The sequence below is a fragment of the Mauremys reevesii genome, unplaced genomic scaffold, assembly GCF_016161935.1.
Source record: "Mauremys reevesii isolate NIE-2019 unplaced genomic scaffold, ASM1616193v1 Contig47, whole genome shotgun sequence".
Lineage (NCBI taxonomy): Eukaryota > Metazoa > Chordata > Testudines > Geoemydidae > Mauremys > Mauremys reevesii.
This window is the reverse complement of record NW_024100859.1, coordinates 24,117-95,325: the sequence shown is the minus strand read 5'-3', so window position 1 is coordinate 95,325 and position 71,209 is coordinate 24,117. Positions and strand designations below refer to the sequence as shown.

Below are 71,209 nucleotides of genomic sequence, written 5' to 3'. Positions count from 1 at the left end.
AGTCACCAGGGCCTGATGAAATGCATCCTATAACACTCATGGAACTGGCTGAGGAGATATCTGAGCCATTAGCTATTATCTTTGAAAAGTCATGGAAGACAGGAGAGATCCCAGAAGACTGGAAAAGAGCAAATATTGTGCCTGTCTATAAAAAGGGAAAGAAGGGCAACCCAGGCAATGACAGACCAGTCAGCTTAACTTCTGTATCAGGAGAGATAATGGAACAAATAATTAGAACATAAGAACGGCCAGACTGGGTCAGACCTAAGGTCCTTCTAGCCCAGTATCCGGTCCTCCAACAGTGGCCAGTGCCAGGTGCCCCAGAGGGAATGAACAGAACAGGGAATCATCAAGTGATCCATCCCCTGTCGCCCGTTCCCAGCTTCTGGCAAACAGAGGTTAGAGACACCATCCCTGCCCAGCCTGGCTAATAGCCATTGATGGACCTGTCCTCCATGAATCTATCTAGCTCCCTTTTGAACCCCATTATAATATTGGCCTTCACAACACCCTCTGGCAAGGAGTTCCAGAGGTTCACAGTGCACTGCATGAAAAAATACTTTCTTGTGTTTGTTTTAAACCTGTGTGATAAACTCAGGACAGACAGCTACAAGGGAGGGGTTGAAAGCAGCCTCAGAGGGTTAAAAGGCCCCTCCTCCCTGTCAACTGGGGGGTAACTACGGGTCAATCAGGTTCAGCTGAGAAGGGGTTGCCAAGGTATCAATTAGAATCAGCTGAGAGGGAGCCCTGGCGTTAATTAGGATCAGCTGATTCCAACTAAAGCCTGTGACTTTTTTTAAACCCTCCCCTGGGAGGAAGGACGGGGAGAAGAGAGAGAAGGAGTCCTGCTGCCAGTTGCTTGGGAGCAGCAAGACCGTGAGCCTCACCAGGAGGAGAGGCCGTATTCTTTCCCACAAGGGAGAAATTTACTCTAAGCAGGACTGGTGGAGGAAGGGAACAGACTTCCCCTGTGCCCCAAGGGGGACCAGGCTACCCAAACCTGTCTCACCCGGGCTAAAAGCAGAGGAGGCTGGGGAGACCGAGAAGGTGCCTTGCCACACCTGCTAATTAAGGAATCCGTTTGCAAACATCTAGAAGATAATAAAGTGATAAGTGATAGTCAGCATGGATTTGTCAAGAACAAATCATGTCAAACCAACCTGATAGCTTTCTTGACAGGGTAACAAGCCTTGTGGATGGGGGGGATGTGGTAGATGTGATCAGTGATGAGCTGCCAAAATATTAACAACGGGTTCCCTTCTCCTCACCTCACAAGGGGGTCATGCCTCATCCAACCCCCCATGCTCCTTGACACCCCCCCCCCCAGGGACCCCTGACCCATCCCCCGCTTCCCTGTCCCCTGACTGCCCCTTGCAGCCCCATCCAACCTCTCCTCTTATTCTTGATTGCCCCCTGGGACCCCTGCCCCATCCAACCACTCCTTCTCTCTGTCCCCTGACTTCCCGCCCCCACCACCTCACCCAACCCCTGCTCCTTCCAGACTGCCCCTCCGGGACCCATGCCCCCCTTCAAACCTCCTGTTCCCACCCCTCAGACCACCCCGACTCCTATCCACCCCCCCACAACCCACCAAACTCCCCTGCCCACTTCCAACACGCCCTCCCTTCTCCCTGCACCCTTCCCCCCCTGCATGGGGCAGGGGCTGGGACCGCGACCGGCGCTGCGGGGCCCGACTCCCCAGGCCGGTCTGGTTTGGGCCGGAGCCGCTCGGCCGGGACCAGGACCGGTGCCGTGGGGCCCAACTCCCGGGCCGGGCTGAGCCGGGCCGGAACCGCTCAGCTGGGACCGGGACCAGTGTCATGGGGCCCAACTCCCTGGGCCGGAACGGAGCCGCTCGGCTGGCACCAGGACCGGCGCCGCGGGGCCTGACTCCCCAAGCTGGCTGGAGCCACTCGGCCGGGATTGGTGCTGCGGGGCCCGAGGTGGGCCAGGTTGGAGCCACTCGGCCGGGACCAGCCCGAGCCACGGGTGCTTGGCCGGGACCCGGCTTGGGCGCTCGGCCGGGGCCAGGGGGAGCCGCTCACGTGGAGCCGGACTGGGCCGCGCGTGCCATGCCTCCCTGGAGCCCTCCTCGCATCCTCCCTCTCCCCCTTCCCCTCGCCCAGCTTACCTGCCTGCTGCTTGTTTCAGGCTTCCCGCGAACATCTGATTCGCGGGAAGCAGGGGAGGGGGAGGAGAAGGAGGGCGGAGCGTTCAGGGGAGGAGGGGGCGTGAGCTGGGGCCAGGGGCCAGGTATACAGCTGCCTGTGCCTTTGTTAAATTTAAAAGCTTTTTTAGAACTGGTTGTCCTGGAACAACCGGTTCTAAAAAGGCTTCTAAATTTAACAACCGGTTCCTGTGAACTGGTGCGAACCAGCCCCAGCTCACCACTGGATGTGATATATCTAGACTTTAGTAAGGCTTTTGATACAGTCTTGCATGAAAGATGACAGAACAAGGAGTAATGGTCTCAAGTTGCAGAGGGGGAGGTTTAGGTTGGATATTAGGAAAAACTATTTCACTAGTAGGGCGGTGAAGCACTGGAATGGGTTCCCTAGGGAGGTGGTGGAATCTCCTTCCTTAGAGGTTTTTAAGGTCAGGCTTGACAAAGCCCTGGCTGGGATGATTTAGTTGGGGATTGGTCCTGCTTTGAGCAGGGGGTTGGACTAGATCCCTCCTGAAGTCCTTTCCAACCCTGATAGTCTATGATTCTGTAATTGACCTTCTCATTAGGAAACTAGGGAAATACAACCTAGATAGAGCTACTATAAGGTGGGTGCAGAACTGGTTGGAAAACTGCTTCCAGAAAGTAGTTCACAGTAAGGCTGGAAGGGCATAATGAATGGGGTTCTGCAGGGATCAGTTCTGGGTCCAGATCTTTTCAGTGCCTTCATCATCGATTTAGCTCATGGCATAGAGAGTGCACTTAGAATCATAGACTATCAGGGTTGGAAGAGACCTCAGGAGATCATCTGAACACTCATCCTCTGAATTTTTTAATCAGTGCTTAGTTCCCTGCAAGTTCAAAGGGTATTGACCAGGTGTTACATGTTGAACAGATTTTTAAATTAGAAAATGCCCAAATAATCCTAAAACTGTGTCTTGAACCAAAACTTGAAGAATCCAGATATCAGCAATCCAAGTATCAGCTTGCCACACAGAAAATATATTTCAGCCTCAGTGGCCTCAAATATCTTTTAAAGTGGATGAAAACACAAACAACCCTTCCCACCACCACCACCACCACACTCTCGAGAGCTATTCCACATCACTGGTTGATTTGTGGTGGTTTTCCAAAATGTTGGCGAGGCTGTATGAAGCCCCCAGATCCTACAATGCATGTTGTGGGCTCTATAGGATGAGTTAAGGAAATGGTTTATCTCTCAGGTTTCTCTTTCACTGCTGGACGGGGTCTAGAACAGCAGCCCTAGGCCAGCACACGTGTCCCACACGCCAGCCACAGGTGCAGCTTGTTTGCTTTGTCGTGTTTCCTTTGCCGTTAACGTCAGGTTAGGTGGCCTGCCCACTGTAACAAACTAATTGAATAATTAGATGACAGCCTAGAAGCTGTGTCCAACTACCTGACCCTGGTATATTCTCAGGACTGCAAGGTCCCATGAGATGGACCTTTTCTGAAAACTCAGTGACTGAAATAAATTGGTCTTTTTTCCTAAACAAAACAGGAAAAGGTTGAGAGTTAAAGAAAAGAAAGTAACACTGAGCAGTTTTTAAAACAAGGTTTGACAAGTCTCCATTGTGTTAAGGTCCACAGATCAGTTCCAGCTCTGGGGCAGACCCAGACCGGTCAGCTACGGGCAGCAGGGGATGCTCTGCCCCAGAAGCTCCTTTCAGGTTTATCCATCGCCACAGCAGCAGGGAACTTCTACTCTCCCGGCTCCAGGAAGGCAGCAGTGGCAGAAGGGCCGCGCACCAGATGGTAAATTGTGCTGATGCCCCTGGAGCCCATCCCGGCAGCTGGGCCTCTGGCCGCATGGCTCAGCTCATGCCAGGGATGGAGGGCGCTGCACGCGGCACAGACACTGCCAGCACCAGAGAGTGCAGTGAGGGGCCTTGGGACCCAGCTCCCACCTCTGCTGCCAGCTGTGTAATGGGCCTCCCAGCAGACCCCTGCTGCTACCCCAGGCTGGGGCCTCTGGGGGAAACAGGCCGGTGGACCCCATGCTTTAGAAAGGGGCAGAATCCTCGAGGAGTCCGCTCCTGAATCTCCTCCCTTAGTTAAGAGACTCCCAAGGGGCTCATCCTGGGGAGGGAGACACAAGCCCAGCCTCTTGGAGGGCAGCGGGATCGCTGGTCATTTGAAATATTTTTGGAGCAACATCTGAGGCCCGTTTCACTCCCCCTCTGAAGCAGGATCATAGGGATGTACTAGAGTTACCAGGTGTCCAGGTTTTGACCAGAAAGTCTGGTGAAAAGAGGACCTCTGCTGTGTCCATTCTGCACTGTTGACCCAACACCAAAACTCTGGTTCCCACAGTAACCCCCCAAACGTCCTGCCTGTCAGCTTTGCTCCCGGTGCCCGAGGAAGCTGCGGAGAGGTTTTGGGGCTGGCTCCCACTCGACGCCCTGACAGTGCCCACTGCCTGGGTTCTCCTGCACATGCAGCCCCAGGGAGGGGGCGGGCAGAGGGGGGAGGGGGGATCAAGCAGCTGACATGCAGGTCTGGGGAGTGGTTGTGGGGCTGGGGTCATCCTCCCCCGGCCATGCTGAGCCAGGAGCTCTGCTGCTCCCCCCCCCCTTGCAGGGCAGCTGCTTGGTCCCTGCTGTGCTCTCTGGCCCCTGCTCCCAGGGCCCCCATCCCATCCCTGGGGCCATGAGCACACAGGACAGCAATAGGGCTTGGAACCTAGGTCCCAACTTAACACAGGCTCAGACCCTCCAGCCCTGCAGAGTCCTGGGACCCTAGGCCTGAGCCCTCGGTTAACACAATTGGTGTGTGGATGCAAGGGGGGGTAGGCTTGAGCCTCACATTGCTGTGTGGACAGACCCAGGGAGATTGGAACCATAATGTTCAGCAGTTACTTGTGATATTTTAAGCTTGTCCATTTCATACTAAACCATTCAGACAGCAGGGACCACGCTCCTAGAGGTGCCTTAGAGACAAGCGCATCCTTCCTCCGGGAGGAAATCCTGGAAATGTGATGACCGGGTTAGGTGCTAAGGAACTGACGTTCAATGATCAGAAGTGGCTGTAATAAGAAATTTGGTGATATGCGGGTTCCTCAGTATAACTGCTGAGCCCCACGCAGGGGCGGCTCTAGACCCCAGCGCGCCAAGCAGGCTGCGCGGCCCCTTTCCTGGGGCGGCATTTGGCTCCGGTGGACCTGCCGCAGGCATGACTGCGGCGGGTCCCCTCACCGCGGTCCGGTTGAGCTGCCGCGGACATGCCTGCGGTCCCCAGGTCAACCGAGACCACGGCACCGCGCTGATCCGCGCGGCAGGTCCGCTCGTCCCAGGCTCCGGTGGACCTGCCGCAGGCATGCCTGCGGGAGCTCAACCGGAGCCGCGGGAAGAGGGGACCCGCCGCGGGACCGGGGAAGGGCGGCGCAGCGCACAGCGCTGCTTGGGGCAGCCTATTTTCTAGAGCCGCCCCTGGCCCCACGTCTCCAACCACTGCTAGCCACTGCCTGCCAGACTGTATCGGTGTGTCCAGGACAGGCCTATAACAAGGGCCGGATTTCCGGTTCAGCATAGTAGGCACTTGCCTGGGGTGCCAGTGTTATAGGGGCACCTAAAAGTTAAAAGTGGGTTAAAAGTTTCATTTCGTACAGAAAACACAAAGGTCGGCTGGGGGTGGGGGAGTGCTGAAGATGCTGGGCCTAGGGGTGCGTAAGGTATAAATCCAGCCCTGCCTAGAGCATTGGCTGTGTCTCTACTGGCTTGGCGAAGTGCTGCAGCTCCTGGGTTTAGATGTCATCCCCCTGGGTTCAGTCCTTGCTGATGACCCCCAGGGGGACGCCGCACAAGGAAAGAGACAACGGGAAGCTAAGTTCTGCTCTCCTGTGTGCGGCTGCTCTCAGAGTCACCTGGCCACGTGTGCCGGCAGAATCTGACCCTAAAGTTACCGAGCTTCTTGTTTTGTCCTTGTCTCCTCCCTGTATTGCTGTTACGTGAAACAGCCCAAGATCCACCACTGGGGAAGATACAATCTGTGAATAACTCCCCGGTCTTTCCCACTGTTCGTATCGTAACAGCAGCCTAGATAAACAATGGCAATTAACGCACATCATCAATTGGGGAAGCAACAGGCCACATGGTGGCGCCAAACCCCAGGAGTGAGTGAGCAGCCGCCCGCAGCACAGAGAGACCTGGTTTCTCTGCCTTCCCCTCCCTGGGGAGAGATGGTTTGGGAGAGATGTGTCCCTGTATTCCCAGCCCTTAGACGTGGGAAAGGCCTGTCCAGCCCCCTGCCCATCTCCAGAGCAGGCTGCTCCCTGCAGCACAGAGTGACCTGGAAACACCAGAGCCCAGCTAATGTTTTATTATCAAGCAAACCAAACCGAGTCCAGCGCTGTGGCCCTCGCAGGGGAGAACGTGGAGCGAGAGCACAAGACTAAACCTTGGGCTGTGTGTTCCCCTCCGCTCCCCCATTTCACACCAGGGTTCCTCCTCCCCCACAGCTGCTGATGGTGCATTCGCTCACTCTCTCTGGGAGCACCTTGCAGGCAGTAGCTGGGGTCGGTGGGTTTGATGGCGTCTGTCTTGTGTTTCAGTGGCTGGGTGGCACCATCATCCCCTCTCTGGCTGCTCCTCGCTCCCCTCCATCTGTCCCATGCCAGGAGAGGGGGGTACAGCTGGCTCATTGCCTGCCACACGCCCTGTGCTGAGGAGGGACCTGCAGAAGGGCCATGGGAGCCAGGGAGCCCCAGGTGCGCTGTTAGCCTGATGCCATCAGAGCTGCGGTGCTAGGGGCTGCTGTTAGCCGCTCTCCCCGGTAACACCTGTCCCCAAACCCCGCAGCACAGCCTGGCCAGGCAGAGCAGTGAACACACCTCTTGGCCAGGCACCGAGTGGTGGCTCCAGCCCCACTGAGATCATGGGACATGCCTGGTTTTTATGGGCCCATCCTGCCTCTGCAAGCAGGGTCCCAGGTGCTTTGAATCTCCAGAGGTGCCTCGTTGTTGCCGGGACCATGTGACTCCACACATGAGACTGGCACGAGCACCCGGCATCCAGCGCTAGGGCACCAGGCTGGTGAGTCACATCCCTGCGTGAGGGCACAGTGTGAGCCCGGGTGCCTGCTGCAGCCTCCACACTGGGGCAGTGACGGGACACAGAGACTCAGAGCTGCCGTGTGAGTATTAATCCCACAGGACGGACCCTGCACCAGGAGGGGCTGCGCCAGCAACACCCCCATGGTGACGTCACAGGCAGGGGGTGCAGCGCACACAGGTGGCAGTTCTGCCCTGGTCAGCTCACTGTCCAGATCCTCCAAACCAGGCTGGTCCTGCAACACCGGGAGCAGGTGTCGCCGGCATGAGCAGGGGAGTGAATGAGCGAGTGCAGGGGGGTGTAAGATGGGAGGGGCAGCATGAGCAAAACCCCGTTATAAATAACCCCAGTCTGAGGCCCCAAAGCTCCAGCAGCCTCCCTTCAATACACTGCAGAGGGGAACTCTGGGGAAATCCTGGAGTCCCGGCAGGGCCAGGAAGGCTCTGGAGGATGGGGGCAGAGCTATGAGCAGGCTGCCTGGGCAATCTGGGGCAGAGTGAAAGGCTGCCATTGCTTTTAGGTGCCTAACTCCTATTGACTTTCCATGGGAGTTAGGAGCCTAGTGGCTGCTTGTGCCTCTGCAAATCTCCCTTTCTGCCTCTTACCTCTGCAGGCAGTTCCCCTCCCCTGGTCAGGGTGCCCCATTTGGGGCTCAGCAGTGGACAATAGGTCAAGGTCAGGTCAGGGTTAGCTAAGCCTGGCCTAATATTGACATTAGCCCTAGTCGAGATGGAGGCCAACACCTCCTGCCTCGATTTCACTGGTCCATGCTGACCCCCAGGATCCCCGAAGATTGACCTGGACCAGTGAAATCGAGGTACCAGGTTTTATCCTGTGTCCAGACTAGGGAAAAGCTCATGTTAGACGGGGAATAGGTAACATGTGTGCCCCAGGGCTCACCCTAGGCTGAACCACAATCACTGGTGTGCTGGAGCTGTGCGTGTAGAGAGCCTGAAGTAGTGTTACAGTGCCTCATGCTAATGGCTATCAGCTGAGAGCACCCCCCCTGCTGCCCTACAGGTTCCCAACTGACTCCCAAGTGAGATCAAACATGAGGTGGCTGGTTCTTGACTGAGATTGCAGGAGACGGGGCAGGAGCGGAGCATTAGCAAGAGCCTTGAAGGCACCTTTAGTGCAAAGGCAAAACTGACATTTTGGAACCCTAGTGGGTCAGACACTTGTTCACAGCCCCAAAGTATCCCCCAAAAGGGAGCTGGATTTTCTATATATGTACAGTCCTGGGGCTGGGAGATCACTCCCCAGAGGGCCAGCCAATATGCAGGATCCCCCGGGACCCTTATCTTGCCAGACCCTGAGATACCAAAATTCCAGAAACACGATTAAATGAAGAGCCCACACACTGGGGAACACTGGAGGGAAAGAAAAGCTGGTGACTGATTACATGGGGGAGAGTCAAAGGACGCCATGAGTAATGAACAGACTAACCTCAAACCACACTATCTGAACAGAGGGCGTGGTATCATACAGATACTTGTAAACACCCATGTGTGATAAAAAAAATGGTATTAAAGTTACATTTGGGGGATAAGAATTTTGACACGGATGTTAAACCTTATGATAATGCTACTTTTCAATTAATACCTGTAAACAGACTTAAAGCTTGCCACAGTGGAGAAAACATATAAAACCTGGTTTGGTGTGTGTGAATGGGGAAACTGAGGCATGCTACTTCATGGTCTTAATGGCTGGATACCAAGAGAACTATAACACAAACTGCCTTTGAGATAGTCAGTGACTAGCCCTCTTGCAGTAAACTAAGGGGGCAGGTGAGACCAGGGGCAGCTCTAGACATTTCACCGCCCCAAGCACGGCGGCATGCTGTGGGGGGCGCTCTGGCGGTCGGCGGGCAACCGGAGCCACCTGCCACCCTCCCGGCGACCGGCAGAGCGCCCCCCTGCGGCACACCGCCCCAAGCACGCGCTTGGCGTACTGGGGCCTGGAGCCGCCCCTGGGTGAGACACTCTGTATCTCTGGGGGAACACTATGCACCCCCATGTTCATCCTCATAATATGATTGTGTGGTATCCAATGCAAAGTTTGTCATGTCGGGTGTCTTCAGAAGGCTCATGATGCACTGAGCATGGTTGTTATAGTCATGTTATAAGTTGTAATTTCACGTATATAGTTATGAGACTGAAAATGTGTCCTCATGGCTTAAAACAAGCCCAGGCAAAACTCTCCAGGAGCAGAGTGGGAGTTCACATCTCATCAGGGTATGTATGGGACAAACCCAGCCCAGCCTGACAGGAACAAAGGACACTGGCCTCAGCAGCAACAAAGGATGTGCTGGACTCTCCAGTGAGCCACCTCCCTTCCCTCGGTCAGTCATGGACTGTGATGAGGTGATGCTCACTGTGGGGTTCCATCTTCCCTATGCTGCCTTGGTGGAAAGTTACAGCAGCGTGGTCACAAGAACAGAGGGATGAGATAAAGTTGTTATGAGAAAGTAGGAAACTGCCAGAGCGAGGCAGATGCCAGGTGGCCTAGCTGGAATCAGTTTCAAGGTGATAAACAAGACCATAAATCAGATGAGTTGCATGGGAACTGGGAAATCAGTAAGCAAAGGGCCATGCGTGTGAAAAGCGTGTGTATCAGACAAAGAACCAATCAGCAGCAATGTGATGTTGGTGTGTCTGACGTTTGCTAATATGGAGAAGTCTATATAATATGATGCTTTGTACTTAATAAACGATTCAGCTTGTAATCACATTGGTTGTTGTGCTTTATCCGGCCCGCATGCAATGCAACAGCTCACCTGACCCTGAAGGGGGGGTAAAGCCAAGGGGGAAGTAAGAACATGATAAAAGGGAGAGACATTTGCCATGCTCCTCATCCCTCTTCTACCTCTATCCACAGACACCCCCACCAAGTGACTGAAGTGCTGATCAAAGGGGAGAGCCTGGCTGAAGGGCAACCAGCCAGCCTGTGGTGAGACACATCTAAGTTTGTAAGGACACTGAAAGTGTTAATATCAGCCTAGAATGGGAGAGAGTCAAAGTTATTTCATTTGACCAAATCCAATTTGTTGTGCTTTGACTTATAATCACTTAAAATCTGATCTGTCTTTTGTAGTTAATAAATTAGTTTGTTTATTCTACCTGAAGTTGTGTGTTCGGTTTGCAGTGTGTCAGAGATTTCCCTTGGGATAACAAGCCTGGTACATATCAATTTCTTTGTTAAATTGACGCTCATATAAGCTTGGAGCGTCCAGCGGGCATAACTGGGCACTGCAAGATGGAGGTTCCTAGGGTGACACTTGACACCAGTCAACTCTGTGCTCTTGGGGAACCAGGGTGCAATATCCAGCCTGTCTGACTCATTAAGGACACCCTTCCCCCCCAGCCTCTGCTTGAACCAAAACCCATCAGAAGAAAGACTTGCAGACAGCAGTGAAGGGCCGTGGGAGACACACCTAAACCCCTTCTGACAAGGGTGACAGGATTAAGGAAACTCCCTCAGCCTCATCTGCATCAAAGATGGGACAGGGAGGCATCTCCATTAGCACACAGAATGGAGAACAGAGATTCCAAGGCAAGAATCACACTGAATTCTGGGACCAGAAAAGCAGGGAAGCAGTGCATCCTGGGGGATCTCTGCTCCAGAAGTTAATGAACCTAAGCCTGCACACACCCAGCTCAGCAGTTATCAGACCAATTCTAGTTAATGAATCCTTGATTGATATCCAAAATACTGAAGCTGACTAATTGCATTGTGGGCTCCCTTGAAGGAACATCACCCATAGCCAGGAATGATCAGGTCCTATTGTCTAGCCTAAAGAAAACCCTTGTGCCATCAGTTTACCCATAAACAAATCTAGTGTTTTCTCTTGAACCACTGTTGTTTCCCTACAAAAAAAGAGGCAGAGGTCCCTTTCTGAAGGGACAGAGCAGGGCCCTGCAGGCAAGCACTGGTTTCCTGAGCAAGGGAGACTGCGGGGGAATCACAGCACTGCAGGTAACTGAACGAGCCCCAGAGCCATTGTGGGGCTCCCCTCATCGGCTTGCAGCTGCCCTGCCTGAAGGAGCCTGGGAACACAGCAAGGTGCTGTCCGGACACCTGGGGGAATCTTGCAGGTAACAAACTGTCGGGTATATTGGACTAGAGGGGCCATAGAAAGTAGCTTACTAAGTTTGCAGATGATACCAAACGGGGAGGGATTGCAACTGCTTTGGAGGACAGGGTCATAATTCAAAATGATCTGGACAAATTGGAGAAATGGTCTGAGGTAAATAGGATGCAGTTTAATAAAGACAAATGCAAAGTGCTCCACTTAGGAAGGAACAATCACTTTCACACATACAGAATGGGAAGAGACTGTCTAGGAAGGAGTACGGCAGAAAGGGATCTAGGGGTTATAGTGGACCACAAGCTAAATATGAGTCAACAGTGTGATGCTGTTGCAAAAAAGCAAACGTGATTCTGGGCTGCATTAACAGGTGCGTTGTGAGCAAGACACGAGAAGTCATTCTTCCACTCTGCTTCGCGCTGGTTAGGCCTCAACTGGAGTATTGTGTCCAGTTCTGGGCACCGCATTTCAAGAAAGATGTGGAGAAATTGGAGAGGTCCAGAGAAAAGCAACAAGAATGATTAAAGGTCTAGAGAACATGACCTATGAAGGAAGGCTGAAAGGGAGCCATTGGCCTGCTAAACCCAGGGTTGTGAGTTCAATCCTTGAGGGGGCAATTTAGGGATTTGGGGATTGGTCCTGCTTTGAGCAGGGGGTTGGACTAGATGATCTCCTGAGGTCCCTTCCAACCCTAATAATCTATGATTCTATGAATTGGGTTTGTTTAGTTTGGAAAAGAGAAGACTGAGAGGGGACATGATAGCAGTTTTCCAGTATCTAAAAGGGTGTCATCAGGAGGAGGGAGAAAACTTGTTCACCTTAGCCTCTAAGGATAGAACAAGAAGCAATGGGCTTAAACTGCAGCAAGGGAGGCTTAGGTTGGACATTAGGAAAAAGTTCCTAACTGTCAGGGTGGTTAAACACTGGAATAAATTGCCTAGGGAGGTTGTGGAATCTCCATCTCTGGAGATATTTAAGAGTAGGTTAGACAAATGTCTCTCAGGGATAGTCTAGACAGTATTTGGTCCTGTCATGAGGGCAGGGGACTGGACTCAACGACCTCTTGAGGTCCCTTCCAGCCCTAGAATCTATGAATCTATGCCCCAAAGTGAATGGGCTAACAGACTGGTGGGAAGTAGCCCAAGGCAGTGGATTCTGACTCTCTGTTGTGGGGGACACCAACCCCCTGTTCAGGGGCTGACATACAGATGTCCCTGGGCTGAGACTCAGTGGTGAGGAAGGGCTTGAGTCCCCCTACCCATCTCTCAGCCTTAAAGACTGAGGCCACTCAGCCATTGGGGTGGGGTGGGGTGGGGTGCGGGAGCTGCGAGGAGGGTTGCCAGCTCTCCTGGACGGGACACCATTGCCGCAAAATGGCGTCCAGTTCAGGAGAGTTGGCAACCCTAGCTGAGAACCAGGCAATCTAACCAGACGGCTGCCTGGCCATCCAAACCCTGCCCGTTACACTCTCATTAATCAATATTTCCTTTAACAACGCCAAGAGAATGGAGCCTGCTTTTGCATCATCTCCTAAGAAGCCACAAATTCAGGCTCTAATGGAGCAAGTGGGCAACTGAGTTGTGTTGGTGCTGTACAAAAACAAAGCGACGATTGCCATGGTGTTTAGATCCAGTTTACCACAGAGAACACAGGCCCTTGGTTGGGTATCTAGCTGTGTATGTGGTGAATGTCTAATCTCAGTAGTTCCTGCATAATTGCAGCTGTGTATTTGCACATGGAATTCTCCCCTCCAGCTTTTACACTGTCCTTCCAGGATGCTGCTGTTTTGCCAAAACTGCTAGGAGATCACCTGCTTTTTTTCCCCTGTCAATAAAATAGTTTAGAAATATCTGCAAAATTATAGTGACAAACTCATGTTACTTCCCTAAAAGGATTCACTGTATGCCTCCCACATGTTGTAGTTTGTATAATTTCTATATGGGGAAATCCGGCACATTTTTAGTACATCCCAATTCTTCACCAGATTCTTTTGTTTGCATGTTATATCCCATCCCCTACCTTTCATCTGTTTGTGTCTTTATACTGTAAGCCTTTGTGGGCAGGGAGTGTGTCTCTTCTGTGTTTGACCATTGCTCATAGTGATGGGGCCCAACTGGAGCCTTCACATGCTACCAAAATAATAATACATACAGAGATATGATTATTATTAATCATTAATAGCAACGTATCATCAAAGAAAAATATCACAGCCCATGATTTCTGACCGTTACCTTTGTCAGAGGCACTTTTGTCAAAGCATCAAAAGGTTTTTATATAGATAGATACACACACCCCAATATTGTATAGATCTCTGTTGAATCTGGTTGTGCATTTTATTTTGTTTCTCACGCACATATATCTTCCTGGGTACAATCCTGCATTTACTCACTTAAAATGGCACATATTTGAAAAATCAGAGGGTTAGAAGGTACTGCAAGGGTCATCTAGCATAACCCCCTGCCAAAATGCAGGATTTGTTGTGTCTAAATGGTTAGGTCTGTTGCATGCTGTTAGTATACTCTTTGTGCTGGCTTACTTTATGCTATTGAGGTTGTTCTGTCCTTAAACACAGAGTACTTTGGAGACGGGCTGAATGTTCTCATACGTTCAGCACAAACCCACTTCCTGTAAAATTCAGACTTGTTTATTTAGCAAAAGGTATTTCCTGGTCAGTGGCAGCAACTCATCCCACTCCATTTATTTAGAAAGAAATCTAAAACACCGAGTAGTTCATTTTCATTTACACAAGAGTTTCATCGAGAATTAATACGAAGCTACTGTCGAAAAGAGGAAACCAGAAGACTTCAGACATTTTTGAGTAATACCACCAGCTGGGAGGACTGTGCAGAAGTTGCAAATATCTGCTTAATCTGAAGAAATATCACAGATTTGATCTCCAAGTTCAGCTGACACCGAAAAGGTTGTATGCATGGGGGGCTGGGGTGGGCAAGGGGAGGTATTTTAAACTACCTACAAAGCCTAAAAAATGAAAATGTGTCTGAGTTAGCAGGAGGAAATGCAGGAAACGAGCCGGTTTCTCTCTGTTTGGTATTTGGGTGCCTAAAGCTTGTCTGAGATGGGAGAATGTGCGGGGCAGGAGTGAGGGGAACAAAGTTCTGACAGAGAAGGCTTGAAATGCACAGATGATGTAATTTGTTGTTCCCAACTGCTGCAACAATCCTATGGCAGTCAGTGTCATTTTGTGCAGCCTGGAGGCTACTTTACCCTGTGAGAGAGTCCAGCCCTCCCCCGCTCCTGCCTTTGTCCCAAGTTAGAGGAGGCATAAAGGTGTTGTAAAGCCACCTTCCTCCCCACTCAGTCGCTGTGCTGAGCTCAGCTGGGTGCAGAGATGCCCAGTGCCCTCACAGCTTCTCCGCAGGCGTGCAGCACCTCCTAGGATTAAACCTGGCATGTATCTGGAATACCTTGTGGGGGCTGGTTTAACCTACTGTGTATCGAATCATTGCGACAGCTGACGAATGTACAATGGAAAAGTGAGATTTTCAATGATTCCACCAAGTCCTGGGTAGAACATGATTTTCTCACTTCATTCAGTACCAGCTAGAGCCTACATTTTTGTCTGCTCACATTTTTACAAGGAATATTTAAAGCATTTCAAGCACTTTCGTTAATTTCAGTGGAACTTAGGCACCAAAGCTGCTTAGGTGCTTTTGAAAATTCCACTAGGTGGCTATCTGTACCGTTAGGCAACAAAATACCTTTAAAAAGCTGGATTTAATGTCTGCTGTTTTAATTTTGCATCGTTCTAATTTCTTAATCAAAACATTGTGTGGTATCAAGTATGGAAATGTAAGAACACTATTTCAACCCTGTTATCTTTATCATCCAAACCTGAAATCTCATAAAAAAAGATACCAAGTTACTTTAAGAGGATCTATTTTCCATAAATGCATGTCAGTTGGTCTTAATTATATTACTCTCTTTTAATTTTTTATTAATCAAGTCCCATATCAGCCACTCTATGCCTTCTCCTGGGATCAATATCAGACTGACAGGTGCATAACTATTTGGGTCATCCCTTTTACCCTTTTTAATACTGATACAACATTAGTTTCTTCCAGTCTTCTGGAAATTCCCAATGTTCTAACATTTACTGAAAATCAATTAGCTCCTCTGCCAGCTCTTTTAAAACTCGCAGATGCAAGTTATCAAGATCTGCTGATTTAAAAATGTTTGACTTTAGTAGCTGCTGTTTAACAGCCTCCTGAGATACTATGGAATGGAAAGAGTCTTATCAAATGATATGAGTACATCATCTATTTTTTTCCTCAGTGCCAGAACAGAAATATTGTTGAAAACTCCTGCCCTTTCAGCACCATTATTGATAATTCTACCATTCATATCTAGTAATGACTAATACCATTGTTAGCATTCTTTTTCCCCAATATAATTTATAATTTCCTTGTTATTGACTAACTCTGTTGGCCACATTTTTTTCCTTGTGTCCCTTGGCTTCCCTTATCAATTTTCTACCACTCCTAGTTTCTGATTTAGGCCTTGTCTACACTATAAAGATAAGTCGACTTATGATGGGTTGACTTATAGCCACAGCATTAATTACTGCAGGGGCTGATGTCCACAATACTCTCCGTGGGTCAGTGGTGCATGTCCTCACCAGGAGCATTTCCACCAACCTAACAGGGACGGCGAGGGGAGCTGAGAACTGTTAACTCAGAGCATTACATTTAAGCAAAATAGCCACGCTTTTTATTATTTTCTATTTGAAACACTTGCAGAAAATATATGAGAAACTGAAACCCAATGCCTACATTTTTTTCTCAGTTTCTATATCAATTATTTCAAAAGTGCCTAAAGCTAAGATTCTTCAAACTGACTAGAGAGTTAGACTCATAGTCGGGTCAGAAGGGACCATCATGATCATGTAGTCTGACCTCCTGCACATTGCAGGCCACAGAATCTCCCCGACCCACTCCTGTAATAGACACCTAACCCCAGGCTGAGTTACAGAAGTCCTCAAATCATGGTTTAAAGACTACAAGTTACAGAGAATCCACCATTTACACCAGTTTAAACCTGCAAGTGACCCATGCTTCATGCTGCAGAGGAAAGTGTAAACCTCCCAGAGTCTGCCAATCTGACCCAGGGGAAAATTCCTTACCAACCTCAAATACAGAAATTGGTTAGACCTTGAGCATGTGGGCAAGACTTGCCAGGCAGATACCTGGGAAAGAATTCTCTGTAGTAACTCAGAGCTCTCCCCATCTACTGTCCCATCTCCGGCTGCTGGGGAGTTTTGCTCTGGCAGTCACTGTTGGGCCACATGCATTGTAGGCAGTCCCATCATAAATGTATCAAGCTCAGTCTTGAAGCCAGTTGGGTTTTTTGCCCCCACTGCTCCCCTTGGAAGGCTGTTCCAGAACTTCAATCCTCCGATGGTCAGAAACCTTCATCTAATTTCTAGTCTAAACTTGTGAGTGGCCAGTTTGTTCTTGTGTCCACATTGGCACTTAACCTAAATAATTCCTCTCCCTCCCTCTCCCTCTGATATATTTATAAAGAGCAATCATATCCCCCCTCAGCCTTCTTTTGGTTAGGCTAAACAAGCCAAGCTCTTTCAGTCTCCTTTCATAAGACAGGTTTTCCATTCCTCAGGTCATCCTAGTAGCCCTTTTCCGCACCTCTTCCAGTTTGAATTTTGGTGCCTCAATTTTGAGGGCCCTCCTTGTGACCCCTAAAGGGGCGTGTCTTAAGTTGTGCACCCAAAAATGTAAGCACCTCAATTGACTAGTCACTTTTGAAAATCCTGGCATGTGACTTAAGAGCACAAGTCCCATTGATTCTTAAGCCACCTAGATTTGTTTGAAATGCCCCTCCCCCCACCCTTTTCCATGTGTTTTTTGTCGTACAGTAGCTCTGAACTAGAGGTCACCAATCACTGTCACAGTGTGAAGGGCTCCACTTGCAATTCCTCATCTCCTTGTGTTCAGACTCTATGCAGAAGGGACAATTGATTTCCTGGGTCTCCGGTGGTCTGGAAGAACCAAAACAAGCTGAGTCAGGGCTTTGAGTAACCTCCATGGTCTCCATGCAGAATTTTCACACAGTATTTAAATAGTTCCATGTAGATGGGATCCCTGAGCCTCTCAACATTGTAAAAATAACTAAATAAAAAAAAAGGAGAAAGAGAAAAAAATACTCTTCAGACAACCTTTGGTTCTCCCACCAAATCCCTCTCAATTTCTGGTGTAATTTGTGTTCCATTAATATTTCAGAAAAATATGAGGAGACAACAGCAGGCAGCAGATGAAGAAGCTCCCCCTGGTAAGAAAACAATATATCGTATTTTGCTCTCCTTGTGCCATAAGGTTCATTTCAGATTTTCCTGTGTTCTAGATAAAAGAATATACACACATGTGCTTATAATTGTAGTCAGAGTTGTACCGGTATGGTGCTCTGCTGTCTCCAACGTTGATATCACTCAGCTGCATGCGTGTGTTCCCTCTGTGTGCTGCCCCAGCTCTGCAGATAGCTGACACAGCAGACCCCGAGAGAACCCCCAATAACCACAGAGTCCAGTAAGATGCAAAGCCACGTCGGCTAGGTTTATTGCGACCTCGGACACAATGGCAGTTCCCTGTAGGTTTCTTAGCCTAATTCAGGGCATACTACGAGAAAGTGCCTCTTGGCAATGGACCCGGCTCCGTGGCAGGACTTTCCACTGCCCCCCTCGGCTGGACAAAGACACCGCCCCAGGGATGCATTCTTATAAACAGATACAAACAAGTTACACATCACACCTGACGTATTGAGGGGCCACCCCTCTACGCAGCAAGGTTCAACCTTTCTACGTATTTAGGTGCCGCCTTCTACCTTGTACATGTTGGTTCGATCAAAACAACTCTATCCATCATATTACCCTTTTGCCCCTGTCATTGGGATGGGCCAGCCTGTTCCTTGTTATCTGTGTGGAATGTGCAAGTGTGCGAATGTTCTGATATCTAGTGTTCAGCACCTTTTAGGTACGTATCTTCTTGCAGCATCAGCCCTTTCCTTGCCAGCTTCTGTGAGCAGGGCCTGCCTCTGGCTCACAGCTTAACTTTGCTTTATGTTAGCAAAGTCTTGACCATTACTTTAGTTTAGGCCTCAGGCCTCATACCAGGCCTCTGATACCAAGGTTTATATCTTAGGGCCTCCTCTTACTACATTCCCCCACTTTTTGTCTTTTTATGGGGAGGATGTTTACCCATCGTCCCGGAAAAGCATAATGCCTGGACTGAAGATAACCCAGTGGGCTAAACACTGTTATGTGGTTACCTTATTTTACCATCCATACCCTCATGCCCCATCTGTCTGTTTAGTCTGCACATTCCCTCGTACGACTGGCAGACAGTTTTCATTATCCAATTCATTTAGGCCCCTTATGGTGGGCCTGGGAATGTTAGGCCCGGGACCATGACTGAGGAATGTAATATTATGACTGAGCCTTAGAGGCACTCCCAAATAATTAATATATATGAATGATATGGATATGGCATATATAGTTGTAGTGTGTATGGGCATATATATATAGTATGTATGTGTACATATGACACCACCTTATATCCAAGCATAACCATGTTTTTCCAGTCTGCTGGTGTCCTCTGGCCACACTCTTTTTAGGGCAATTCCAGTTATTATCTCATCATTAGTAGTAGGCTGAGTGTTTTGAAATACTGGGATAGGGATTGTGACAGTGTGTCCCACAGTGTATATGAGAAATAAAACAGAAATTTGGAGTAGTGACACTACCACTGAGGCCTTTATATATAAATATGTTGTAATTAGTTACTACATGTACTGTCCATTCATGTTATAGGTTATCCTTAAGGCTGGTTGTCACTCTCTGGTCAGCTTTACTGGGCAGGAAACAGAAGTGGGTGGCTTCTCTGTTCCATTGGTTGATGTAGATCCAGTTGTTTCTTATGGATGCTGTCTTCCAGATAACCTACTGAATGGACAGTAACCAATTTATGAAATATTGCTGTGTCAGGATTTAATATTGGTACCCAGACACTGAACAAGATTGTTTTGAATAACATGTGCCTCAGTTAGGATGCAGTGTTACTGACCCAAATTATGACTGGTACTAACAGCAATTTGTTTACCCAATTTGTAGTTACTATGTAACTTAGTTTCTTTACCAATTCGTTTTTTCCTTGTCTTCATGTTGTTTGCTGCCATTCGTTTGTTGACTTGTACCTGCGTGTTGGTTAAACAGTTTAGCAAGGTTATACACATTGTACATGTTGTACAGCAATCATACAATACAGCAATAATACAGCAGTACAATAATAATACAGTAGTACAGCAATAATATAGCAATACAGTGATAATACAGTTGTTTTTACACAGTAACAAAGTTGAAATTAAATAATAGAGCAATAAACCTAGCCGACGTGGCTTTGCATCTTACTGGACTCTGTGGTTATTGGGGGTTCTCGTCGGGTCTGCTGTGTCAGCTATACCAATAATGGCTCTGGCGGGGATTAGTCCTTCAAACCCCACACAGGGGTTTTCCTGTGGTTACAAATTCATAACCCCTTTCCCTCAGAACAAGCACACTCATAAATGTTTAGTCCCTCCCTTATACAGCCTTGGACTTTAATCTGGGAATGGGTAAATCATAGACAATGGTTCTCTCCTTAGGGAGTAGCTTCAAAAAGTTGGGTCTTTGCATAAACAGGGAAGGTATTTGCATTCACCTCCCCCTAGATACTTCCCAGGAATTCCACTTCACATCGATTGTCACCAAGACCATTCTTGTCTGGCACATTGTTTGAAGGAGTCCTCTGAAGCTCAGGACACTCCCTCCTAGAGAAGTTGCATACAATCTCACAATAATAGATCATCTTTGCATTTTTAAAGCAATAGACTCCAAAGCTACTTAAACTTAATTCAGTGAGGTTTGTGAAAGGTAGTGCAGCCAATTCCCATATCTGTCACAACAGGAAACAAAGGGGTGCAGAAAGGACATGGTTCAGGCTATGTCTAGTCATCTCATTTGCAGAGGAGAGCAGGAGCCCTTCACACTCCCACTCTGATGCTGCTCCTTTAGCTCTGACTCAGCTACTGTTAATTTGCCAGATTCAAGTGTACAGCTCCTTGCCCAGCACCCACCTTCCCTTCCCCTACTGCAGGGCTAGTCCAGGGGCACAGGATGCAGGGTCTGTGTGCTCTTAGCTCCACCCTACTCTCCTCTACATCCTCACTCCAACAACAAACACATAGGACACAGGGAGAACCGAAACTGGAAACGTATTATGGGCTGAGCAAGACTTTTCCTTCAATTCTTCAATCTGCGGGAGACCAGGGGTCCCATTTCAATGGGAGTTAGGTGACCTGTGGAGACCTTGGCCTTAAAATTGTGTCATTCTCTGATACTCCAGTGATGGGGCTTCATGAGTACCTCAAGTAGACAGTGGCATTATGTAGGGAATAGCAGGAGATGTGGAAGAATTTGCATTGACAAAGTGAATGCAGCAGACCTTGGAGTAAGTCCCACATCTGTCAGATACCCTCTGTAGCAATGACAATCCATGTCCTCCTCTAAGTTGTCCTGGGACTTGTATTTTACCTCTGAATTTGGCACTGGCATGGCCACTGCTAGAATGCTGTGTCCGGTTCCGGTGTCTGCAACTCAAAAAGGATGGTGATAAATTGGAGAAGGTTCAGAGAAGAGCCAGGAGAATGATTAAAGGATTAGAAAACCTGCCTTATAGTGATAAATGCAAGGAACGTTTTTCTAAAAGATCTGCCCTAGGAAATGTTTTGCAGATGCTCTAGGGCCTGTTATTCAGAGGTCAGACTAAATAATTAAAATGGTCCCTTCTGGCCTTAGAATCTATAACCCAGTGAATAGGGCACTTTCCTGAAAGGTGGGAGACCCTGTTCAAATAATTTCTATCCATCAAGCACAGGGGAGAATTGAACCTGGGTCTCCCAGATGAGTGCCCATTAAAAAGGTTGTAGAGCAGTTTTTAAACTAGGAGATGGGGGAAAGTCGACCGCTGCAGAGGAGCGTGTGGATCGGACACAGACTTCTCTTAGGGGAGAGTCTGATGATAAAGAATCTCCAGGTTACAGTCAGGAGCAGAGGAATGAGAAGTATAATGTAAGGGCCGGATCAGATGGTAAACAGTTACATAAAAAAGAATCTGGCATATCAGAAAATGGCAGGCTAATAAACAGGGACAAGTTTTTAAAGTGCTTGTACACAAATGCCAGAAGTCTAAATAATAAGATGGGTGAACTAGAGTGCCTTGTGATAAAGGAGGATATAGATATAATAGGCATCACAGAAACCTGGTGGACTGAGAGCAATCAATGGGACACAATCATTCCGGGGTACAAAATATATCGGAAGGACAGAACAGGCCGTGCAGGGGGAGGAGTGGCACTATATGTGAAAGAAAGTGTAGATTCAAATGAAGTAAAAATCTTAAGTGAATCCACAGGTTCCATAGAGTCTCTATGGATAGAAATTTCGTGCTCTAGTAAAAATATAACAGTAGGGATCTATTATCGACCACCTGACCAGGACAGTAATAGTGATGATGAAATGCTAAGGGAAATTAGAGAGGCTATCAAAATTAAGAACCCAATAATAGTGGGGGATTTCAATTATCCCCATATTGACTGGGAACATTTCACTTCGGGACGAAATGCAGAAATAAAATTTCTCGATACTTTAAATGACTGCTTCATGGAGCAGCTGGTACGGGAACCCACAAGGGGAGAGGCGACTCTAGATTTAATCCTGAGTGGAGCGCAGGAGCTGGTCCAAGAGGTAACTATAGCAGGACCGCTTGGAAATAGTGACCATAATACAATAGCATTCAACATCCCTGTGGGAAGAACATCTCAACTGCCCAACACTGTGGCCTTTAATTTCAAAAGGGGGAACTATACAAAAATGAGGGGGTTAGTTAGACAAAAGTTAAAAGGTACTGTGACTAATGTGAAATCCCTGCAAGTTGCGTGGGCCCTTTTTAAAGACACCATAATAGAGGCCCAACTTCAATGTATACCCCAAATTATAAAAAACAGTAAAAGAACTAAAAAAGAGCCACTGTGGCTTAACAACCATGTAAAAGAAGCAGTGAGAGATAAAAAGACTTCCTTTAAAAAGTGGAAGTCAAATCCTATTGAGGCAAATAGAAAGGAGCACAAACACTGCCAACTTAAGTGCAAGAGTGTAATAAGAAAAGCCAAAGAGGAGTTTGAAGAACGGCTAGCCAAAAACTCCAAAGGTAATAACAAAATGTTTTTTAAGTACATCAGAAGCAGGAAGCCTGCTAAAAAACCAGTGGGGCCCCTTGACGATGAAAATACAAAAGGAGCGCTTAAAGATGATAAAGTCATTGCGGAGAAACTAAATGAATTCTTTGCTTCAGTCTTTGAGGATGTTAGGGAGATTCCCAAACCTGAGTTGGCTTTTGTAGGTGACAAATCTGAGGAACTGTCACAGATTGAAGTATCACTAGAGGAGGTTTTGGAATTAATTGATAAACTCAACATTAACAAGTCACCGGGACCAGATGGCATTCACCCAAGAGTTCTGAAAGAACTCAAATGTGAAGTTGCGGAACTATTAACTAAGGTTTGTAACCTGTCCTTTAAATCGGCTTCGGTACCCAATGACTGGAAGTTAGCTAATGTAACGCCAATATTTAAAAAGGGCTCTAGGGGTGATCCCGGCAATTACAGACCGGTAAGTCTAACGTCGGTACCGGGCAAATTAGTTGAAACAATAGTAAAGAATAAAATTGTCAGACACATAGAAAAACATAAACTGTTGAGCAATAGTCAACATGGTTTCTGTAAAGGGAAATCATGTCTTACTAATCTATTAGAGTTCTTTGAAGGGGTTAACAAACATGTGGACAAGGGGGATCCGGTGGACATAGTGTACTTAGATTTCCAGAAAGCCTTTGACAAGGTCCCTCACCAAAGGCTCTTACGTAAATTAAGCTGTCATGGGATAAAAGGAAAGGTCCTTTCATGGATTGAGAACTGGTTAAAGGACAGAGAACAAAGGGTAGGAATTAATGGTAAATTCTCAGAAATGAGAGGGGTAACTAGTGGTGTTCCCCAAGGGTCAGTCCTAGGACCAATCCTATTCAATTTATTCATAAATGATCTGGAGAAAGGGGTAAACAGTGAGGTGGCCAAGTTTGCAGATGATACTAAACTACTCAAGATAGTCAAGACCAAAGCAGATTGTGAAGAACTTCAAAAAGATCTCACAAAACTAAGTGATTGGGCAACAAAATGGCAAATGAAATTTAATGTGGATAAATGTAAAGTAATGCACATTGGAAAAAATAACCCCAACTATACATACAACATGATGGGGGCTAATTTAGCCACAACGAGTCAGGAAAAAGATCTTGGAGTTATCGTGGATAGTTCTCTGAAGATGTCCACGCAGTGTGCAGAGGTGGTCAAAAAAGCAAACAGGATGTTAGGAATCATTAAAAAGGGGATAGAGAATAAGACTGAGAATATATTATTGCCCTTATATAAATCCATGGTACGCCCACATCTCGAATACTGTGTACAGATGTGGTCTCCTCATCTCAAAAAAGATATTCTATCACTAGAAAAGGTTCAGAAAAGAGCAACTAAAATGATTAGGGGTTTAGAGAGGGTCCCATATGAGGAAAGATTAAAGAGGCTAGGACTCTTCAGTTTGGAAAAGAGGAGACTAAGGGGGGACATGATAGAGGTATATAAAATCATGAGTGATGTTGAGAAAGTGGATAAGGAAAAGTTATTTACTTATTCCCATAATACAAGAACTAGGGGTCACCAAATGAAATTAATAGGCAGCAGGTTTAAAACAAATAAAAGGAAGTTCTCCTTCACGCAGCGCACAGTCAACTTGTGGAATTCCTTACCTGAGGAGGTTGTGAAGGCTAGGACTATAACAATGTTTAAAAGGGGACTGGATAAATTCATGGAGGCTAAGTCCATAAATGGCTATTAGCCAGGATGGATAAGAATGGTGTCCCTAGTCTCTGTTCATCAGAGGATGGAGATGGATGGCAGGAGAGAGATCACTTGATCATTGCCTGTTAGGTTCACTCCCTCAGGGGCACCTGGCATTGGCCACTGTCGGTAGACAGATACTGGGCTAGATGGACCTTTGGTCTGACCCGGTACGGCCTTTCTTATGTTCTTATGTTCTTATGTAACGACTCTTAAAATTATATGGTGGGCACAGTTTTGTATGGAGCAAGGCAGGAGCCTAGTTCATTCTCATAAGAAATGACTTAGCTGCTTAAGCTGCCTGACCCCAGGAGAGGGGTTTCTCGCTGTGGATCACAAGCAGGGACAGGCCCCTTCCTGCAGCCCAGACTTAGGTGCCAAACTCTGAGAGTGGTGGGCCTTAGCAGACACCACTCTTGTAAGCATCTCCCCTGGCTAGCTTGGGCAGCTTCTCACCTACCATGCTGGCTTTCGTGGATCCCATTCTAAGGTGCTTATCTCTTCCCATGGATTGTATTGGTAGCCTGGATGCCTAGCCCAGGGTTTCTGGATCCCACTGTTGTTCCAGGAATTTTCCAAGCACCTAAAATTAGGCCTTGCGACACTCAGTGATGCAACACCCAGTGACACAATGGCTGAGTCCCTTTGTGGACCCACCTGCTGCATCCACAGAGTGTGAGGTACTTTACCCTCAGCATACTCCACAGTCTGCACTCTGTTAGGTCTTTCTACCAGAAGTTGGGGGGAGATGCACCACACACATGTTCCTTGTCTCTAATGTCTCAGCTAGACATGGACTGGAGCAACTTAGCTCAGCCTTGGAGTGTGAGAGTGGATACAGCATCTCACTCCAACTTCCTATTAAACTCCCATGTCCCTAGGAGGTTCAGGCATCCGTTTGGAGCATAAGAGGGCTTCTGAAATTGGGAAGCTCATGAGAAAAATGGGAGATTTAATAGGTGGACTCAATACCCATCCAGAGTAGGGCTACTAGGATGATCAGAGGAATGGAAGGCCTATCTTATGCGAGGAGACTCAAGGAAGTTGGCCTGTTTAGTATAACTAAAAGAAGGCTGAGGGTAGAGGGGATTGCTCTCTGTAAATACATCAGAGAGATAGAAACACCAGGGAGGGAGAGACGTTATTTAAGTGTCAGTTGACCCAATAATAAAGGGGTATAAACTGACCATCAACTAGTTTAGGCTTGAAATTAGGTGAAGGTTTCTGACCAACAGAGTGAAGTTCTGGAAAGCTCTCCAAGGGGAGCAGTTTGTGGGGTCGGGGAAACCTAGCTGGCTTCGAGACTGAGCTTGGTAAGTTTATGGAGGGGATGGTCTGATGAGATTATCTACAATGGCCTGTGGCCCATCTGTGGCTGATAGTAGCAAATATCCCCAATGGCCGGAGATAGGGCAGTAGATGGGGAAAGCTCTGAGTTACTACAGTGAATTCTTTCCCAGGTGTCTGGCCAGTGGGTCTTGCTGACATGTTCAGGGGCCAACTGATCGCCATATTTGGGGTCAGAAAGGAACTTTCCCCCAGGTCAGATTGGCAGAGACCCTGGTGGGTTTTTATCCTTCCTCTGCAGCATGGGGCCTGAGTCACTTGCAGGTTTAAACTGGAGAGTGGATGATGAGGTCTGTTGCCTGCAATATGCAGGAAGTCAGACCAAATGATCATGATGGTCCCTTCTGGCTTTAAAGCCTATAAGTCTAATACATGAATATCCTCCTCAGAGAGATTCCCCTCCTTTTCTTGTTCCTTCTGCTCTTGTGCTGGCCAGACAAGACCTGGATGGAATGTTTCAAAAATTAAAACTTAAAAAACAAACTGAATTTTCTCCCCTTTCTTTCCACCTGGCTAGTTCAGACCCATCCTTACCCTGAGGTTGCTACCCAGCATTTCCAGCACCTGGTGCAGCAAGCTGTGTCTTTGTGTATGTATGTGTGTGTTGTAGGACACTGAACACATCCCTGTAAACAACCCTCTTTGGGTTCTAAGCACTTCCCTGAGCATGAAGACATCATTAGCATATGACTAGTTCCTTATGCTAATTAAATGCTAATGGGTGGCTGTGCATAGTTGTGGGCCTGGCCATTTGTATATCCTCTTTTGAAAATTGTCCCTCTCCTTCATTGTTCTGGCCTGCTTTCCAGAGTCTTTTATCTTCCCTATAGTCAGTCAATGCTGGTTTCCTTTACAATACTTCCAAAGTAAGCCCTGGTCTACATTACAGAGTAAGGTTGATGCAAGGCATCTTATGTCGACTAATTCTGTAAGTGTCTACACTAACATTTCACTCTCACTGACAAAACTCCCACTACACCGAATTAATAACTCCACCTCCGTGAGCGGCGTAGAGTCAACATCGATGTAGTTAGGTTGATGCAGTGTCAGTGTAGACACAGCATTGCTTACATTGAGTGTTGGTGGCTTTCAGAAGCCGTCCCACAATGCCCCACATTGACAGTTCAGTTGGTGCAAGCACTCTTGGTGAGGACGTGCATCGCCAACAAAAGTTGCTAAGTATAGACACGCACCAGAGATCTAATTACTGTAGCCGCTTATGCCGACATAAGTTAGGTTGACTTCATTCTGAAGTGTAGACATGCCCTAAAATCAGAGTCTGCATCTGGCACACTTTAAAATATGTTCTTAAACCAGAAGTGTTCAGATTCAAGGACCACAGCACGTCACCTTGAGCCATCAAGCTACAGCGACTACTGACTCCCTGCAAACTTCTGACTTGCAACAGAGCCCCATTGCTGCTGCACATGAACATTGCACTCTCCCTAGAGCATCAGTTTGAGTCAACCCCTATTGGAGGTCTAAACTTTAGCCGCACTAACTGTTTCCGTATTCCTTCCCCAGAGGAGACCTGGGTGGGTGCACTCGCTGAGATCAATCCTGAATGGGTTATAGCCGTTTAGGGAGGATCAGTGTCACAGTCGGAGCCCCAGCTGCAGGCAAAACAAATCTTAGAAGAATCAAAAAGTGTTGATGTCACATGATATTTTTAGGGGGGCCTTTCTCTCAGGAACCCCTGGCTCAAATTACCCCAAGTGTAGATCACTGATCCTGCCCTAGATCCCCAGTTAGGCACAGCAAACGTTGAGACAATCCAAGTGGGTTTTAGAGGATTTAGAAATGTCATCCTTTAAACAATAAGTGATTCTCAGCCTTAACTATAGCAGTACTGCCGCTCCATTACAGGGGTGGCGGTACTGAGACACGGGGAGGGGAGGCAGTTTAACCCAGGCCACACAGCAAAGCAGCGTTAGGCAAGATTGCACCCAAGAAATCCCTGTCTTTGTTGTAATGTCAAAACATCAATCTCCCCACCCCCATTGATTAACTTTATCACCTCTGAAGTGACGTTACCATTTTTGTTCTGAACAGATTCGTATTACCACAGCCATTATGGGGAATCAGAACTGAGAATCGTCCTTGTAGGTAAAACAGGAGCTGGGAAAAGTGCAACAGGAAACACCATCCTTGGTGAGAGAGTGTTTGCATCCATACTGGGAGCACAGACAGTGACTACGATTTGTAAAGCTGGCAGTAGGATCTGGAATGGGAAGACGATTCGAGTGGTTGATACTCCTGCAATTTTTAATCCAAAGATCTGCAGTACAGACACTTACCAAGAGATTGGTCGCTGTATCGCGCTCTCTGTCCCAGGCCCCCATGCTCTGGTGCTGGTGACCCAGCTGGGCCGTTACACTGAAGAAGACAAGGAAGCAGTGAGGACAGTACAGGAGATTTTTGGAGTTGAGGCCATGAGGTACATGATTGTCTTGTTCACCCGAAAAGAAGATTTAGGGGATGGTTCACTGAGTGACTATGTGAAATACTCAGATAACAGAGATCTCCAGACGCTGATTCAAAAGTGCGGCAACCGATACTGTGCTTTCAATAACAAAGCAACTGGAGCAGAACAGAAAGAGCAGGTTAATAAGCTGATAGAAATAGCTGAGAGAATGGGGCGGCAGAACGGAAACTCATATTATACTAATGAATTATATTCCCAGGCAGAGGTGATGTTCAGTGATGTTAATGGAAACTTTGAAGAAAAATGCAGAAACTTTGGAGAAAAAGTGAAACAGCACATAACAAACCAAAGAGACAAAGCTGAGCATCGTGGGGTATTAAACAGAATTAGGAAATCATGTTGTCTAACTACAGTTTATCTATGGAGACAGGTGATATTTGTGATATATGCTATATGTAGGATAGGATATGCTATATGTAGGAGAGGATGGAGGTGCATTCTTTCATTGTATAATTACTGGTTTGGTTAATGACGGTAACTCAGTTTCCTATTTGTTTTCCTCTTGGAGTTGAAATGTTGAATTTTTCTTCATTCTAATCCTACAGCTTCCTATGTTCTATAGTTCAGGTTCTTACCACTAGTACAGCAAAAGACAAACATGCAAATTATGATTAGATGAAATCATTTAGATTTGTTTTACATTAACTTCACACAGGAGATTCCAATAAGGATTGTATATGGATGTGTCAAATCTATACTTTTTTTATGGAAAACCAAATGGTGGCAGTGTAATAAACATGGCAGCATTTCCATTAAAATCTCACTGTATCAAATTTTGGTCATTTCAAACAACACCTAATTTATAGCGATGAAGACTCAGCAGGCCCAGTGTCGATTTAAACTCTCCCCACACACAAGACTCTCTTCCCAAACAGAGCCACCCCCTACCACTGCTTCCGTCTTTTAGAATATGAACGTTGCAGGGTGTGCAGAAGGTCAGCAGCGTCAGGCTGTTTTGAACCAGAGTGTGGAAGGCAACATTCCAAAGGTAAGAGCCCCTCGCAGAGAATGCTCTGCTGTCATGGGGGTGGGAGTATTTCTTCACTGACACCAGGAATCAAACCCTTCGAATTTGTCTGATGTGCCGGCAAGTGTTTCAGCATGGCTTTGATTTGACTGCGAGTGGGCCCCTAATCTATGCAAAACCATATGTAGTATATTCATAGTCATGCATATACTCAGGGGATTAAAGGATAAACACTAGCAGACTCGTTCTGAAGGAGGGAGACTGTCTCATCACCCTGCAATATGTCTGGGAAAGTAGAAGGATGGATGAGGCAAAGCAAGAATGCCAACAGCAGCACCAGCATTCCCAGAGTTCTCCATAGGAAGCCCAACGTTGTTATGATCCAGAAGACCCCTGCTTTGTGCATGTAAGAAATAACGCTCTACACACACCAAGGTCCCGTTACTACACAGTCACTTTAAAAGATGCTGATCCAGAAGTTGATGGCTGCTACCCTACACAGTCACAGGTACCGAAACAATTTTAAAATATGCAAACTGACTGGGCCAGAGTTTTGCTGACTAGTGAAGGATGCAGTATAACTTGCTGACAGGAGCATCACTATAACATGCCAATTCAGGGGGAAACTTCAATAAGACTTCCTATGTTGCTCACTTCATTGATGACCCATGGCCATAGGTTGGGGATGAATGGGTGGGTAAGAGAATGAGGTAGAAGTGTGGGAAGGAAGGAACATGGTTGGCAGCATGGCTGCTGGGGAGACAAGGGAGCGGTATTGTTGGGGGAAGGACACATTGCCACCTTGGGTGTCAGGAGACATTAGGTCAAGTAATTTGAGTCTGTTTGATTGGAGAGATGGATGGATCACAGAAATGTTAACTTGTGACTTGTTGGTGGCTGCATGTGCAAAAGAGATTGAGGTTCAAGTGAGGATTTGGAGGGAGAACCATGAAGCATTGTGGGAAGTTGTCAACAAGTTCGTGTTTCTCCTTTGAGAATGCTGCTGAACACCAGTTAACTACTTAGTTCAGTCCAAAACTCCCAAAAAGATCACAACAAAAACTTGAATCTGCTCATGAACATACATCATTTCACAGAATCATAAAATTGAAGGACTCAGGAAGTCTTTTAGTCTAGTCCTGTGCATTCAAGACATGACTAAATATTATGTAGACCGTCCCTGACATGTGTTTGTCTAAGCTGCTCTTAAAAATCTTCAATAATAAGAGATTCCACAGCCTCCACGGGCAATTTATTCCAATGCTTAACCACCCTGAAGTTTTTTCTAATGTCCAACCTAAACCTCCCTTACTGTAATTTAAGCCCATTGTTTGTTGTCCTATCCTCAGAGGTTAAGGAGAACCATTTTGTCTCTCTCCTTCTTGTAACAACCTTTTATGTAATTGAAAATTGTTATCTTGTCCTCCCCTCAGTGTTCTCTTTTCCTGACTAAACAAACCAATTTTTTTCAATCTTCCCTCATAGGTCATGTTTTCTAGACCTTTAATCATTTTTGCTGCTCTTCTCTGGACTTTCTCCAATTTGTCCACACATTTCTTATGTCCTTATTGAATTTCATCCTATGTCCTTCAAACCATTTCTCCAGTTTGTCAAGATCATTTTGAATTTTAATTCCATCCTGGAAAGCACTTACAACATCCCCAGGCTTGGTATCATCCATAAACTTTATAAGCATATTATCTATGTCTTTATCTGAATCATTGATGACGATATTGAACAGAACTGGACCCAGAACTGATCCCTGCAGCACCCCATTCAATAGGCCCTTCCAGCTTGACTGTAAACCACTGATAATTACTGTCCAGGAATGGTTTTCCAACCAGTTATGTACCCACCTTATATTTCCCTAGCTTGTTTATGAGACAGTCATACAAGACAGTATCAAAAGCCTTACTGCATCAAGATATACCACATCTACTGCTTCCCCCCACCCACAAGGCTTGTTACCCTGTCAAAGAAACTATTAGGATGGTTTGATGTGAATTGTTCTTGACAAATCCATGCTGACTGTTACTTATCACCTTATTATCTTCTAGCTGTTTGCCAATTGATCGCTTAATTATTTGCTCCATTATTTTTCCTTGTACAGAAGTTAAGGTGACTGGTCTGTAATTCCCCGGGTTGTCCTTATTTCCCTTTTTATAGATCAGTACAATATTTGCATGCTTTGGGCCTATTGCTCACACTAATATCCCAACTCAGTTTAAAACCAAAGTTCACCCAAACCCAGTGTGGGCCTATATTCCTTCAAACTGGCATTACTTTAACCTGGTGGGATGAGTCTTAAGTTTTGAAAGTTAAAATCACTGTTTATAACCTGTTTAGGCAGGACAGTGAGTAAAAGAGCTGGGGATGGGCAAACACTCTATGTTAAAGACACCATAACCTCTTTTAGAAATTCTGGTAACTCAGACCCACAGGACCGTGAATGCATATGGACCAATGTGCTAAGTCCAGGAGGGGTACTGAAGGCAGTCTGCTTTAGATGGCTAATCAAACCAGAGAACAGGATGAGCTACTCCTTAAGCACCTGTCTGTAATGTGTGGAAATATGGTAAGGGCTATTACAAAGAGGACAGTGATCAATTGCTCTCCATGGTCACTGAAGGTAGAACAAGTAATGGGCTTAATGTGCAGCAAGGGAGATTTAGATTAGATATTAGGAACATTTTCTAACCCTTAGTAGTTCAGCTCTGGAATAGGCTTACAAGGGAGGTTGTGGAATCCCCACAACTGGAGGTTTTTAAGACCTGGTTGGACAAACACGTGTCAGGGATGGTCTAGGTTTACTTGGTCCTGCCTCAGTGCAGAGGGCTGGGCTAGACAACCTCTTGAGGTCCCTTCCAGCCGTAGGCACCAACTTCCCCTCTGCCCGCTGGGTGCTCAACCGCCCCACCCTGCACTGCCTTTTCCCACCCCAGCCCCTCCCCATCCTACCCCCTTCCACGTCCCCACCCCACCTCTTCTCCACCTCCTCCCCTGAATGCGCCATTCCCCTGCTCCTCCCCCTCCCTCCCTGAAAGTCCTAAGTGCTGCCAAACAGCTGTTAGGCAGCTGGTGGGTGGGAAGGACTGGGAGGAAGGGAGGGGAGTGGGGACTCGGGGGAGGAGGCAGGGCGGAGCTTGGCTGCCGGTGGGTGTGGAGCACCTGCTAATTTTTCTCTGTGGGTGCTGCAGCCCTGGAGCATCCATGGAGTCAGCGCCTATGCTCCCAGCCCGACATTTCTGTGATTCCATGTCATACAAAGTCGAATACCCTGAACAGGAGAGTCTGAGTGACACCTCCTCTATTACAGCCAATAGCCTGGTGATTAGGGAACTCATCTGGGAGGGGGAGAACTGGGTTCAAGTCCAAGTTCAATATCAGGTAGAGTAAGGATTTGAACTTAGCTCTCCCATACCCTGGATGAGTGCCCTAGCCACTGGGCTGGCAGGTATAGTGGGGGGAGCCACTTATCCCTCAGCCATCATTTGGGCACTACAGCTGAGCTAGGTCAGGGGTGGGAAATTACTAGTTTGCACATCTCATGGGGCTTAGGTGTGAGTTAGATGTTGTCAGGACTCAGCATTGCACAGAAGCATAAATTTGGGCACTTTGGGATCTTTACAGCAGAAAATTTAGGTGCCTGCAGGGTTAAGTGACAGTGGAGCTGTGATTTGGAAAATTTAAAATTTTGATATAGGCATCTAACATGGCAGTTAGGAGCTTAAATTCCTTTGTGGAGCTCACACCTGATCTTCATCCATCATGAGGAGAATATCGATCATTGACACAGAAGCAGTTGCTGTGCCATGTGCAGGTTAGAAACCAAATTACCCAGGATTCAGGAAATCTGAGGCATAATCTGAGTTGTCTTGGCACTGTCTTTTCCATAATGGTAACCAAAATGGAATACTAATATTTGGTTCCCAATTGGATAAATTGTCAGCTATTTCTGAGCTGAGGTCAAACACAAGCATCCATTAAAGGAATTTGTACCCTCTTTCCTCAAGAGAGGCACTGGCTGTCTTCACAAGTCAAGAACCCAATGCCTCAGCAACCAGGAAGAAACCTGCCCAAAGCACAAGTTGTGTCTCAAAGCTCTCCTAGCACCTCCAGAGCAATACGGGATAAAACTCAAGCACAGAAGATCGAACGTTCATCCCTCCAGATAGTAATGAAATAATTGATAATAATGAAGTAGCATCTAGTCACCTCCACCAACTCAGAACCCCATTGGGCTAGGTGCAGTACAAACATATAGTAAAAACAGTCCCTGTGTCTACAAGCTTAGAGTGAAAAATACAAGATGTAATACATGCCTCCTCTCCTAGTGGCTAGAGACTGTGGAGACAGAGGGGATGGGGGGCCCAGTCCCTCTCACTCTACTGGGTTCCAACCCATGGGCCCCTCATGAGCACTGAAAGGCAGACGTCCTCTACCTGCAGTCGGGCTAATGCTCTCCCCTGAGTCACTTCCTATCTCTCTACCCCGCCTCTGGGGCATGTCATGTCTTCCAGTTGCCTCTGGCAGTGTGGTCTATGGGTCTCAGCAAGTGAGGGGGTACTTGTTCTGTGCAGCAGACCTCCCCTGGGAATAGCCTCTAGGTATAGTCCCTCTGTAGCTGTGAGCGCAGATCTTACTTTCTTCATCCATCACCCTGGTGTGCTGAAGAGATTCTCCTTCAAGTCCCTCCTCCAACTGGAGCATGCTCAGCAGGGCTGTCAGGGCAGGGCTTCATGGGCCCAGAATTGTTCTTGCACACTTATCTCTCCCATGTGGGCTTTATCCAGCCCATCATAGCAGGGCGACACAAACAAGTGGCAGAAGATGGAGGAGTGGGGAAAAGGATGAGTTTACAAAAATAATCTGATATTTTAGCATAGGTTTGCAATGTGCACAGTTCTTAGGTGATCAGTAGCAGTACACACAAATCACCACTTGTCTGGCCAGTATCAGAAGGCGGTGTCCTGTATGCTGAAAGCCAAACCCACCTAGAGTCAAGACATCAGATAATTTCCCAACAGCCTTTCTCTATTTGGAGTTGTCAGCTTCACAGTGTGGAGCATTGTTTTATCTATGCTGGTGGACAACAGTTTGAAAATGATGCAAGCTCTCAAAGTGGCTCTAGTACACCCATAAAGAGAGGAGCCGTGGGACAGCAGGAGGAGAATCACGGGACTTTGGAGTTTGACCAGAATTCTACAAGCATCTTCCTGGCTTGAGCAATGTGCAGAGAGAAAAATCCTAGAATGCACAAAGACTGGCGGTGAGGCAAAGGACCATGAGATACCTGCCCAGAATGCCATGTGCTTAGTGGCACCAAGCCTGTTATGTGTACACAGTTATAGCAATTGAAACAGGAAACACCTGTCCATGCATATGCTATCCCTGTGCCATATGTACTGTGCACCAGATAGTGTACTTCATCGCAGACATTTATTCCTAGTGGACATTGTTTAACTTGGTTACTAATGGATTGGAATGTTCTTCATCATCCTCATGGGATACTGACATATCAACCTGCTTCATTCTAAATGCAGACTAGAAATATTTATTGGAAACAGCTCAATTTTTATAGCATTATTAACAATTTAATCTCTCCTTCAAATAATAGGATTATACCATTGTTAGGGTTTCCTATAGGCCTGTAATTGCCGGATCACCTCCGGAGCCCTTTTTAAAAATTGGTGTCACATTAGCTACCCTCCAGTTATTTGGTACAGAAGCTGATTTAAATGGTAGGTTACAGATGACAGGGCAAGAGGATACCACAACATCATCTGGAGGGAGTGTCCCATCTATGGGATCATTTCCCTCTGCTTCAGTTGGATGTTCTCCTTCCCTGGGACTTTCATCCTCCTCAACATCACAGAGTTTGCCAGACTTGGGGTGAGACCGTTCTACTATGTCCCGGAAACTCTCATCTGCGCACATCTCTGTCTCCCTCAGCTCCTCCAGTTCAGTCACTCTGGTCTCCAAAGCCCGTACACCAGGAGTGGGCAAACTACAGTCCGCGGGCTGGATTCGGCCTGTCAGGGCTTTGGATCTGGCTTGCGGATTTGCCACCTCTGTGGTGCTACGGGCCCCACTCTGCTCCAGGAAACGGCCAGCACCATGTCCCTGCGGCCCCTGGGGGAGGGGGAACAGAGAGCTCCATGTGCTTTTCTTGCCTGTGAATACCTCCCCCGAAGCTCCCATTGGCCAGGAACAGGGTACCACAGCCAATAGGAGCTTCAGGGGAGGTATCACAGGCAGGCGGAGCCCACTGCTCCCACTCCCCGAGGGCAGGCAGGGATGTGGTGCTGGTCACTTCCCGGAGCGGAGCAGCGCGGGGCTGGGGCAGGCAGGTAGGAAGTGCCACTGCCACCCCAGAGCCACTCCTGGTAAGCGGTGCCAGGCTGGAGCCCACGCCCCGAACTCCTCCTGCACCCCGCACCCCAACCCCCTGCCCTGACCCACTTCCTGCACACCGCACCCCCTCCCACATCCCGCACTCCCTCCTGCATCCCCAACCCCCTGCCTCAGCCCTACAGTCATGGCTCTGCAAGCAATTTCCCCACTCCGATGTGGCCCTTGGGCCAAAAAGTTTGCCTACCCCTGATCTAGACCATCTTTGACAGACGGTCATCTAATTTGCTCTTAAAAATCTCCAATGATGGAGATTCCACAACCTCCCTGGGCAATTTATTCCAGTGCATAACCACCCTGACAGGAAGTTTTTTTCTAATGTCCAACCTAAACCTCCGTTGGTGCAACTTAAGCCCATAGCTTCTTGTCCTGTCCTCAGAGGTTAAGAAGAACAATGCTTCTCCCTCCTCCTTGTAACAACCTGTCAAGTATTTGAAGACTGTTATCATATCCCCTCTTAGTCTTCTCTTCTCCACACTAAACAAACCCAATTCTTTCAATTTTCCCTCATAAGTCATGTTTTCTAGACCTTTAATCATTTTTGTTGCTCTCCTCTGGACTCTCTTCAATTTGGCCACATCTTTCCTGAAATGGGGCATCCAGAACTATTCAGAACACTCCAGCTGAGGCCTAATCAGCACAGAGTAGATGGGAAGAATTACTTCTCGTGTCTTGCTTACAACACTCCTGCTAATACATCCCAGAATAATGTTTGCTTTTTTGCCACAGTATTACATTGTTGACTCATATTTAGCTAGTGGTCCACTATGACCCCCAGATCCCTTTCCGCAGTGCTCCTTCCTAGGCAGTCATTTCCCATTTTGTGTGTGTGCAACTGATTGTTCCTTCCTAGGTGGAGGACTTTGCATTTGTCCTTATTGAATTTCATCCTATTTACTTCAGACCATTTCTCCAGTTTGTCCAGATCATTTTGAATTTTAATCCTGTCCTCCAAAGCACTTGCAACACCTCCCAGCTTGGTATCATCCATAAGGTTTATAAGTGTTCTCTCTGTGCTAAATCATTGATGAAGATATTGAACAGAATTGGACCCAGAACAGATCCCTGTGGGACCCTACTCGTTATGCCCTTCCAGCAGGACTGTGACGCACTGATAACTACTCTCTGGGAATGGTTTTCCAACCAGTTATGCACCCACCTGGTAGTAACTCCATCTAAGTTGTATTTCCCTAGTTTTTAATGAGAATGTCATGTGAGACAGTATCAAAAGCCTTACTAAAGTCTAGATATACCACATCTACTACTTACCTTCTATCCACAAGGCTTGTTACCCTGTCAGAGAAAGCTGTCAGGTTGGTTTGACATGATTTGTTTTTGACAAATCCATGCTGTTACTTATCATCTTTTATTCTAGATGTTTGCAAATGAACTCACTTTCTCTTGTGTTACTCAAGTTTCTAGGTGGTGGGCCAAGGGTTTGTGATCATTGCAGAGACCCCTAGAGAGCTGGTGTGACTGCCGTATGGCTTCCTGGTCCCAGGTAATTCCTGACACTGTATCCTGGCAACTGATGACCAAGGCCCATTCTCTGCAAGAGCCAGACAGAGGCATTGGAGATCAAAGCAATAGGTGGAGGCCAGGTGATCTGTTTGCCCGGAAAAGAGACAAAGGATGGAGAAGGAGCAACAAGGCATGATTGAGGCTAGGCTGCTAGAGGCAAGTCACTCTCTGGTTTTGGAACTCATGGGAAGAGCTCAGGTCTCTGGGCTCTGGATGCCCCCCACGATAGACTTTGCTGAATGTGCCTAATTTCTGTGCTAACAGGATCTGTTCTCGCTGTGTTCCTTGGGGGGCATGTAAGGATTCCCCAGGTGTCCCACCCAGGTGGACTCACTGCAAGGAGCTCACGACATGAAACAGGGGTGCTGAACACTCCAAGATCAGACCCAAGGAGGTGCTGAAGCCAAGGAATCTTGCCTTTGTTACAGTGTGTCCTGAGGGGTGTCAAACTGCAAGAGGGTCCTGTCTGAACTTCATCCTGAGTGGTTCCAGAGCCTTGTACTCTGTGACAAGTACAACAGTGTGAACATGCATTTAAGGAAGCAAAGGAAACATTGATACGGTCTCACATGATATTCTTATCGATAACTAGGCAAATACAACTTAGATGGGGCTACTATAAGGTGGGTGCATAACTGGCTGGATAACCATACTCAGAGAGTAGTTATTAATGGTTCCCAATCCTGCTGGAAAGGTATAACTAGTGGGGTTCCGCAGGGTTCTGTTTTGGGACCGGCTCTGTTCAATATCTTCATCAACGACTTAGATGTTGGCATAGAAAGTACGCTTATTATGTTTGAAGATGATACCAAACTGGGAGGGATTGCAACTGCTTTGGAGGATGTAGTAAGAGGAGGCCCTGAGATATAAACCTTGGTATCAGAGGCCTGATATGAGGCCTGAGGCCTAAACTAAAGTAATGGTCAAGACTTTGCTAACATAAAGCAAAGTGAAGCTGTGAGCCAGAGGCAGGCCCTGCTCACAGAAGCTGGCAAGGAAAGGGCTGATCCTGCAAGAAGATACGTACCTAAAAGGTACTGAACACCAGATATCAGAACATTCACATACTTGCACATTCCACACAGATAACAAAGAACAGGCTGGCCCATCCCAATGACAGGGCCAAAAGGGTAATATGATGGATAGAGTTGTTTTGTTCAAACCAACATGTACAAGGTGAGCGGCGGCACCTTACTACGTAGAGGGGTTGTACCTTGCTACATAGAGGGGTTGCACCTCATACGTCAGGAGTGATGTGTAACTTGTTTGTACCTGTGTATAAGAATGCATCCCTGGGGTGGTGTCTTTGTCCGGCCTAGGGGGCAGTGGAAAGTCCAGCCACTGACTGAACCGAGTCCATTGACTGTGGGTACATATTTGTAGTATGCTCGGTAGACTAAGTAATCTGCGGAGAACTACTACTGTATCCAATACGGCAATAAACCTGGTCGACGTGCCTTCGTACCTTACTAGACTCTGTGGTCATTGGGGGTTCTCTTTGGGTCTGTTGTGTCAGCTATCTGTGCAGAGCTGGAACAGCACACAGAGGGAACACACGCACGCAGCCGAGTGATATCAACTTTGGAGAAAGCAGAGCACCACACCTCTGACAACAGAGGACAGGGTCATAATTCAAAATGATCTGGACAAACTGGAGAACTGGTCTGAGGTAAATAGGATGAAATTCAATAAGGACAAGTGCAAAGTGCTCCACTTTGGAAGGAACAATCAGTTTCACACATACAAAATGGGAAGAGACTATCTAGGAAGGAGTATGGCAGAAAGGGATCTAGGATTATAGTGGTCCACAAGCTAAATATGAGTCAACAGTGTGATGCTGTTGCAAAAAAAGCAAACATGATTCTGGGATGCATTAACAGGTGTGTTGTGAGCAAGACACGAAGTCATTCTTCCTCTCTACTCTGTGCTGGTTAGGCCTAAACTGGAGTATTGTGTCCAGTTCTGGGCACCACATTTCAAGAAAGATGTGGAGAAATTGGAGAGAGTCTGGAGAAGAGCAAGATTAAAGGTCTTGAGAACATGACCGATGAAGGAAGGCTGAAAGAATTGGGTTTGTTTAGTTTGGAAAAGAGAAGACAGAGGGACATGATAGCAGTTTTCAGGTATCTAAAAGGGTGTCATCAGGAGAAGGGAGAAAACTTGTTCATCTTAGCCTCTAAGGATAGAACAAGAAGCAATGGGCTTAAACTGCAGCAAGGGAGGTTTAGGTTGGACATTAGGAAAAAGTTTCCTAACTGTCAGGGTGCTTAAACACTGGAATAAATTGCCTAGGGAGGTTGTGGAATCTCCATCTCTGGAGCTTTTTAAGAGTAGGTTAGATAAATGTCTATCAGGGATGGTCTAGACAATATTTGGTCCTGCCATGAGGGCAGGGGACTGGACTTGATGACCTGTCGAGGTCCCTTCCAGTCCTAGAGTCTATGAATCTATGAATTGGCATCAGCCGAAGTTCTTACGCACTTTGATGTTTTGCTACCATTGCATTTGGCCTGTGATGCTTCATCATATTGAGTGGGTGCAGTTCTTTCCCACGTTTTTTCTAATGGCATGGAGAAACCAGCTGCCTTTCCATCATGAACATTCCCTACTTCTAAGCAGCTGGCAAAGCAGTGCAGTTTGTGGGATGGTTGGAATGGCCCATGGAATGGGGAGCAGAGCTGAGCAGTTTGTGGGATGGTGAGTGGAGTGAAGTGGAGCAGAGTGGAGCAGTTTGTGGGATGGCTGGAGCGGCTTGTGGTGAAGGCTGCAGAACCCCATGGAGAGGTGGAGCAGTCGGCCTTGGACCATGTAAGGTGCCCCTTAACACCCCGCATGCCCATTTCTCTCCCCCCTCCATTTCCACTCAGCTGGGGGGTGGGGGTAGAACTCTGCAGATAAACTTTTGAACTCTGTGGCTGCACTGACCAGGGACAGAGACTTTTGGGTTGCTGGACTTTTGGGTGATTTTGGGGTTGCTGGACTCAAGAGACTTTTGGGACTTTGGGGTGATCTTTTGGGTGGTTAGACTTAAGACCCTGAAGGGAAAAGGATGCTGCTAAACTTACTCGGGGGTGGGTCTTTTGCTCATGGTTTGTGTTATGAATCCTGTTTGTGGTGTTTCCCCAACATAATGCTGCATTGTTTCCCTCCTTTATTAAAAGGCTTTTGCTACACTCAGACTCTGTGCTTGCGAGAGGGGAAGTATTGCCTCCTAGAGGCGCCCGGGGGGGGGTGGTATGTAATTGTCCCAGGTCACTGGGACGGGGCTCAAGACGGTTTTAAATTGCATTATTGAAACGGAACCCCTAGGTAATAACTCAGCCCTTGTTGCTGCCAACTCTGATGGGCAGAAGGGTTACACAAAAACTGAGAACAACAAAATATAAATGACTTTTCCCATTACTACAGTTACAGAAGAGTTGTGAATCAGACTAGTTGAGAAAGTTAACTAGAATCATTTGGCTAAAATCAAAACAACATTTAATGCATAGAATTAAAATAGAAGTTATTTTTCCCTCCCAATTTCTCCTTGCTATAATTAGCATGGCCCAAGTTTCCCTGGTAGATGGTTAACAGTATAACTAACCTGCTGCAAAAATGCTTCAGAGTTAGGGAACACAGCCTGCTTCCTGCTCCTGAGCTCAGCTTCTTACAACTGACACAAGACACATGGCCCTTAGTAAAGAAGCTGCTCTGACTGCTTGCTATCAGAGGGCTTTCCCTTCACCCCCTCCCCTGGTTCTTGTCCTGCAGACAGCGAGCTGCAAAAGACCAGAAGTCCAAGTGCAGACAATGCGATGTTTATCGGGGTTTAGTTTCCAAGCAAGCACATTCTGAAGCCCTTCACACCTGTTGGGCGGATGTGTTCTGTTCCCAGCTCTGTAAAAGCAGCAAAGAATCCTGTGGCACCTTATAGACTAACAGACATTTTGCAGCATGAGCTTTCGTGGGTGAATGCCCACTTCGGCGGATGCAAGGTTCCCAGCTCTGACACCACAGGCCTTTACCCCATGGTCCATTTCCCCTGTTACCAACTCCCAATTGCCCCATTCCCCTTCCCACTTCCCCCACTCCTTCTTAGCAGGCTCAAATATACCCGTACTGTTTGCACCTAGTCACACCCCTTACCACTTCTGGTCATGTTCTGTTCTGGAGGGTTGTGAGTTGGGATCTTTGTACCCCACTGGAGGAGTAAGGAGAGAGGTTATACTCCGGTCAGGGGCAGGCATTTCTCTGGTCTTTTTAGTGTGTTGTACCACCCCCCTAATCCCTTTTGCCCCTCCTGACTGGTTGCTTGACCTTGCCTCAGGATAGGAGCTGAGGCCATGTGAGCCTCTACATTGCATTCCCACCATGCCCTGCTCCATCTCTTTTCTCTTCCCATTATACTAACAAACCCAGCTGGCTGTGGGAAATGCAGCACAGTTTCTTTGTTCTTCACACATTAGTAAGGATGTAAGAGTATCAAAAGTTAAACCCAAAATTCTATCTCAGGCTAACAAACAGGCTTATATACTAACACTCCACCCCCTTTTTCCTTCTGGGATCCTCCTGCCCAGGTATCCGGGAGAAACATAGGACATGTGGTGACACATTTCCTGAGAGGGCCAGGTATTAAGATGGAATGTGTCAGGGCTCCACTGCTTCCTATGCAGTATAGTGCCCTGCACCTTCCCTTGTACGGACAGACTGCAGGTATAGTCCAATTAGTCCGATCAGACTCCCCACAGTGATGGGCCTGAGAAGATTGCGTCCGGGTTATCGGTTACACTTTGGCGGAGGGTCTATTACGTTACTTATACATAGAGGTTGTTCTTTGTGGTGCTGTGTCCCCCTTAGCCACCACAGTATACAGTGCAGGATTAGTATACTTAATAATAGGTCAACAGCCATAATGATCCACAGTAACATCGGGAGCCCTGACCCTTGTAATATAGTCCAAAATTCAGGCCATTACCAAGAACTCTGCTTCTTCCCTTTTGACAGGGTTAAAACCCGGTAACACCATTCTGGAGTGTGTATTTGAAATGTGTCCAGTTATTGGCAGTTGCAGCGAGCTGCCTCTGCAGTGTCCATGTACTTTTGTCCAGATCACAAGTCCACTGGATAGTCTCAGAAAAATGGGGTTTTGTCCAAGCCAGCTTGACCACGTGGTATGGAATTGGGTAGTACACACTGGCTTGATTGTTCAAAGCAATGAGTTCCGCAGATCCGTTTGTGTACCATAGTCCTGATGGCAGCATGTAGATGTGTGTAACTGTGCCAGATGCTTGGTCCCCAAATGTTGTGCACATTCTCAGAAAACACCCCAGACATAGCCCCCCTAATGGTCCCTATTTGCAACAGGATGTTAATTCTGCACCTCCATGGCCATTGGGGAGGGATACATTTAAATATTTTCTCTGGGCAAACAATTACTTAACTGAATTATTGTCCATTTTACACCATTCCATCCTCCCCATCTGTCCTCCAGTGGTTCCCAGGGAGGTCCTCACTGTCTTATTATTCCCATAGGCCTCATGGGGACCACGTTAGCAGCCATCCCATTCCAAGGTACCATGGTAACTATTAAACAGGTGCCAGCCCCAGAGCTGAGCATTTTGTATCCCCATACTCACCTCCTCTTCCCAAGTTAGCCTTCTGAAGCCACCCCCCACCCATGTCACGAGGTTTCTGTCCACTGAGTTAGCCACAGGTTCACTTTTGCTGCCCTTTTCCATCCCATTGTGATTGCAGACAGTTGCGGTGCCAGTAGCTCATTGATTTGCTGCTGCAATTTTACATTCTGGCTTATCAGTTACTTTAGTTACCAAACGGCTCCCCAGATTTCATACACCCAACCCTGTGTTTCCTGCTGCCCACAAATCCCTTTTCCAGCGACGATTCCATGTGCATCTTCTCACTCCTCAATTAAATTGTTGCTTCAACCCTTCTATGTATGTGCTGCAGTTGGGGTGTACCTGGTCCACCCACCATTCTCTGGGGTGTACCACCCATGTAATGGACTGGAAAGACATGTTGAAAAATGCTGGTTGCACCTGCTCCCTTATCACATCTGACTTAAGTGTCTCGGTGGAATGCATGGGGCTGGGTTGCTCTAAGGGAACTGTGTTTTGGCTTCTGGGTAACCAGTGAGGTATTATAGAAGCTGCTTTATGCTGCCTTGGTGAATCTAAGTATTGGAATATCCACCAGCTTTGGGGATTGTTTGCTCCATTCTTTCCAGTTTGGCCCTAATTGAGGCTTCTTTTTCCTGGGACCCTGGTCACATCTGATAAAGGTACTGGTCCAGTACTATCTGGAAATGGTAGAACTGACAGCAATAATGTGGAAAACGCAGCAGTGTTCAAGAAATATTTCTTTTCAGTATTTGGGGAAAAGGTAGATGATACAGTCATATCATATGATGATGCAATACTTTCCATTCTATTAGTAACAGAGGAGGATGCTAAAACAGTCCCTATTAAAAGTTAGACCTTTTAAAATCAACATGGCCAGATAACTTGCCTCCTAGAGATTTAAGAGAACTGGCTGAGGAGCTCCCTGGATTATTAATGTTGATTTTTAATAAGTCTTGGAACACTGGAGAAATTCCAGAAGACTGGAAGAAAACTCATGTTGTGGCAATGTTTAAAATGGATCAACAGGATGACCCAGGTAATTATAGGCCTGTCAGTCTGACATTGATCCTAGGCAAGATAATGGAGTGGCTGATACGGGACTTAGTTAATACAAAATTAAAGGATGGTGTGACCCTATAAGCCTCTCAATGCCCACTGGCAAACGGTTCACTGCCTGTAACTACAAACCTTACCAGGCCTGACAAACTCACTGCACATAACACTCACTAGTGTCATAATATTTATCCAAAGAGTATCTTGCATGATATCAGACCAAACTGTTGTCATGCTGGTAATCAGGGCTGGCTCCAGACCCCAGCGCGCCAAGCGCGCGCTTGGGGTGGCATTTTGCCGGCAGAGCGGCAGCCGGCTCCGGCGGACCTTCTGCAGTCATGCCTGCGGGAGGTCCACCAGAGCCACAGGACCAGTCGACCTCCCGCCGGCATGACTGCAGACGGATCGCTGGTCCCGCGGCTCAGGTGGACCTCCCGCAGGCATGACTGCGGATGCTCCACCGGAGCCGCGGACCAGCGAACCCTCCGCAGCTGTGGGAGGTCCACTGGAGCCGCGGCTCCCGTGCACCTCCCGCAGGCATGACTGCTTGGGGCAGCCAAATTCCTAGAGCTGCCCCTGTTGGTAATGAATATCATTGTGTGATATAGAGAATTATGTTTATATGCTGGAAATACATTAGTAAAACATCTCTAGATCAATCTAATAAAGAGGTTTATTCTACACAAAGGAGTGTGAATTTGCCCATCTGCCTGGGTCCAGCTTTGTAAGACAGAGACAATGTCAGTACATTTGTATCGGAGGTAAATACCAGTTATAAAGAGGCTGAGAAGACAGCATAGGGGCAGCTACCCGCAGCACAAGCAACAAGAAAGAATAACTTCATCTGGGGACTGTGACGAAGTTCCTCCTCTGCCTTGGAGGGCCCTGCACTTTCTGGCACATTTGCTCGCCTCAGAGGTCCACGGCAGCCCTTAGTTGGGCCACTTTTGCTAGTGGCTCAAACCTGCCATTTCCTCAGCTAACCTCATCACTGGCCAGCATAGGGGAAAGGAGGAGAACAAACCCCGCAGTGGATCAGGGACAGGCCAAAGACCTTACGCATCTGATGTGACTCACAGTCGAGGTCAACTCCCCTTGTGTAAAGTAAGGAGTTGGGCGGGGGGTGGAGATGGGGGGAACCCAGGCCTGCCCTCTACTCCAGGTTCCAGCCCAGGGACCTGGGGATAGCAGCTGTCTACAACATCTCCTGTACCAGCAGTGTGACAGTTCCAATTCCCTTGGCTACTTCCCCATAGCCGCCTCCCAGCACCTTCTTTATACTCACCACAGGACCTTCCTCCTGATGCCAGATAGCGCCTGTACTCAGTCCTCCAGCAGCACACCCTCTCACTCTCAGCTCCTTGCACACCCCTCACTGACTGACGGGAGGTCCTTTTTAATGTAAAGGGGCTGTTGTCCCCTTACTAACACTCAATGGGTGTGTTTTGGTTGCTAGCTCCCAGCACTAAAAGGGGAAGGGTGGATGGGAAATCAGGACCCTGAGACTGACAGTCCCCAGGGGCGATAGGGAGAGGCCAAATCTCCAGGTCAGCCTGACAGGGCAGGCAGGCTAATCAGGAATTCCAGAGGCCAGGGTGGATCCAGTCATTCGTGTGAGCTGGAATTGCCTGGGTCAGACAGAGCGGGGACGAGCTAAGGAGAAAGCAGGGGCCTGAGCTGAGCTGGGGAGCAGAGCTGGGCCAGAGCCAGAGGGGCCAGAAAAGAAGCCCAGGAGCTGGAGGCAGAGCAGCAGCAGCACTGAGGCGGGGGGAGCTGGAGCTGAGGCAGAGTAGGGGGAGCTGGGGCTGGAGCTGTCCCTAGCCAGGTGCATTACATTAAGTCAGGTGTCCTGATTAGCTTGCCTGCCTTAATCGATTCTGCTAAGTTCCTAATTGGCTCCAGGTATCTCGTCAGCCTGGCTGCCTTAATTGGTTCTAGCAGGTTCCTGACTGCTCTAGGGAAACTCCTGCTTTGGTCACGCAGGGAACAGAAAACTACTCATCCAGTGGCAAGCACGGTTTCTTTCGACCAGACTCCTGCCTTCCACGCCACCCTCCTGTAGCCCTCTGGCCTGGAGGGCTGCTACCGCTGCTAGGCCTGGGCTTTTGCTGCTGCAGCTCCAGCTACTCCTTTGTCTGGACCAGACCCCTCCCGCTTTCTCTGCTACCTGGTGGACCCCCTGGTTGCTGCTGCTCCTGCTGCAGCTCCTTGGGGGGACCTGCTGGCCTGCTCCCCAGGGAAGGGGAGTGAGGGACCCGTGCCTCAGCTGTTGCTGCTGCTGTGGGCACCACCACCACCTGAGAAGGGTCCCTCCTGCCTGGCCACTGGACTACCGGCTGGAGCCGCTGCTGCAGTGTTTGCTGCCTGGGAGCTGCTGGAGCCTTGAGGAGAAGGAAGAAGAGGATCATTCGCTGCTGGGGGAGTGCATAGAGTCTCTGCAGAACACTGTGGAGAGGGCCTTCAAGGACACTATCTCATGGTCTACAGTGTTGAATGCTGCAGAGCGGTCCGGAGGATGAGAATGGATGTCTGTCCTCTATCCATTGAGAGCAGGAGATCATCCACCAGTGCCACTAAAGTGGTTTCAGTTCCACGTTCGGGCATGAATCCTGATTCTGCTGGTTTCAGTTAAATCCTGTTTATACTGGTTTCAGTTAAATGAGCTCATAGTTTGCCTTTGGCTTCTCTCTGAGCTTGCTCAGGAAGGGGACATTTGACACTGAGGCCTTGTCTACATAACAGTTTTGTTGACAAAAGTGAATGCGGACACACTACAATGAGACCTTTGCCGACAAAAGTGCCCTGTTTTGGTGACAAAATAAAACCACCCAGACGAGAGACATAAGGCTTTTTCTGCAAAAGCTTTGTCAACAAAGTGCTAGTGTAGGCACCGTGCTTGATTTTATCACTTTAATTGGTCCCCAGGAGGTGTCCCACAATGCTCATCCTGACCACTCTGGTCAGCAGTTTGAACTCTGCTGCCCCACAGCCAAGTAAACAACCATCCGCCCCTCCCCTTTAATGGAACGCGGATTTTTGCAATTCCACTTCCTGTTTGCTCAGCGTGGAGAGGTCTCATCACATCTTCCCAGGTGTGGAAGTAGGGGAAGAATTAACAAGGATTTGAAGGGGATCTTAATGCATGTCAGTCAGTTAGCAAGAGTCAAGCTAGTAGTTAGCAAGAGTTAGGCCAGCTGTAACCCTAATGATGTGAGACTTGTAGAAGCGAGGATAGTGTGAGGCGAGAGGGAAAGAACTGTGTAAAAAGTTATTATGACTTTGCAACTGATAACCAAATATGTAGACTGGTGTCTCCTGGAACTGAGAAAAATAAGATAGCAGGATGGCTTATGTATAAACAAAATGCAGTTGTTGCTCATTATTGTCTGTATTATTGCTAGTTATTGTTTGTAACAAAGGTATAAATGCTGCTGTAATTGTTTACCAGTTGAGAGACCTGTCCGGGACTGGGGCGACCCTGTGTCCTAGGGCACTCCCTCCCTCTATTGTAATTACTGGAGAAAGAATAAAGTATTTGATTTTGCTGCACCCAAAGAAAAAGCGAGAACTGAGTTTTTCTCCAACACAGGTGACCATGGCAGCCGCATGCTCCAAATGCTCTCCTGCTTGGAGCACAGCGGAGCCATTGGATTTACCCAGTATATGGGGAGAGTAGGCTCTGCAGTCCCAGCAGCACTTCAGCCGTAGGAATTTTGATACCTACAGGCAGATTGCTCAAGGCTTATGTGAAAAGGGCTCTGACCGCGACATGGTGCCATGCAGAACAAAGATAAAGGAGGTGAGGCAGGCAGAAGGCAAGGGAGGCAAACCATCTCCCTGGTGCTGCACCGAGGACCTGCTGGTCCTATAAGGAGCTGGACACTATCCTTGTCCACGACCCCACCTCCACTGCCACGAGCCCCAGGGTTACTTCAGCGGGACTGGAGGAGGCAGAAAGTGGACCTAACCCAGAGGACAAAGTCTTTGATGAAGAAGTGGAGTTAGACGATGATTTGGAGCCCACCGCAGGGTCACCAAATGAGGGAGGCAGCCAGGAACTGTTCACCACTCCAGAGGTTTCCAGCCAATCTCAGCAGTTTCTCTCTGGTGAGCAAGAAGCAGGAGAGGGGACCTCTGGTAAGTGGCTTTGCTCTGTGTAGTGTGGAGGTGGGTTCAGGGTATAGAAATGTTCAAGGCTTGCTGTGTTTCTGTGTGCTGGACATTTCTCTGTGCCTCTAATCAGTGTGGTGGAACTGGGTGTTGATGCACACTGAGAACTCATGGGAGTCCTCCAGAGAGATCGCTAGGAAAATTTCGTAGAGGTACTTTTTAGAGGGCTTTCCCTTCACCCTCTCCCCTGGTTCTTGTCCTGCAGACAGAGGAAAAGACCAGAAGTCTGAAGTGCAGAGAATGCAATGTTTATTGGAAGCATTTCTTGCAGCCCTCTCGTGGGCCCTCAGTTTCTGCAGAATTTACGTTTAGTAAAATATTCCAACCCCTTGTTACTGTGAAGGAAACCTCCCAAATGTAACCCTGCCTGAGTCTGCAGAAACTGGGGAGCCATGAGGGGGCACCTGCGGTGGTCTGTAGGCTGGTGCACCACACATCTGTTGATTACTCTTTTTAGTTATTTCAGCAAAGGGTAGGGATGAGGGGTGGGGGTGGGAGATGAAGGAAACCAGTAAAAGATGACGGTTTCACAGTGATTCAGGGAAGACAGGTAGGCAGCATGGCGGAGCAGTGTGTTTTAATCCTGTATAAAGTAATACATAAATGTACTTGTTAACTCACTCCTTGTTGGCATTATGGTAGAAGTGTTTCTTCAGGAGGGTTTAAATGAGGCAGGGATAGTTGTCTTCTGGATCAGCTCAGGGTATCCCATGGGTATGGGGCAGCACGGACACAGGCCCAGAGATGGTTGTGGGAGAAGCGGACAAAGCATTGAGAGGGCATTGGGAGGAGGAGGGTGATGCTGTAGGGCACAAGGGCAGAAGAGAGCGGTGCTGAAGGTGAGGATAAGAAGTTTAAATTTGATGGAGTGGAGAAGGGGGACCCTGGAGCAGTTACTACAGCGTGAAGCCATTTAGCTTGTCAAGTTGCCAGTGCAGTCCTCTGTGGCGGTGCACTACTGTCTGCAATTGACCAAGTGCCCTAGAGGAATGGGAGAAGAGGCTTGATACTTAAAGCACTGGCGAGCTTAAGTCTCTGGCGGCTGATAGATACTAAGGGTCTGAGACTCTGTTTCGAGACTGCAATAAAGCAAACCCCACTTTTTTGTGGCTGTACGTGTCTGCTTGAACTTTTCTTCACTGGGCACAGAAATACCATTGGAGGCCAAGAGACAAGGACATATTAATCCAGAAAAATGGTGGGTTTGGGTGGGGAGGGTCTAATGCAAAGGGCTTACAGCCATTTTGGGGAATTCCAACAGCTCGTTGAACCAGAGGTAAGTCGCTGGCCTGGAGCGCATGAGATCCCACAATAGCTTGAACTTGGTAGATTGTGAAAGTTGTGGTGACTTCAGAGCTGGGCCTTTAGCTCAAACAATAGGGGCTCAAGCCTTTTAGGAACAAACTCTATAGGGACCCACTTTCAGGATAGGATACTAGATCCTGGACCGCTGTGAATCTGAAAAGAACTTAGTTCCAACCATGACCCCTAACTGAACATGAGCTCCCCGGGCAATGCTGTAGCTAGGAGGGCTAAGCTGGTCCTTGGATGTATGAGCAAAGGATTATCAAGAAGGATTGGGGAGGTTGCATTACCTCTGTATACAGAATTAGTGAGACCATTCATGGAGACTGTGTCCCATTATGGTATCCACACTTCAAAAAGGATGTTGTAAAACTGGAAACCATTCAGAAAAGAGCTACAACCATGATTCAAGGTTTGGAAAGCCTGCCTTATGGGGAACGACTGAGGGGACTCAATCTGTTGAGTTTAGCAAAGGGACGGCTGAGGCAGCTTTATCATGGTGTGTAAGTACTTTCCTGGGGAGACGATTTCTGATAGTAGATGGACCTTTGATCTAGTAGACAAAGGCAGAATGAGATCCAATGACTGGCAGCTGAAGCTTTCCATGATATATGGCTGTCTTAGCCAGTGCCAACTGCCTTTCAGTCTCGTGTTTGTGCTCCAACCTGCCATCGAGATTTGGCTGCTCAAGATCAGGGCACTCGAGTTTGGAGAAACCTGAGCTCTCTGGCAGGTTAGAGCACACAGCTTGGAATAGCAGCTGGCAGTGGGGGTGCCCTGGGACTAAACACAGAGGTCCACCCTTAAGGTTAGGCATAGGGTGCGGAGAACCTAGAGTACTAAGTGCCAGAAACAGTGGCACTGAGAAGTGGGTCAGTGGTTTGGAGCTTCTGGGCTAAAGATGATGGATGATCTTTATAAAAATAATGATTTTCCTGATCTATCCACTGACAGTGGGACTGAGAACTCAATTGGACAGTGGGATCATTTCTTGAATGCTTATGAGATGCTTTTTGTCTCTATGAAACAGGAGAACATCCTTCAGTGTCTGTAAAACGCTGAGAGGCTTTTTGGCAAAGGCAATTGGCTGATTACTAACCCCTCCTCCTTTCTCCCCACCCCCAGCACATACTCATAGTGAAACTGTACTTTTTCTCTGACTGAGCTTATTCTACAGAGGCCAAAAGAGAACATCCTCTTCCCTGGTAAAACAACAGCAGCTGCAGCTTGGAAGAACAGTGGAGAAGTTGGCCAGATCTGCAGGAAGAGACACTGTTGTTCCTCAGGTGGAGAAAGCAGCACACAGGTTTGTGTATGTCTATGGGGGAGGGCAAATTTGTTTTAAACTCCTGTGATATGTTTAAAGGGAAAAGGTTTGTGAAAATGCTGGGGTCAGAGGGAGAAAACCCAAGAAACAGGCTGCTATTTCTCTATATGTTTAGCCAGCAGAGAAGGTAGCTCTACCACGCCTGCTGCAGGCACAGTGATAGGCAGGGAGATGACAGCTTTTCTATATCAGGTTTCAAAATCTTTTCTAGGCCAGATTAGATTCTGATGTCTCCTAACCTGATTGTAACTACAGTTAATGTGGGTTTTGCATGTGTGTGTTTTATCAGACCATATGCTAGTAACCTTCACATAAAGACAGGAACCATCCTGGCCCTCAGAGTCTGCAGGTGTCCAGTGTTCAGGCATGCTTCAGGGTGATTTAAACCCCTCCAGTTGTAAAGTCATAGACGTTAGAGATGGAAAAGGCCTCGTGGATCACCCACTCTATTTCCCCATGAATGCAGAGTTGTTCCAGAAAGGATATTTAAAGGAAAATTTTCAGTCTAGTTTTAAATGTCCCAAGTGGCAGGGTTCCCATCTCTCCCCTTGAGGAGAATAGTTTGCAGTCTAGTAAAACACATCTCACACTCAGGAAATTTTTCTTCATGTTCAACCTTAGTTTTCTCTTGCTGTAGCTTTATTCTGTTACTCCTGTTATACCCTCTTGTATCACCATAAATAATGTTTCTCCCTTCTTGATGTTAAAACACTTAGATAGTGCTAGACAGTTATTTTCTGCCCTTAGCTGTGATGTAGCTTAGCCATACTGATGTAGCTCTTTTAATCTTCCCCGATCTCTTCAGCCCTCGGATCATTTTTCCTCTTCTGTGCACTCTCTTCATTTTGTCAATAGCTCTTTGGAAAGGTGGTGCCCAGAATTAAATGCAATATTGATGGTGCAGTATCAACAGAGCCATATATTAGGGCTGTTTTTCCTTGTTCTCTCATGTGATGCCTTTGTATGTGCAGCTCCCCCAAAACACCTGGCCTTTCGCCCCCCTGTAGTTCCCACCCCTACGTTTCTTTTAGTAGAATGCTTCCCACATTTCTCCCTTCCACTCAGTCTGTAGTTTGGATTATTTTCCACAGATGCCTTAACTGCTTTTCTCAAGATGAGTCTCATTTCTCATTTTCTGTTAGAATCTCTCTGGATCCCTTTGTATTATTTCTCTCCTCACTGCTCTTCACCACTCCTCCAGTAATGGGCTGGATTCAGCACAGCAGAGGTTTGGTGTGTTGCACAAAGAGGTGCAGGTAAAAGGCTGTTGAGCAGGATGGGTAGTTTAAGGGAATCCACTCTAGCAGTAACGAGAATGTTGCCTTCTGGCCACCACGCGACTCTGGGCTACTGGCCGGGTGAGCCCCAGGAAAATAACAAACACTAAGGGAGCTCAGCGGGGTGGAGGGGGAGCACTCCTGCCAGGGACGGGAAGCTGAAGGATGGTCAAGGTTTCAGCAACATAAGCACTTTCTTTATGACACAACAGAGTCTCCTATTACACAACACTGTAGCTAGGAGAGGGTTTGGAATGAGGAATGACTTGGCCGAGGGGACTGGGTTAAGCCGCACACCCAGATAGGGGAATGTTAATATGGAGACGAGGATGGGCACCAAGAACACACATGCCCGTCATGCCTGCTACAGGTATTTGAGCACTAACTGCAAGCTTGAATCTCTGGTCAGCTCTGACAGCTCCACTGCACTCACTGACCATCTCAGATTTGGGGGTAGACTCGGGTGTGGTACCTGTCTCTTTTGCGTTTTTCTTGTGGGGTTCTGCTTGCACTTAATTATTTGTATGGGGGCATGAATATTTGCAGGAGGGAGGGTTTGATTACTGTTGTGGAGTCAGTTATTCATTTGCATACAGTTCCCTCTCATTTCCCTGCCTTTTTTCTTTTATCCCTGGTTCCTGTCTATCCCCTTCTGTTAACTTCATGCTATTCTTTTCTTGACTAAAGCCTTAGTTTCTTCTTTCAACCAGCAGGTCCTTGACTCCTTTAGAGAATGAGCAGTATTAATACCCGAGCAGGCATAGGGCTGTGTGTCTATTTGTTCACGCAGTCACTAGGTGGAGGCTCTGCATATTACAGGTGGGATTTTCAAAGGAGCCTGAGGGCCCTTCTGATTCAAGAAAGATGGTCCTGGATCACTGAGGAGGTGGAATAAAAGGACTGTACTATTCTGGGGAGCAGGGGTTCTCCAGGAGGGTGCTATTCTAATAACATAGTACATGCTGTGTATAGTGGCTTCTCTTTGGTGGCTGAGTGCTGACAGTAATGGACTGCTAATCCACTGTGCTCTGCACACATGGGTTGTCCCCGCCTCCGGTCAAATCAAATGTACATACTCTGCATTCAAATACCCATACACGCCCTTGGGCACTGCAGAGCAGGCTCTGCACATTGGCTGCTCTCCAGTACAAGTGTGAGCAAAGACAAAACCTGTGTCTACACTTACTGTAGCATGTAAAATACAGCACTACACATGTAGCTACTCCCCACAGTGACAAGCAGGCCATGTCCACAGTTCTCACTGAGGTGCAGGGCCGCCCAGAGGGGGGGCAAAGGGGGCAATTTGCCCTGGGCCCCGGGCTCCGCAGGGGCCCCCAAGAGAACAGCTGAGGCTCCCGCCTCCGCCCCTCTCCTGGAGCCTGAGCATATCAAGCGGCGTCCTCAGACAGCGCCGCAGCGTGTCTCCGCCGGGGCCCCTGAGCCCTGCCCCACTCCGAGCCGCGTGCTGAGGGGGCGGGGCTGCGAGCTCCAGACTGAGCTCAGCTCCCTCCGCTCGGCATGGAGCTGCAGCCCCGCCCCTCAGCACACGGCTCGGAGCGGGGCGGGGGTCAGGCCCTGCCGGAGACACGCTGCGGCTGTTCAGCGACGCGCTGAGGCTCCAGGTGAGGCGGGAGCCGGGGGTAAGAGGCTGGCGCCAGGGGGGTTGGCTAAGGGGCAGGGAGCCCTGGGGACAGTCAGGGCACAGGGAGGGGGCAGAGGTTGTGGGGATGGTCAGGGGACAGGGAATGGGGTTGGATTGTGGGCATTTTCGGGGTGGCAGCTAGGGGTTGGGGCAGACAGGGAGCAGGGGTGGGGTCCCAGGTTGGGGGTGGGGGTTGGGGTCTCTGGGGGACGGTGAGGGGACAAGGAGCAGGATGGGTCGGGGATTCTGAGGAGGGGGTGGGCAGTCGGGGGGCAGGAAGTGGGTGGGGGTCGGATAGGGGGCAGGGCCAGGCTGTTTGGGAGGCACAGCCTTCCCCACCCTATAGCTCATTCAGCAGTTTGAGGCTTGCAGAAGAGCCGAGCTGTTAGCTTTTCCATTAGGGCTGCCATCCCCTTCACTTCTCACATGCCAAATTATAGTCTACATTTAATTTCAGTGCCATAGGGAGATTCATGTCAGGGGAAGGGAGCTTCATTTAAAATTACCCACTGAGGGAGGGATCACATGAGAAGAGCAATAGCCTTCCCAACCCTACCAAGGGGGACTCTCCTCCCCTGCATTCCCTGAGGCTCCAGAGGGGTTAATTCAGTGGTTCTCAAACTTTTGTCCTGGTGACCCTTTCACATAGCAAACCTCTGAGTGCGACACCCCCCTTATACATTGAAAACACTTTTTAATATATTTAACACTATTATAAATGCTGGAGGCAAAGCAGGGTTTGAGGTGGAGGCTGACAGCCCACGACCCCCAGTAATAACCTTGTGACCCCCCTGAGGGGTCCTGACCTCCAGTTTGAGAACCCCTGGATGAATTTAATTTTAGCACCCTGTGTCCATTCACATGCATGTGCTATTTTGAGCATTTCAGTTTTGACAACATAGGCTCATCCCAGATTCTGGAACAAGCTCAAATGCTCAGTTCGTGGAGTATGTACATAAGCTACACTAAAGACAAACCCACAGTAACCGTCTCCAGTTTGTGAGGGACCCCATGGAGCCAGTCTCTGGGAAACAGATACATTCATGGAGGTTAAGTCCATTAACGGCTGTTAGCCAGGCGGGGTAAGGAATGGTGTCCCTAGCCTCTGTTTGTCAGAGGGTTGAGATGGATGGCAGGAGCGAGATCACTTGATCATTACCTGATAGGTTTACTCCCTCTGGGGCACTTGGCATTGGCCATTGTCAGTAGACAGGATACTGGGCAGGATGGCCTTTGGTTTGACCCAGTATGGCTGTTCTTATGTTCTAACCTAAATGAACCCAAAGTTCTGGAGACAGATATGAGTCAAGGAAGCCAGCAGAGTATCAGAAACCTGGAAAAATCTCTGCCTGGATGGGCTCAGGTGTTTGGTTACAAGCTGAGGTAGTTCAAAAGTTTTGGATTTTTTTTAAGCAGAATTTTTTTATTGTTTCTTTAAACAATCAAATACAGCAAGCAGCAAATATTTGGCCACACACTTCTGAAACCTCAAACCATATTCAGGTTTTGGCAGACTAATTTCAGCTTTTCAATTAAAAAAACCACAACAAATTTTGAAGGAAAGCAGACATTGTCCATGATATTTTTTTTTTGCTTTTTAAAAACCCCTAGTTTTCGATCCAGAAAAAGTTTTGATGGAAAATATTTGTCCAACCCGTTTAATGAGCTTTAGTGCCTTTTAGCACTAGCTGATGCTGAGAACCGGTAAAAGCAGCAAAGAATCCTGTGGCACCTTATAGACTAACAGACGTTTTGCAGCATGAGCTTTCGTGGGTGAATACCCACTTCGTTGGATGCAAGTAGTGGAAATTTCCAGGGGCAGGTATATATAAGCAAGCAAGAAGCAAGCTAGAGATAACGAGGTTAGGTCAGTCAGGGAGGATGAGGCCCTGCTCTAGCAGTTGAGGTGTGAAAACCAAAGGAGGAGAAACTAGTTCTGTAATTGGCAAGCCATTCACAGTCTTTGTTTAATCCTGAGCTGATGGTGTCAAATTTCCAGATGAACTGGAGCTCAGCAGTTTCTCTTTGAAGTCTGGTCCTAAAGATTTTTTGCTGCAGGATGGCTACCTTAAGATCTGCTATTGTGTGGCAGGGAGATTGAAGTGTTCTCCTACAGGATTTTGTATATTGCCATTCCTAATATCTGATTTGTGTCCATTTATCCTTTTCCTTAGAGACTGTCCAGTTTGGCCGATATACATAGCAGAAGGACATTGCTGGCATATGATGGCATATATTACATTGGTGGAGGTGCAGGTGAATGAACCGGTGATGGTGTGGCTGATCTGGTTAGGTCCTGTGATGGTGTTGCTGGTGTAGGTATGTGGGCAGAGTTGGCATCGAGGTTTGTTGCATAGATTGGTTCCTGAGCTAGAGTTACTACGGTGCGGTGTGCAGTTGCTGGTGAGAATATGCTTCAGGTTGGCAGGTAGTCTGTGGGCGAGGACTGTCCTGCCACCCAAGGCCTGTGAAAGTGTGGGATCATTGTCCAGGATGGGTTGTAGATCCCTGATGATGCGTTGAAGGGGTTTTAGCTGGGGTTTTAGCTGTATGTGATGGCCAGTGGAGTCCTGTTGGTTTCTTTCTTGGGTTTATCTTGCAGTAGGAGGCTTCTGGGTACACGTCTGGCTCTGCTGATCTGTTTCCTTATTTCCTCGTGTGGGTAATGTAGTCTTGAGAATGCTTGGTGGAGATTTTGTAGGTGTTGGTCTCTGTCTGCGGGGTTAGAGCAGATACGGTTGTACCTCAGTGCTTGGCTGTAGACAATGGATCTTGTGGTGTGTCCGGGATGGAAGCTGGAGGCATGAAGGTAGGCATAGCGGTCGGTAGGTTACCGGTGATACCTTGTAAAGAAGTTTTCTCAAAACTGGGTTTGTGCTGAAATGCGGAAGGTTTATTTTTCCCAGGGGCGCCTGTGGAGGGGAGCAAGTGGGGGCAATTTGCCGTGGGCCGCGCAAGGGCCCCCAGGAGAATATAGTATTGCAATTTTTTTATAGAAGGGGCCCCCAAAATTTCTTTGCCCCAGGCCCTCTGAATTCTCTGGGCGGCCCTGCTGAGGTGTGTAGCTACACGCCGCAGGGAAGGGCTCCAGCAGCAGGGAGGCAGTGGGGAAAAGCTCTGGCAGCTCCCTGCTGCTGGAAACTTTTCCTGCTGCCTCCCCCTGCCACAGCCATTCCCTACTGCCAGAGCCTTTCTCCTCTAGCTGGGCTTGCAGTGTCTGTATGCTACACACTGCCACAAGTGTGGACATAGCCTATGGGTCAGGCAGAGTCCTCTATGCTGAGCAGTAGCAAGTCTCAACTCCCCGGCTTGCCATCCCCTTCCTCTCCAGGTAGAAGGAGGAATGGGAGGTGGGTAGAGAGTCAATATAGCCAAGACTGAGGAGTTCAAAAATCACAAGCCAAACCCCCTAAACTTCTGACATTGGCTTAAATTTCATGAGACTTTAAAAAGTGCTATATTGTTTTCTTGCCTGTCTCCTTATTTATTTACTGTTGTCCATGTTTGTTTCAGGTTGAACATTGAATTTTAAGCAGTGTTGACAACTTTTATGATTTTATCATGACTTCATGGAGTCGTGTGAATACATCTGACTCTCAGTTTCTTATTAAGTCTCTAGCTCTCATAGTTGGAGAGAAAAGCTTGAAAATGTGAGGAGATCGTACCCTAAAGGCTCAAAAACCAGACGGCAACTAAAAATAACCCCAAATTTCTTAGTTGTAAAAATCCTGAGATTCTTAAGCCAATCTTGTGGGGTTTCTGTCTTACTCAGGGTTTTTGAATAGTTAGGTTTTGTGATACCGTGTAAATGGTCTCCTGCCCTCGGAGGGGAGGGTGTAAAATGGTGCTCAGCTGAGGCCACCCCTGCCCCCAGCACTCCCCTGGACTCAGATGTGTGCAGAGGAGACACCCCTCCCTCTGGGGTAGAGGGGCACTTGGATCCAGGTGGTGCCTGCCCTTCCCTTTGCCACGTGGCCTTGGGGAATACAGAGGAGAGTTGCCAGCCAGAGACTCTAGCTGGTAGGAACTGGAGCATCCGAAGCAGGGAGCTCTGGACATTCCCAACTACAAATATTTCTCCGACTTGCTCTGCCCTTGGCTGAGTGACTGCTTGCTTCAGCCCTCCCCGTCCTTCCTCATGGTCTCTTCACCTCGGCTTCACACCTGCCCCTTCTACCCTCTCCCCTCTCCCCCTCACTCCTTCCCTTCACACTTAGCTGCCCCCCTCCTAGATTAACTCCCCCCCAGAAAAACATGCTCTTTGTTCACTCTGCTGGTGTGTAAGACCCCTTCCCTCACCCTCTGTCTGCACTGTCTGTTTAGACAATATTGTCTCATTGGTTCCTCGCCCTGCCTCGTTCATCTGTCTGTATCCACCTATTGTCTCTTGTCTTAGACTCAGACTGTCAGCTCTTTGGGGCAGAGACTGTCTTTCTGTTCTGTTTCTATAGCACCAAGCACAGCAGGGACCTGGGCCAGGACTGGAGCTTGTAGGTGCTATAAGCTGGGGGCTTATCAGTTGGAAGTGATGGAGGAGAGAGACCTGGGTGTGTGGGTCAATCACAGGATGACAATGAACCACCAATGTGACGTGGCTGTGAATAAGGCAAATGCGACCCTCGGATGTACTAGGTGAGCCATTTCCAGTGGAGATGGAGAAGTGCCAATACCATTGTACAGCCACTGGTGAAACCTTATTTGGAATACTGGGTACAATTCTGGTCACCCATGTTCAAGAAAGATAAATTCAGTCTGGAACAGGCTCAGAGAAGGGCTGCTAGGTGGATCAGGGGAATGGAGAACTAGCTTATGAGAGGAGACTGGAAGAGCTTGGCTTGTTTAGCCTAGAAAAAAGAAGACTGAGAGGGGTTCTTACTACTCTATAAATACATCAGGGAGTAAACACCAGGGAGGGGGAAGGGTTAGTTAAGGTAAGGACAATGTCGGCACAAGAACAGAGAGGTATAAAGTGGCTGTGAACATATTCAGATGGAAGTTAGAAGGTTTCTGACCATCAGAGGGGTGAGCTCCCAGAACAACCTCCCAATGGAGTTGTGGAGGCAAACAATTAGTTTTGAGAGAGAGCAGGACAACTTTATGGGTGGGGTTGTGTGTTGGGGCAGCTTGTGACAGTGGGGAGCAGAGCTCAGCAGCCCTGCGGGTCCCTTCCAGTTTATCTCTGTAGCATCAGGGATGGCCACAGCTAGAGATGGGTCACTCGACAGGATGGGCCAGGGCTTTGAGGTGGCACCGAGCATTCTCTCTCTCGGGTGTTCAGCTGGCTGGTTCTTGCTCACAGGCTCAGAGTCTAACTGATGGCCATACATGGGGTTAGGAAGGAATTTTCCCCCAGGACAGATTGGCAGAGACCTTGGGGGTTTTGTGCCCTCCTCTGCCCAAGGGCATACACAGGTATGGCTCCACATAAAACATCTTCCTATCAACACAGTCTGTCACACTCGTCCTTAGTGACCACAGCTTCCATGCTGATGACCCACCCCATGCTTAAACTGCCCATCTCTAAGCTCTCAGTTCCTTGTTCAGCCTGCAGCCAGTGGTGGATTACGCTTTTGTGGGACCCCAGCCAGAGCAAGTGGGGGCCCTCCCCACCCCTTCCAGGCCCCATTGGAATAGTGGCTAATCCTCCACTACCTGCAATTCTCATTCAACTCTACCACTCATCAAAACAGCCATTTACTTGTCTTGGTCTTCACCAAGCACTGCACTGTGTCCGATCTTTCCCTCACTGAATTCCCCCATTCTCGCCACCCTTTCATCTATTTCAGTATTACCCATCTTCCCCTCAAGCATCACCACCCAGTCCTTCCATGACTTCCAGTCCATCAGTGTCAATGGTTTCTCATCGGCTCTCAGCCCCCTCCTTCCTGCATCCTCCTCCCTTTCACCCATTGATAGGGTTGTTGGCTCTCTCCATACTTCACTCTCCTCCACACTTGACTCTTTTGTCCCAGATTGCAAGATCTCACCTGCCAACCCCAAGTCCTTGCTCACCCCTCACATCCACTTCCTCTGCTCCTGCTCTCACGCTGCAGAGCAGCTCTGGTGGAAACCGACCAGGCCAACTTCCCTCACTACAAATGGGTTTTCTCTTCATTCAGTCCTGCTGTCTTCCTAGCTGAAACACTCTACTTCTCCTTCCCGGTTGATTCAACAACCTGGCATCCCAACTACCTATTTGCCACCTGTGATTCACTCTCCACTCCTGCCTATGCGCAAACATGGCTTAGAATCTGTAGTTATGCAGATGAGTCACAAATCAATTTCTCAGATGAACACCTGTGACCCTCCCTCCAATCCTGCATCCCATCATATCTTTCTGACATCTCTTTGTGGATGGCCAGCTCAACATGGCCAAAACTGAATGTTTGAGCTTCCCCCATATCTCAAGCATCCTCATCTCCCCAGTTTCTCAGTCACCATGGATAAAACCACCATTCTCCCAATTGCTCAGGCCCATGGTCTGGATGTCATCTTTGACCCCACCCTCTCTCTAGACCAGTGGTTTTCAACCTGTGGTCCATGGACTCCCGGTGGTCTGCAGACTATGTCTATGATTTCAAAAGGGGTCCGCTCCTCCATTTGAAATTTTTTTTAGGTGTCCACAAATGAAAAAAAGTCTGAAAACCGCTGCTCTGGATCCACATATCCAGGCCATGTCCAAATCTGATGTTTCTACATATATAATATTTCAAAAATTCAGCCTCTTATATCTGTCCAAACTTCTAAGGCATTTGTTCAGGCCCTCATCATCTCATGTCTTGACTACTGGAGCCTCCTCTTTCCTGTCCTTGAATTCTGCTGCATTGCCCCCATGAAGTTAAATTCATGGAGGTTAAGTCCATTAATGGCTATTGGCCAGGATGGGTAAGGAATGGTGTTCCTAGCCTCTGTTTGTCAGAGGGTGGAGCTGGATGGCAGGGAGAGATCACTTGATCATTGCCTGTTAGATTCACTCACTCTGGGGCACCTGGCATTGGCCACTGTCGGTAGACAGGATAGTGGGCTGGATGGACCTTTGGTATCACCCAGTATGGCCGTTCTTATGTTCTTATGAAGTTCATTCAAAACACTGTTATTAAGATAATCTTTCTATCTCATCACTTTTACCACTTTTCATCTATCCACTGGCTCACCCACCACTCAATGCAGCAAACACAAATTCATTGCCCTTAATTCCCAACACAATTTAAAACCATCCTACCTATAAACTACTAGTTTGTTGAAATCCATCTTCACTCTGCTACTGGTGGCAGACTTGACTGCATGTGTCTCTGCTTCTCCCACAAGCACCCTGTACTTTTTCCCATACTGCCTCCTAGGCATGGGGAAATCTCCCCAAACTGCTGAAAACCTACTTCTTTGTGTAGTCCTTTGTCTGTGTCAGAGGAAGACTAGGGAATTGGAAATACTGCAGGCCCTGAAACATAAATAGAAGTAAAAACCAATTATAGATTCTTTCCATGTGTATCTTTCCATTACAGCCAAAATGAAGGAAAGGAGCTATGAATTTTATATACCTCCCCCCCACACTTCCAATATTACTGAAAAGTGTGAAATAATCAGACAACTCACATGTGCTCTCAGGCTTAACTTCACCTTAATTACGTTTTTTTTGTGTGGGAATTTCCTTAGCTTCCTTTTAAATATGGGCTGAAGCCTCACAGAGGTCTTTTTCTCTGGGGAAGAAGACATTGGTGGTCATGGACCCATCTCCCCATTGGTATGGGAGTCCTGTTTATCATAGACTCGTAAGATTTCAAGAGGTCATCTAATCCAGTCCCCTGCATTCATGGCAGGACTAAGTATTATCTAGACCAGTGGACCATATGTACTCACAGAGTCTAAGATGAAGAAGGAAACATTATGATAACTTAATCTGACCTTCCATATCACATAGAACATAGAACCTCCCCAAAATAATTCCTGGTTGAACTAGAGCATGTCTTATAAAAACACCCAATCCTGATTTCAAGATTGCTTTTAGCACATTTTTACCACACTTTACCACATTTAGCAAATTGTACCTATAATCAATTACTCTCACTGTTAAAAATTCATGCCTTATTTCCAGTCTGAATTTGTCTAGCTTCAACTTTCAGGCATTGGTCATTTTATACCTTTCTCTGTTAGATTGAAGAGTCCATTATTAAATATTTGTTCCCCATGTCAGTACTTATAGACTGTAATTAAGTTGTCCCTTAATCTTCTCTGTGTTAAGCTAAATTGATTGAGCTCCTCGAGTCTGTCACTACAGGGCATGTTTTCTAATTCTTTAATCATTCTCATGGCTCTTCTCTGAATCCTCCCCAATTTATCAAAATCTTTCTTTAACTGTGGACAACAGAAATGGATACCGTATTCCAGCAGTGGTTGCACCAGTGCCAAATACAGAGATGAAACAATCTCTCTACTCCTACTTGAGATTCCCCTGTTTATGCATCCTAGCATCGCAATACCCCTTTTGGCCACTGTATCATGCTGGGAGCTCATGTTCAGTTAATTATCCACCAACACCCCCAAGTCTTTTCAGAGTCACTGCTTCCCAGGATAGAATCCCCCAGCCTGTAAGCCTGGCCTATCTTCTTGGTTCCCAGATGAATACATTTCTATTTGGCTGTATTAAAATGCATGTTGTTTGCTTGCACCCAGTTTACCAAGTGACCAGATCGCTCTGTATCAGTGGCTTGTCCTCTTCATCATTATGAATGTGTGATGTGTGTGTGCAACAGCAGAGGGAACGAGAGCAAGGAGCAACTTTTTACATCCTAATGGCTTCTACAGTGCTAACTAATGGGCTGGGAAGAGGAGGCTGAGCTGAAAATGTTGATGGTGGTGATGGAGGGGTACTTGTTTTGGGAGGGGGTGGAGATGGAGAGACACAGACAAGTCCTCTCTCATTCACGTAAAGTTACTGTAGCCATCATAGAACAAAAGTGTCTGGATTGGGGACAGAGACCATGTCTGAGTTTTCTCTCCCTGGCCCTATTAATATTTGCAGATGCCAAACATTTCAAAGCGTGACCATTATCCCCCTTTGACTACAACCAAATGTACGGGGAGAAGGGAGGAGCACTGAGCAATCACATAGCAACTATGTGGCCTAGTAGATATGTGGGAGGCTGACTTGGTAAACTGCAAAGAGTAAACACTGGCTGGCAAGCCGCTAGCAGAAGGCACATAACAGGAAGCCCCATAACCACAGCTTGCAGGTGAAACGGCTAAATGCTCAAGTCTGCCTAGTAAGGGCTGGAAGACACAAGCAGGGAAAGTCCCGTGACGCAAGCACTCCTACAAAAGATCAAACCCAAGTACTCAAAAACAATCCCCATAAGGCAAAAAGGTCATGACGGAATAAACAGTAAACAGGGGCGGAGAATTAGAGGGCGCTTATTGGGTCAAGGCCGAGAGCAGTGCTGCCCACCTGGGGAGGGAGAGGGCTAATGCTTACAATAAAGGGGAGGTGCAAACAAATATCTGGGCTCACTCCTCGGGATGTGGGGGAGGTAAACGAGCAGTACAGCTATGCTTCTGGAGGGTGTAGCTGAGCTTCTGCTACAATAAACGCTACCCATAACCGAAGACTCCAGTCTCCGTGTGTTCCTGTGAGTGCGTTGGTCATGCCTGAAATGTGTCAGGGACTCCCCAACAGGATAGATCACTGGACTGGCACTATTCCCAACTCTGCCACTGGTCTGCTGGATGCGGCAAGTCATTTTGCCGCTCCGTGCCTCAGTTTCCCTTCTGTAAAATGGGGATAATGATTTAAAGTTTGTTGAAATCTGCTGATGAAAAGCAGTATGTAAAATCTAGGTGCTTTAGTTACACTTCTGGGGATAGCTTATATCAGCTACAAATCTATGTGAGAGCTACAACTGCCTGAATAGCCACTAACTCCTAACTTTTGTCTTCCTTTTAAAAAAAACTAGGAAATTCACTGACAAAAATCCTTTTTAAAGTATTTCCTACCCTTCCAAAATGCTGTGTACAGCAAATCTCAAACCTCTGAAAACCAGGAAATACAGATTTAAGATACAGCCCACGCAACTTTAACCCTGCCATGTTTGAGCGATGACCCAATATGCTCATAGCTCACATACTCACCAGCTGTCTTTGCAAATGGTGCATCTCACTCGGGTTAGGGCTCTTGACAGCTGTAGCACAGACAAAAGCCTTCTCTTTGCTAAGGCAAAACTTGTCTTTAGATGAGCTGTGCTGACCAGGAGCTACCTGTGTCCATTCTACATCCAAACTCTTAGCTTGTTCCCCACCAACGATCCCACATGAAATATCTGTTGAAAAACAATTATCCCCATTTACAGCCCCTTCCTCGTTACTTACAGGATTCCACCCACTACTGTACTTTCATTTACCCTTCCTTAAACCCACAGATTACTCTCATATCCCACCTCACTGTTGACAGTCTCCATGCACCACCACTGGCACGACTGACACAACCTACACAACCCAATGCTGAAATGATGCATACTGGAGTCCTCAAGGTGCACATGTTCCCCTTGTCTTTGATCATGCACCTGGGGGGCTCAGACCAGATTTCTTCATATTACAGTCACTGCTCTTTGATGCTTCTCACACTAATCCCCAGATTTCCTCGTATCACAGTCATGTCTCTACCAAGCTGCTCCAATTAATCCCTCCACCACTCAGTACAGCTACACCTAACACAGTCAATGCAGCTGGGGTGCATGCTGATAATTCCCAGTGGCTATTGCTGCTTCAAGGCAGGTAGAGTTAAGTTGTATAGGCGTGTACATATCAGTAAGGTCATTCCAACTTTCATGTTACATTTCTATTACATTATCATCTGAATTATTTTAAACTTGTTTAATTCATTATTTCAATGTTTTTAAATCAAATATTTCATTTACAAAACATTGAAATAATATTTCAGAATATTTCCTTTCACAACATTTTTGAGATTTGAAAACTTTTGCCCTGAATTAGGCAAATGTCTAAGTCTGGATTGGGGGGCGGGGGCCAGTAGTCAAAATCAGGTCCAAATTTTCTTCACAATTTTTAGTAAAGTGTCTTCAAAATGTGTCTTTCACATTTCTCTTCTTTTGCATTTAATTTTTGGCCATAATCTTTTCCAGTTTAAAGGCAGAGGGGCGACTTCATATTTGACAAAAAGGTATTCAGAGATGGTTGCTGATGTTTCTCTTATATCTGAATATCTGTAGTACGTTCTTCTGTGGAAAGGTTCTTCTAGGTTTTAAATATAATTGTTTTTCAACAGATATTTCAAGTAAAAATGGAAAGCTGGATACGGAAAGAACAAACTGATGGTAAGGAAATAACAATCAGGCCTCTATCCTCTCCCTTCTTTGCCCTTAATTAATATAAATATAAATATTTAAAGGTTTACTGTCTGCAGGTGAGCTCATTCCCCTTTGAGATTAATAATCTGCTCTGAGTGTTGATGCAAATATCCGAAATAAGGGTAAGAACCCCTAGGAACAAGGTCAGCAGTGTAGCAGGGGCTCGTGACAAAAAAGGATTTAAAACGGGATTTTATAGTTGGGGACTTTCTTATAATGAGTATAAAGGCTGAAGAGCCAAGGACAGTGCATGCACTGAAAGCCACTCTCCCTAACCCAGACTGTCAGTGCACCACATTCTGACCTGCCAGGAACACTGCTGTTCCAATCCTGTCTCCCTCAAGTGTAGAGCTGGCCCAGACTGCCTGGTCTTCTGGGATGTGGACCAATGTCCACTAGTGACTCTGATGAGGCCAGTAAACCACTGATCACTAGACCTGAAGTTAAACTCTCAGAGGTGAGAAGTTAGTGCCCTAAGATCCTGATCCAACTCTTAGTGAAGTCAGCGGAAAGATTCCCAGTGTGGAGTGACTTGAATGGGAGCTGGATCAGGCCCTAAATCACTGTGCCATTCAAATCCAAAGTGCAAATGTTTTAATCTCTGCACATTCAAATGTCTATAGCTGTATAGGCAGAAATCCTCAAACCAACCCATCTCTACTTGGTTTTCTTTGTAATGTCATGAATATCTCACACATGTTCCCAACAGCCCCAGGGGACTTCGGCCGCTACACTGGGGAATCAGAACTGAGAATCATCCTTGTAGGTAAAACCGGAGCTGGGAAAAGTGCAACAGGAAACACCATCCTTGGCAAGAAAGTGTTTGAGTCCAAACTCTCAGCAAAGTCTGTAACTGCAAAATGCAGTAAGGAGACAAGCATCTGGAATGAGAGGAATGTGATGGTGGTTGATACTCCTGGCATTTTTGACACACATGTACCAGTGGATGAAACTTGTCGGGAGATCAGTCGCTGTATTGTAGCCTCCTCCCCAGGGCCCCATGCTATCATTCTAGTGGTGCCACTGAGCCGTTACACTGCGGAGGAAAAAAAAGCAGTCAAACGAATACAAGATATTTTTGGAGCTGAGTCCATGAGGTACATGATCCTGTTATTCACTCGGAAAGACGATTTAGAGGATACCGAATTAGAAGATTTCATAAAAGGCTCTGATGCCCAAGGCCTTCGTGAGCTGGTAGGAAAATTTGGAAAACGATATTGTGCTTTCAACAACAGAGCAACTGGAGAAGAACGGGATGCCCAGGTGAATGAGCTGCTGGGGATGGTAGATAAGATTGTGCAGGAGAACAGAGGCACATGTTACACGAATGAGATGTATAACTATGCTGAGAAAAAGCTTCAAGAGAAAACAGAGGAGCTGAAGAAATACTATGCAGAGCAGTTGGAAAGAGAGAGAGAAAATAAAACGTGATTATGAGGAGCAAATAAAACAACTCAAGGAAGAATTAAAAAGAAGGGATGAAGCACAAAAGCAGTATCAAGATGAAAAGGAGAAGATAATGTGGCACAAAGAAGTAGCAGAAAAGGAGATGGTTTTGCAACAACAAAAATTGAGACTTTTAGGAGAAAAAGAGAGAGATTATGCTAAAAAACAAGCAGGAGCCAGGGAAGAAGCTGAAAGTGATATAATATGGGAAATGATTTTGGGTGCTTTTACACTTGCTTTTGAAGTAATTAAGGGTTGGTTTAATGATGACTGAGCTACATTTAACTTCTCAAGCCTGTTATATAAAAGTCGCAAATGAAGTTTCACTGCTTGTTAAACCTACGGACCCCAACGTTCCGCATTTTAAGACCAAATTAATCCCTGGTGTAGCTCCACTGAAGCCAGTAGAGCTACACAAGGAATTCAGTGGTCCCTTAATTGCTAAAATACCTTCCCACTTGTGCTAGTGAATCTGTTGCATGCTTTGATAATCTATTCCAAGGGCTAATTGCTATCACTGTTATAATGCATGAATTCAATGTGTGCAATATAATTACATGACTTAGTATAAACATAAACAATATACATAAATGATAAAGGCATATATATTGCCATGTACGCATCTGCTATGCAGCTATGCACTGCTGGGCCCCTGCTCCAGGAACACTTCAGGAAGCTAATAAAGAAATATTTGACTTATGTTCTTATGACTTGTAGATTCCTTGGTAGATAAACAGAAAATTTGGGAAATAGAAACAGGAGACCCGATCTGAGAATCATACAGGTGAAGAACAGCATGGAAAGGAATTACCACCCTGTTTTTGTACATTAGTTTCTAATCACGAAGGAGAAAGAGGAAGAGGTATTTGAATAGAAAGGAAAAGACACTGTGAGTTTAGTTATAACCTTTACAAGATTCCAAGAATGAGAATTTGTGCTGGGAAAAACTATAAACATGTAAACCACTATTCCAAGGTGAGCAAATATTTGCTTCGACCAGAACCTAATGCAAGTCCCGCGTGGAATAAATATAGACGCCTGCTTACCAGAAAGGGACTTAATCCAAGTGTGTGGTACATCCTTAGTATGATGGGAGAAAGAGTTTCTTCCCTACTCCACATGACCTGAAGGAGCTTTTTGGCAGCCCATCCAGCATGAGAGGCTCAGAATGAGGCTATGTCTATATTATGAGCTGGGGTGTGATTCCCAGCTTGTGTAGACATACTCATGCTAGCTCCCCTTCAGCTAGCACACTAAAAATAGTACTGTAGCCATGACAGCAGGAGCAGTGGCATACGCTAGCCTCACTGAGTATAAACCTCCCTGAACCCTGAGGGGGGGGGGGAGCAGAGTGCACTCAGGGTGGCTAGACTGTGCCACCGCTGCCCATGCAATCGTGACTATTTTTAGCACACTAGCTGCATGCGAGATAATATGAGTCTGACTGTGCAAACTGGGAATCACACCCCTAGCTCCACAGGGTAGACATAGCCTGTCATAAACAGATAGTTAAGGGTTAATGTCTCTTTTACCTGTAAAAGCAGCAAAGAATCCTGTGGCACCTTATAGACTTACAGACGTTTTGCAGCATGAGCTTTCGTGGGTGAATCCGACGAATTGGGTATACACCCACCAATGCTCATGGTGCAAAACGTCTGTAAGTCTATAAGGTGCCACAGGATTCTTTGCTGCTTTTACAGAACCAGACTAACATGGCTACCCCTCTGATACTTTTACCTGTAAAGGGTTAAGAAGCTCAGTAAACCTGGCTCACACCTGACCAGAGGACCAATGAAGGGACAAGATACTTTCAAATCTTGGTGGAGGGAAGTCTTTTGTTTGTGCTCTTTGTTTGGGTGTTGTTCGCTCTTGGGACTAAGAAGGCCCAGACATCAGTCCAGGCTCTCCAAATCTCTCTGCATCAGTCTTTCATGTTTTAAACTTGTAAGTAATAACCAGGCAAGGTGTGTTAGTCTTATTTTTGTTTTCTGAACTTGTAAATGTTCCTTTTTTGCTGGGAGGATTTTACCTCTGTTTGCTGTAACTGTGAACCTAAGGCTAGAGGGGGTGCCCCTGGGCTATATAAATCTGATTACCCTGTAAAGTATTTTCCATCCTGATTTTAGAGATAATTTTTACCTTTCTTTCTTTAATTAAAAGCTTTCTTTTTAAGAACCTGATTGATTTTTTTTTCTTTCTTGTTTTAAGATCCCAGGGAATTGGATCTGGACTCACCAGGAGTTGGTGGGGGAAAGTAGCGGGGGAATGGTTAATTTCTCCTTGTGTTAAGATCCAAGGGGTTGGATCGATATCACCAGGGACTTGGTGGAAAAGCCTCAAGGCTATCCAGGGAGGGGAAAGTTTTGGGGGGACAGGGAATGTGCCAGACACTGGAATTCTGGCTGGTGGCAGTGTTACCAGATCTAAGCTTGTAATTAAGCTTAGAAGTGTCCATGCAGGTCCCCACAACTGTACCCTAAAGTTCAGAGTGGGGGGAGGAACCTTGACATAGCCCAAGACTCCCTCTCCAGTGTTGGGCCCAGGGGGAAGGCAGAGCACAGTATGTGAACTCCCCTTACATACATTCCTTTAGACAATAGTGTTTTCCCTCACTATTATTATAGTTGTTGGTTTACTACAATTTGCATAATGTATTTATATGTAAATACTTTACTAGGTTTTGTTAGTTTGTTTTTTAAAGCAGAAGAAATGGAAAGCTGTTACTCTTTTCTGCAGTGAAGTGCTCAATAGTATAGAATTGAATCATTTAATTCAGAGCAAATTTAATTCATTTCTAGATTTTGTTCCCTTTTTTAAAAATGCCTGTGAAAATCGTATTGTAGGTTTCATGTTTTTGTCTTGCCATAACTCCAGATCGAAGTTGCTCACTCTAGATGTTAAAAGGTATTTTTTTCCATTGTTAGTACTGCAAACCCAACCTAGGATCTGGAAGTTAAATCTGATTCTTTCTGATATATCTTTCACCAGTCAATTAAGGGGTTAGATAAGAATTCAGTTGTATTACTTACTATTGCAAACTTGGGCTAGCTAGGAGTGCCAAGGGTTTGGTTAGCTTAGTATGTGACATCTGTGTGCATTCTATGCAAGGTTTTATGGTGAGGTTTGTGAATAATAGACATCTAGAACTGAGGTGCAGAAATAATTGCTTTTGATTTTATTTTTATTTTTCATGCTGTTTTCCTTTGCCAAAGCATGTACCATCCTAGAGAGCATGTTTTTGTACTTATGAAATGTGTTTACTGCCACCTGTTACCCCAAAGTCAAGATGTACATACATTTGGTTGTGTATACAGACTGCTTCTAGTGATACATTGACGCTGGCTGGGCTCTAGATGCAAATGGTGATATAGATGGTGCCTGATGCTTTCATACTTTGCTGATAACAATAAATATTTTGCTATTATTAAAATCATGTCTGGGTTTGCTGATGTTAAAACTGTCTCCAAAGATTAAGTGTCAGGTATTCGCTAGATCTTTCGCATGAAGGGTCTAGGGCATGAAGAGAGGGATGGTGCGAGGAGTCTTAACTACCCCCTCATCTGCTGTTCAAGGCCCAGGCACAACTGCAGTCCCTTTACTTGGGAAGCACAGACACTTCTTTCTAGAGCCACTCAGTCACTACAAAGTGGGCAGAGAGAAGGGATGGCCTAGCCCCATACACCTCCTCACCACCCAACTAACTAACTGGGTATACAAGGGATTAGCATCCGAACAGATGGTGCAGTGTGTGCATTCCCCCTGCACTAAAGAGTGGGAGGAACAATCCCTCCCGGAGTCCTTCCTGCAGCCAGGTGGCTCAGCATCATTATCCTGGTAAATGTCAAAGCGACCGTTGGGTGAGATAAGAGATTGATGCATGGGTGGGTAAGAAACTGGGAGAGAGGGGAGAAGGTTGTGCTGAAAGGTGAACTGTTGGACTGGAAGGAGGTCACTAGTGGAGTTCCTCAAGGATCGGTCTTGGGACAAATCAGTCAATGTTTTTATTAATGAGCTTAGCACAAAAAGTAGGAGTGTGCTAATGTAATTTGCTGATGATACAAAGTTGGGGTGCATTGTCAATGCAGAGCAGGATGAGAATATTATACAGGAAGGCCTGGATGACCTTGAAGACTGGAGTGACAGAAATTGTATATTACAAAGTGCAAAGTTATACATTAATGGTCTACTAATAAGAGTTTCTGCAACGAGCTGGGGACTCATCAGTTGGAAGTGACAGAGGAGGAGAGACACTGGGTGTGTTAGTTGATCCAAGGTTGACTACGAGCCAGCAAGCGAAGTGGCTGTGAAAGAGGCAAACGCAATCCTAGGGTGCATTCCGACTGACAGAAACCTTGGGGGTTTTTCTGCCTTCCTCTGCAGCATGTGGGAACAGGTCACTTGGAAGGATTATCTGGGTACATTTCTCCTATCCAGTCCCACCCCTACTGTACAGCTACTTTGCTTGCAATAATTTCCTTGGTTGTGTGAGGAGACTTCACAGAGGGTGGATACTTGGCCCAAACTGCCACAGTTCTTCAGAACCACCCACATGACAACACAACCAGTAACCCCAGACACCCAGAGCCCCTCACTGTAGCAGGCACATCTCATTCATCACCTGAACAACACACAACACAACACACTAATTCACCCAGTTCATCTATTTATGGTTTGTTAGAGATACCTGTCTGGGGAGCCACCTGACACACAACACCAACCAACACACCCAATAACCCAAATACACAGCACCATAAAATCAGCACAGCCAATAACCCTGAACTCACACTGCCCTAAAACCGGCATACCCAATAACCCCCCAAAACAGCACATCCAATAACCCCAAACACACGTCGGTACAAAACCAGCACACTCAATAACCCCTCCAACCAATAACCCCAAACACGCGTCATCTTAAAACCAGCACACCCACTGACCTTGAGTGTACATTGCCA

General features: G+C 47.1%; 2 protein-coding genes across 4 annotated transcripts; both read left to right on the top strand.

The window, feature by feature from the left end:
• Positions 1 to 14,073: 14,073 nt before the first annotated feature.
• Positions 14,074 to 28,898, top strand: LOC120394278 (GTPase IMAP family member 3-like). Of its 3 annotated transcripts, none has more exons than XM_039518523.1 (3): positions 14,074 to 14,237; positions 17,572 to 17,620; positions 27,728 to 28,898. In XM_039518523.1, exons 2-3 carry the CDS (start codon positions 17,578 to 17,580, stop codon positions 28,627 to 28,629), a joined length of 945 nt encoding a protein of 314 aa, XP_039374457.1. In that variant the 5' UTR covers positions 14,074 to 14,237; positions 17,572 to 17,577; the 3' UTR covers positions 28,630 to 28,898. The 3 variants fall into 3 exon arrangements, with proteins under 3 accessions (XP_039374457.1, XP_039374459.1, XP_039374458.1); XM_039518525.1 differs by lacking the exon at positions 14,074 to 14,237 and adding an exon at positions 14,929 to 15,333; XM_039518524.1 differs by lacking the exon at positions 14,074 to 14,237 and having other exon boundaries at positions 16,979 to 17,620.
• A 145-nt stretch (positions 28,899 to 29,043) lies between these two features.
• On the top strand, positions 29,044 to 66,389 carry LOC120394284 (GTPase IMAP family member 4-like). Its single transcript, XM_039518531.1, has 4 exons — positions 29,044 to 29,148; positions 50,386 to 50,514; positions 64,730 to 64,778; positions 65,521 to 66,389. Exons 1-4 carry the CDS (start codon positions 29,071 to 29,073, stop codon positions 66,240 to 66,242), a joined length of 978 nt encoding a protein of 325 aa, XP_039374465.1. The 5' UTR covers positions 29,044 to 29,070; the 3' UTR covers positions 66,243 to 66,389.
• The last annotated feature ends 4,820 nt before the right edge of the window (positions 66,390 to 71,209 follow it).

Excerpts from the sequence above, each read along its gene's own strand:
- LOC120394278 (XM_039518523.1), top strand. The coding sequence starts at position 17,578 with ATGAGGAGACAACAGCAGGCAGCAGATGAAGAAGCTCCCCCTG. Across the intron at positions 17,621-27,727 it reads AGATGAAGAAGCTCCCCCTG|ATTCGTATTACCACAGCCAT; the intron begins GTAAGAAAACAA and ends TGTTCTGAACAG.
- LOC120394284 (XM_039518531.1), top strand. The coding sequence starts at position 29,071 with ATGAACGTTGCAGGGTGTGCAGAAGGTCAGCAGCGTCAGGCTGTTTTG. Across the intron at positions 50,515-64,729 it reads GTGGAGAAAGCAGCACACAG|ATATTTCAAGTAAAAATGGA; the intron begins GTTTGTGTATGT and ends GTTTTTCAACAG. Across the intron at positions 64,779-65,520 it reads ACGGAAAGAACAAACTGATG|CCCCAGGGGACTTCGGCCGC; the intron begins GTAAGGAAATAA and ends TGTTCCCAACAG.